This window comes from Pelecanus crispus, chromosome 10, assembly GCF_030463565.1.
Source record: "Pelecanus crispus isolate bPelCri1 chromosome 10, bPelCri1.pri, whole genome shotgun sequence".
Classification (NCBI taxonomy): Eukaryota; Metazoa; Chordata; class Aves; order Pelecaniformes; family Pelecanidae; genus Pelecanus; species Pelecanus crispus.
Genome location: NC_134652.1, coordinates 21,128,890 through 21,193,885, shown reverse-complemented (window position 1 = coordinate 21,193,885; position 64,996 = coordinate 21,128,890). Strand labels below are relative to the sequence as shown.

Here is a 64,996-nt window from a genome sequence, read left to right as displayed (position 1 = left end):
TAAATCTATCCATACTATGAATTTCTGTAGTATGTAGAAATTCTGCAAATAAATATGTAAATATTTCTCCTTTTCAATGAATTCTTAGAGTTCTTACCCAAGTCAGAGAAAGCATCCTATTCTCCAGAGTCCTTAAGCATGTGCTTAACTCACAGAGGAAGGGATTTTAAGGAGAATTTCTGTAGAGCCCTGTGTACTTTCTATCAGCCGCTTCCATGTGGGAATCAAGCCATTAATGTATACAGTTCCTGACTCTGGGGCAATTAAAATCTCAGCCATAATGCTATATTAACACAGAATTTGGTGTGCCTAATGACATATTAAATCTTCCTAAATTATAGCTAAATTACAAAAAGGGCTAATTTACCAAAACCAGTTAATAAATGTTTAGAAAAGGAAGCTAATTGAATTATCCCTTGTTTGTCAGAGACAGATAATCTCCTTGTGAGAAATCTCATTTTTTCTGAAGCATGATTAATTGGCCTGACGAGTCAAAGATTATGACAAATTACGCAGGAGGAGATAATAAATAAGTCAGTAGGAAGGCTTGGGAGCAGAGAACTAGCAGCTGTTATTTGGTTTGAGGCTTGGTACCACTTCTGGATTCACTCTGACCCTTGTGTGGTTTCCTTGCTCCCGCTGCGGAGAAGCCATGCAGCAGTCACAGCCACCCTTTGCTCCTTTCCTCCACATGCTCTAAGCCTCAGCCCCGATTCAGATGAGTAGCATCACCTCCCCAAGAAGGATGCCTGAAAAACCACATGCTTCTAGGCCAATGGCTGGTTTCTACTTACTGAATAATCAAGGACACGAGATGAATTTTTTATTTTTTCTTAGTCATGGTGGGAAGGCATTTACGGCTCACACAGAAGGTCCAGTCACAGTTTCATCTTGTTCCCATTAAACTCAATGGATAAATTAAAATCAGTTGTAGTTGTGCTCAACTCTGAATGCAAAGTGTGTCTAAGTCATTCAACATGGTGTACATAAGGGACTACACTGCACAAGTCTACACTCCTTTAGGAGAAGGCTTCAGCATACGCACTGAGAGTGCTCAATTTTAGTGCATGTTGCCAGGCCATAGCACTGTTGTGCCTCAAGCTCCAAGCTCCAACAATGAGCAGAGAAGAGCCAAGGATGGGATGTGTGCTGGTGCACCAAGCCGCAGGCTGCTCCATCCGGGCACAGACCAAGGATGAGGCTGGCGCTGAGGTGCCAAATAAGGTCTTTTGTTCTTCCTCTCATAAGTGTCTGATCTGAGTGTCTTTCAGTCTAATTCATGAAAAGCACAGGGCAAGGGTGTCAAAATTTGATCTTAACGTTTGAACCTGTGTACAATGTTGCCTGCTTTCATCATCTTGTTCGAAAAGCCTGGCAGGTGGTACAACTGAATGAAAAGTTTATTGTTTTTGTCAATGTTATATCATGTATAATGATATTAATTTATATTAATAATAATAATATTCCATTTGCACTCTCTAGTACATGTAGACCATGCTATTTAACAGGAACTAGATTTGAGTTATTGTCTCATTAACATTATTTGGAAAATGTTATGAATTAGATCTAAAGTATTTATTAATGTGCTTCATTGGTATCTGGATGAGAGCACTCAGGGAACTTGACTCTAGGAATCATTTCTATGCAGGGGATGCAGGCAGTGGTCTTGTTGGGTAAGTTTTAAGAGAGGTCTCAATATAGTGGGGGGAAAGGGAATGGAGATGGGCAAATTCATTACTATTGGCACTGCCTAGTAGCTGGATATACATGATATTTACACTTGAATGCCAATGCATACTTTTCATTACTCTGCACCTCTAACTCACCTCTGCCAGTCTCTAGTGGAAATCATTTGCACATGACTTCCCAGCAATATGCAGTGGGCTTTTCTGGCACTGCGTCTCGGAGTAATTTTGAGAGGAGATGCAGGGCTAAGCTTTTGCCCTTCATAAGCCAGGAACTTCTTCGACATGGTGTGTGTCACAGAGAAGGAGCTGTCTCTCTGGTAGCAAGCAGGTATGGGCCTGTTGTTTATTGAGCATGTGTTCATAACATTGAGAAGTCAAAAATCCATAAGCACTCTCAAAATAACCCTGACAGTTTAGAGGTTTTGGGGGTTTTTTAATTAGTACTATTGGTCTCCTGGTTTCTGAGCCTTTATGGTATAGCAGAGATCAGAGCTTTTAACTGTTATATACAGCCTCAAGAGCAAGGTATATTTTGAATTAAAGTGGGAGTTACCACAGCCACATGATTTGAAGACCTAGTGTCTCAAGTAGAGTATCAGGTAGTGCAAAACTTCAAGTTAAATAATGACTGTTGGCAGCTCTCTGCCTTTTCTGTTGTTCCTGACTCTGCTAAATTGGTGATTCGAGGCGATTGTAAGTTCACGTATCCTGCCTTTTCCTGTGCAATCTCTTTTCCCCCCTTCCCAACATCAATTAGTTCTCTCTTATATTCAGTTCTCCTTTATATCATCAGTTTGCTTATCTGAAAAAACAATTTCCCGGGCATCCCCTGCCAAGTCCCTGCAAACCTGCCACTGTCCCCAGTCCCATACCAAACGCATCCAGTCAGCTCCTCACACCAGGACCCCCCGAGGTACCTCAGAGCCTCTCCAGCTCTACTTTGGGTGCTGCATCCCTTTGGCAGGAGGGAGCAGAAGCCTCCAGCAGGGACAGGCCCAAAGGAAAGAGCTGGGTACCTGTAGCCTTTGAGACCAGAGTTCAGGGGCCCTCCCTCAGGACAAAAAGATGCCAATAGTCTCCCAGAGAGGAACCTGGCAATACAGCAAGGTCCCAGGGCTGTCAGAAATACCTGGTGTGTGAGGGCCAGATTCATCAACCAGCCTGCCCATCCTTCATGGTTGCTTTGCCAGTTGCTGTTAGAACTGCTCATCCTGCGAAAACGCAGCAGCCTTTTCTTCTAAGTAGCTGTTTTGTGTTTTGTATGCATTTCAAGGTGGCAACTCCTTTGAAGGGGTCCCTGCAGGTGCACTCACAGCAGGTTTCCGTTGCTGTCACTCTAATGAGTTTAAATATCAAACAGCTTAAAACATACAGAGGTTGTTCCCAAAAGGGGTGAATAGTTAGTGTTTTATATTCATTGGAGCATTTCAGCCTGTTTTAATCACAACAGAATATGTTTGCATCTGGTCCCAGCCCTGCGAGTCCTCCCTCAGTACTGTGGAGTAATTGAAGAATATGATTAAAGGTAATTATTTTAATTGCCCAGTGACTCAGAAAGATTTCTGATAGCACTGAGTAGAATTTGATCTGTAAATGAAAGGCCTTGTGGATTGTCTGCATCAGGACAGACCACCATCAGCAGTGGTGTGAGGAATGCAAATGAAACATCGCTAGCCTCCTGTGAGTGCTGCGTGGATTACAGTGGGGGGAATACATTTTTTAACTGAATGCAGAAGACAAAATATGTGCACTGTGCCAGTTTGCCTATGAAGCATTTGGGCTTGTTATTAGTCCACACAGTGTTCAACACCCATGTAATGTCACTGACTTTGCTGAGACTCCTGTTTGATGCAGTTGTGAGTGAAAGCACAGGGTTCTTCTAGGGCTTAAAGCCTGAAGGATGAGAATTGGGACCATATATATTCAATAAGGTGAAATACTTAACACCTAACCATTCCAAACCCAGCATTTTTGTTGGAGGCAGCAGTAAAGAAGAATGATGGTCTAATAATTATGTCACCCACGTTGAACTTGGAAGTATTGTCTGTATTCTCTGCTCTGCTGACCCTGCATTGGCTTTTGGCATAGTGCTTGGGCTGCTCCATGTCTCATTTCCCCTCTCTGTAAAGAGTGGATGTGCCTCCTTAGGAGTACATGAATTGCTTTCATGCTGTGTTGGTAGTGACCATGCAAATTTGCTGATGCAGTGACAGGGAGGGCAAAGGCCTTTGTGATTTTTTAATGTATAAATATATAGTATCTATGGAATTAACCGCTTCTGACTATGGAAGGAAAGTACCTCAGAAGATGTTAAATTCAACAGAACCACTTTTGGCTTAGTGACGCAAAGCAGAAGTTTGCTGTAGGGTGGTAGGGTCTTCTAGGAGAGCATTGGCACAGCTTGCAATGCTCCTAGACTTCATCTAGATGTTTGCTATTAAACCCTGTGGCAAAGAGGCGATTGGAGAAGACAGACTTCAGTCAGACTGAATAGGCTGGCTATTCTGATAGTCCCTGTGTGTAATGAGTGCAATTTTCAGAAGTTTGAAGCCTCTATAGGTCCTATTTGTATAGTATAAACATCCTTTCTTTATCAGGTTTGCTAGGTAGGTGCTTTGCTTTTGTTTTCCCGTATTTGGTTGGTGTGTCAAAGCATTTTTTATAGTCTCAGTCTTTTGTATTTGATTAAGTGCAGTTATAAGAAACAGAAAAAATACTTTTGACTTAAATGATCTGATTTTTCACTTACAGGCATGAGAGAGGCCAAGAAAGATTCAGGCTGCAACTGTTTTGACTATTACGACATTTGCCTTCCTTTCTGTTTGGGAGGAGCTGAATCAGACTCTGCTCTTCCTCAGACCGCTCAGAGCAGATTTATATCAGTGAGGTCTGGTTTACAGGACTCCTCCCACAGGCTCTTCTTTTCTACCAATGCAGTTGTACTGAGCCCAGTGGATTTTTGCCTGATTTATTACCATGTGAGCGAGTGCTGCACCAAGCTGTGTGACTCCTGCAGTTAGTCTGGATTGCACTGATGCAGCTGATAGCAGGATTTGACGTGAATGATCCCACTGTTGCTGTGGCACATGCATTGCCACTGAAGTTAATGCTGCGTCGTTGTCTCTTTAGAAATGCATGCTGTGTATGCACCTCTTAGCTCAATTCTTGTGTCTATAACTGTCTCCTCTTCTGAATAACTCTATTCACAAGCATCATTATGTTGCTGTGCATCTGCCGCGAGGAGACTGCAGGTCCACCATGACATAACTGGCGCATGCATTCAAACCCTGACTCTGAAATCCTTCCTGCTGTTATCCATTCAGAGGAATGCCAGCAAGCTCAGGTAGAGCTCAGGGTGCTCAGCATGGGCAGGCGCAACCTGTGCTGGGCAGGCAAATAGGCGAGTACAGATGCCTGTTGTGCTGGTTATGGACTGCCTGGGCTTCATCCTTGATCGAGAATTAGTGGAGCTAACAGTATCTTTTGTCTTTTGAATGAATGCCTCCAAAATGCTCCCCTTTCATCTAGTTTTCCTTCACTGATTATTTTCAAGCAGTGCTGTGCAGCTTGACCCAAATTCAGGAGCTGCTGATGCTGTAAGCGGTGCTGGTAGAGCTGGTTCTAGAAATAGGCAAAACCAGCAGCTCCTTGGGGTGGCAAAGTGGTTGCAGCAGCCTCATGTGTCTGTACAGAGTCAGGCTGGCTGCTGCAGTTGTGGGGGGGGAGAGTTAGGCTTTATGGGGCACTCACTGGTGCTGCCACGGCAGTCCCGTGCAGCGGTGGCAGTTACTAAGTGTGCCCAAACCTCTCAGTGGCAGCAGAAGCAGCAGCTCTGGGGCCCCGCATCCCCAGCTGTCTGTCTCAGTGCTGCCCAGCCTTTTCCCATATTCAGGGAGCCAATGCACACACCAAATGTTTTGGGAACTCATAATCTATTCACCACCCCGGCACATTTGCCTGATCAAGATTACTAACCTTAATTCTCCAGGCCTTTCTCCTCTGCTGCTTGTAAGTTACCACTTTTTGTTTATTTTCATCTTTATTTCCCATAGTGTACTGAAATGATGTGAAAGAAACATTTGTTCACACAAATAAGGGAAGGTAATAGCTTCCCTCCCTGACCACATGCTCTCTTCTGTTCCAAGTCTTAATTAAAATGGTACTAAAGGAAGCAAATCAATTAACAGATACCTTACAAGATGGTTTATTCACTTACACATGTACACATATGCAATTACTTACAAGTATCACATTACTACTTTAGTTTATTTGTTAGCAAATGCTGCTAATGAACTGCAGTGTTACTGAACTGGGTAACAGACACCTAGGAATCCAGGGAAATTATTCCAATATATCAATTTTCTCTGAAAATAGACCTTTCATTTTGTTGTTCAAAATGTGCGGGAAAATTACCATCCAGTTTCCTTTGCACATTTGGAAAATTACCTGCTTTGTTAAAACCATATTCAAATCCTTTCAGTGACAATTACAAGTACTACAGTAGCTTATTCTTCATAGAAACAAAATTCTGATATAGATGCTCTTATGCTCTGACAGTGTGTTGACTCTAAGTCCCTGACTCAGCACATCAGCTCTGCCTTTAATGTGTGGGGTTAATTGCAGCTCTTCACAATCTGAAAGTTCATTATTGGGTGGGAGGCCCTGATTTCCATGATTTTTTCAAGTGATATTTCTTAATAATACACAGAATTTCTAGGCTGGACTTCAGTCTAGCATTTGCCTTTTTTTTTTTTTTAAGTTTGATAACTTCTGTTATATTACAGTAGTGAAGAACTGGAAAAATATTTATTTATTATGATCTGCCACATGGCATAAATGAGAACAGACACTGGTTATAAGTTGCCATAAGATAAGACTCGATTTTTTTCTTCTGGATAGTGGTTATTTGTAAGTTGCCATAAGATAGCGTAACATCCTGCTTGGAGTCATCCTGTAATGCTACGTCGTAACAGCTATGCCTGTGAAATATTGTGACATTACTTAATGTTGTGCATGCCATCTACCTGAGACTGTCAAGCCTTTGAGTCCTGGTGGGTTTCCTGAGAGGAGCCGTAGGAATAGCAGAGGATGCCCAGCATGACACTGCTGCTAGCCAAGTGCTCCCAGAGCACCCACGGCTGACATTTGCTGCCCTGTCTTCACAAGCTGAAAGGAAAGCTTGGCTTGAAATATAAAAATCTTCCTGCTTTTCTTCACCTTGTGATGACAATATCTGTTATAATACAGCATTCTTGAAAGAAGTGGATTAAACAGAATAGAACCTATAGCATTATTTTCTGAATTGAGACCAAAACCACAGGCTCACAGCTTTGGTGAAAGGCGGGATGTGTTTACAAATTAACTTGGGTTTAAGCCATTGAAAATTATTTAAACTATTCTAAAAGTTCCAAGACAAAGCTCTGATTTTTTTTCTTGTCACTCCCACTGTAAGAAGCTTGTAATTGCAGCCAGGCAAAGCAATTTTGATGAAACCAAATTCAACAGAATATATAAGGCTAGAACAAGAATGAAGGGGCTGGGAGACTGAAATTATTCACAAATTCTGATTGAACTTAGTGCATTGTTTTATACTACAAAAAATAGGGATGGGTGAATTTGGAAATGTCAGATTAGCTTTTTTGTAGAATGTTGACATGAAAAGTTTTGTTTCAGATGTCTAGAAACCTTTTTTTGAGTATACAAAACTGTTTCCATTTCAATATTCTAAAAACAGAACATGAAAAACATTATTTCACAAAGGAATTTTTCATTTTAAATGACAATTAATTTTAAATGGCTGAAATTAGCACCACCACCTACAGTTAAACAAAAGACATCAGTCCTAAAGCTAAAAAAGATACAACTTTAGTGTGAAGGAAATGTTTTCCTAGTAACAAAATTGAGAAGCCTTTTTTTGCTTCAACGTTGAATGAATGATTTAAAGTTACCTCAGTCATTATTTACTTATCTTGAAATATGGGCATGGCCATGAATTCTGCTGCTGAAATATATTGTTACCTTTTTGATTGCCTTGTATTTAATTGATTTTAGAAATCAATCATATACTTATCACAGACTAAACAGGTTCTATTAATGAGCGGACATCATCTATTTTATTTTCTTCATACATTTCTTTCATATACATGCTGCCAGGGATTGCAGGCTTTTTGCGTTCAGGTGATTGAAGTTAGCATGCACTGTAAGCTCTTCCTGTAATCAATCAATCAGTCTTTCAATTAAAGAACAAAGAAAGGAATCAGTATTGGTGAGATTCCTGCCTGTGCACAAGAGACTTCTATTGATCCTCAGACCAGGTAACTGTCAATTGCAAAAGGATTATTGACTATTTGTACTTTGTTTTCCTGGTACGTTGACATCATCTCTGAAAAGAAAGAAACATCACAGGTTAGCAATAACTTTCTGGCTTTGGTTTTACCTGGAATGATCCATAGCATCATTGTAAAAGCTGAGCTGGGAGATTCCTAGGTAAAAAATACAGGAATTCTAGAAAATTGTTAATGATGCTCCTGGAATTGCATTCATGAAGTTCCTCCCACTTAACTTTTATTTTCCTAGATGTTTCATTGAAGGTATCTGTTTTTCCTAAGTGAATTAACAGAACAAGTGTATGATTCTGGCTGTTGTGACTTCCCGATGCCCTCTTCACTGCCAGGTAGGAATCTGCTAGCAGCAAGCGATGCATTTTAGGGCAGCATCCTGCTACAAGAACTGCTCACAGCATTACAGACTCTGGATTATTGTCATTTGGGCTGCTTCCCAGTATTGTCTCATCACATGAGTGGGGAGCAGCTGAGCGGCTTCTGAATCCATATTGTGGCTGCATCTTTCCATGAGCTTACTACTTGGAGTACCTGCTAATGGGGGGGCAGCTGCATTGCAGCATAGTCCTGCCGTAACGCAGAGAGCCTTGCATGTGCCTGGGCCTTTTGTTAGTGTATTCCAGGTATAGAACTGGGAAGCCGGAGGACAAGGCAGTTAAATGACTTGCCTTAGGCCATGCAGAGTGTTTGGCAGAACTGCAGACAGATCTGGGCTGTCAGTAGGAACTCCGGGTAACCCCACAGCCTTTATTGCTGTGCGACCTTTCCCTTTATCTGGGTGGGTGTACCTTTACAACTTCTATGTGTCTGCCTACCACTGTCACTCCATCTCCCTGCTCCGCCAGACTCCCCATTCTGCTGGAACATACCTGTTTTGGCTTGATCCCATGTTTGACCTGCAGAGTATAGACAGTGAGATATTAATTGTGACTCTCAGAGCAGTAATCAACGATCAGCGTTCAAAGAAGCAACACGTTAGCAGCTGGGGAAATGCAGGAACTTTTCATCCTTTCTCTTTTCTTCACTGCTCTTAATCTTTTATTCAGTTTTACTCCATCTAGCGTCAGTGCTTGGAAATAAGATCTTTTCTTGTCTTGGAGCCCTCAGCTTGTTTATATTCTTAGATCTCATGACTCCACTGGGAAATGGTATCTGTTGTAGTCCCTTTCCTTCAATACTACTTTAAGCATTTTCTGGTGACTTTGCTAAAGAAAGAACTCACAGGACATTTGTCAGGCAGGGACATGCTTCTCCTAATTTGCCTCAGTCTTTTCTTTCAAACTTTGTCACACGTGTCTTTTAGAAAGCTGTGCTGAAATTTTCTGTTCATGTGAAATTTACTGCACTAACCCTTAGTGTCTGTAATAAAGAGTTAAGACCTGATTCTCATCATTCTAGTTTGAACTGGGCGCACAGTCTGTGGGAGACCATATGGTGAGGCATATATAGGCTAGAATCAGAGGGAAATCTGGGGTTTTTTTTTTCTGCTATTTCCTCCCTTATTTCTTTCTCCAGGTTGGGGCTGGGGTGAGTTAACATAGTCTATAAAATGACAGTGCCTGCCCTGTCCCACAGCACTTTCACAGCTAAATTCCTGTACTACCTGCTTTGCCCAGCCATCGGGGAGCCTCGAGGGCATCTGGAGAAGGTGTCTGCTGAAGTGCATGGAGGGAATCTCCCCAGCACCTAGCCAGTACCTGCCTGCCAGCCTGCTTCTCCGCAGCCTGGTGACCAAACTGGAGCTACCTGGGGGTTGTCTCAGCCCTCCTTTGCCTGTCCCTGTCTGGCACTTCACAGGCACAAGGAATTTCTTTTAGTGAAATGGCTCTGTTGTTACCCAGGTTGTCACGTTATGCAGCAATATTTTTCAGCTTGTTCCAAACAGTTTGTGGCAGCCCTTTCCCAGGCTGTATTTCATTATAATAATTATGTATGCATAATAAATCATGTATTTCAAAACATAATCAGGGGGCATGATATGGCCTGCATTTATGAACTTGTCAAAATTTTTTTTCTTCACACAAAATAACACAGATTTAAGCATGTGAACTAAGCTACACAAAATTCTGCCTGCATGGAACTGTAGCCATTAAAAACCAAAAACAATTCACCCCTTTTATTCTGACTATGACAACAGATTAATGTAGAACAAGGCCAGTGCAAAGTGATTTGAACTAACTGTGGTGAATCAGCAATGGATTAGGTTCAGGGATGCTCACTTGATCCCTTCCCCTGCCTGTGTTGGAGAAGAATGTGGCAGGAAACTGCTGGGAAAGGCATTGTCTTTCAGCGCCTTTCCTAAGTGATTGCCTGCCTGTGCCTAATCTTAAGTAACTCAATTCTCTGCATCCAAAAAGAGCAAAGAAGAGACTGGCTGGGAGGCCAACACTTCTCCATGTAGCCCAATGTGACCGGTAAGTCGCCTAAAGAAATTGGCTTTCTTTCCGATGCTCTCAGGCTGCCTTCCAACAGTTGACAATGCCCATTGCTGCAGGAAAGGATGGTCCAGCCTTCCCCAGCACCTCGGCTGTAATACTTCACTAATTCCTTTGTGCCAGATGTCCTTGAACAGTCTGATCTCTTGGAAAACTATTTTTATGTTATACAGCATAGATTTTTTGGTAGGGCCAGTTCCTTGAGGCAGTGGAGATGTGTGACTGCCTGACCAGAACATGCAGCTGTGCTGGGAGGGAGAGGGAAACAGAGCAGGACTGTCTCTGGAGACAGGACACTCCGTTGGTACCACACTTTGCTCTCCTCCAGGGAGTCATGGAAGCTCACTCAAAGGAACCAGTTCACAAACAGTTTAAAAACGGCATTTCCACCTAAAGGGGTAGTTATTCTTCAGCACTTGCATTTCAGTGTCTATGTAGTAAATCAAATTTGGGAGTGGACCAGGTGCTGTTTTTAATGCACAAAAAATAACCTAGTTACTTCTCAGCTAGTGGTTTTCCATCTTTTTATATTTACAAGTCTATACAAATTTTCCCTTGAAGCTCTGGGCCTCTGTGGAGTGTCTTTAAGCCCAATTTAAACCCACATGGAAAGCCTTTAAGCCCATAAATTTCTGTGAACCCATGAGAAATACTCCATGGATCTCCAAGCATTTGCAGCCTACAAGGCAGAAGTCAGCATCACTTTGTGTGATACTTGCTCATTTCTTTCAGCTTGCTATTTGCTCTCTGACACCAGGCTGTAAAGTGCACATGGAATATGGAGGTGGGTGATTATAAGAAACAACCAGAAGAAGAACAAATTTAGCTTTGGTGATACCGAGTACAGGTCCTTCAAGGCAGAACTCTTGGAGAATAAGAGATCAGGAAACTGAAATAAAATGATCTGACAGACTATATACATGATCTTAAAAAAGGGTCTACAAATAATCTTATTTTCTGAGAAGTCACTGAAAAAAGGCTTCTAGGAGTCCATCTAAAATTAGTGACTCCTTTTTCATATGTTTAGTGTGAACTTGCCCAGAAATTCAATGAGGCACAGGAAATTCTGGGAGTTGGAATATGCAGGAGCTTTGATTTGATGCTGTTCTTTTCTGGATAAGACCTGTGGCACCCTGAGTCTCTTGCTTCAGGAGGCCTTGTTTTGGTTTGGTTTGGTTTTAAGCTATCCTTTAGCTATGATAGCAGCTTTCATTCCTAGCTAATCCCATGTTGTCACCTCTCTGACAAGTCCCAGTCAACATAAAGCTACTCAGTCTGGGTGGCAGACAGGTGCTGCCTGGGAGCAGGAGGCTCTCTGCTTGGTGGCATCTAATGTTTGAGTTATCCTGAGTGACTGTTGACAGGAGTGAAGAGGGTACTCTTCCAGAAACATTTCTGATTTTTTTTTGTCCAGACTTGCAGCAGCTCCAGGGAAAGGTAGTTACTCATCTATTGCTGGAATCAGTGGCACCAGCAAGTTTGCCAGCAGAGACCACAATGGCTGTAGAAGGAATTGCCTCTGACAAGTGTCTGAGTATTACCAGGAAAGCATTCTCCTGACTCAGCAGGTTTGGGACCAACTCTTACAATCAGATGATTTAGAGTTATTCAAGACTAGGCTCAAACAGTTGTGCAGAGGGGTAGGAAGGAGTAAGGATTCCTCTCTGTTTGTCAGCTGTGAAAAGGTCAACTGCAAATGCAGCCCCCAGATCTGAAGGGAGTGCAGGCGTGACCAGCCTGGTTAGCTCAGTTGGTTAGAGCGTGGTGCTAATAATGCCAAGCTCACGCGTTCAATCCCTGCTCACTGCAGGGGGGTTGGGCTAGAAGAACTCTCAAGGTCCCTTCCAACCCAAAGCATTCTATGATTCTATGATCCTGGGCCAGATGCTCTCCCAGAGAATGTGGAGAGCAGCCAGGGAGGAGCAAAAAATAGCCAGGAGTGTGACTCTGCCAGTCAGGCTGTTAGCTGGCATCAGTGAAGCATGCTGTATCCTGGAAAGGGGTTTAATGAATTAATCTCACCCTAACAGTCTGGGCTATACCTGTGTGTGTGTGTATATATATGTATATAAAAAACTGTCTCTGTGTGCATATATGGCTGTATATGAAGTATTCCCTCCATTCAGGAATGGTGCTAAAAGGACCCGAGAGCTTGAAAGTGCCTACAGGCTGCCTTAGTTCTGCTTATTAAAGCCTGGTGTCCCCAGCACAATGCAAAGCTTAGTGTCCTTAGTTTTGAAGTGTATGATATAAAGATTAATTTCATTTTACGAAAGGGTAAACTGAGCCAAAGTAACTTGTCCAAGGTTGTTCAGAAGAACAAGTTGGGCTAGACAGGGCAGTGACAGAACCAGGTAGAAAAGCTAGTTTATTGCTCTAGTCATTGGTGACCATTGTCTCAACACAGAATGGGTACTTATTTTTTTTTTTTCTGCAAATATATATGTGCAAGGAGTTGAGACATTTCTGCTGAGATAATTTGCTCATTTTTTAATATTTACACAAACACACCTTGTGTTGTTTAGGCCATCTCTGTTCATACTTATGCTTATTTGCAATAGCATGCATTATTATGGCATTTGTGCACCTTTTAAATATTTTTTATTAAACTGAGTTCTGAGAATGCATACTGAGAAAACCTAAGGCAGTGAATACAGCCTTCAGTCTATCAGCCACCCATTAATCCCTACAGTGTTAAGCAAGGAATCGGGCCTGCTCTGGTGTATCAGCAGAGCCAGACTCATCTTGTGCAGGTGGTATCTGCTCCTTAGTGAAGTGCAAATGCACTTCTGCCAAAGAGGACTATAACCCTCCAAGTTGTCTTCAGCTCCCATTCTCCTGATAATTGTTCATTACTGATATTTGGCCATGGTGGCAATGTGAAGAGACACTCTGCAGTCAAAGCAGACCACGAAGGAATACTTTTTGTCTGATTTTGCAAGGCTTATTTAGATCATGGAGGAGGCTAAGTGTCGTGCTGGCTCTGTTTTTCCTTGTTTGTAAACCTCTAACAACTTATGAAAACTATGTTGATCTGATGATTGGGTTGTTTTTAGAATATATTAATTAGCAGAATGAAAGACCTTGTGAAGGGCTACTTGGGGAAAAAAAAAAAAAAGAGTGGCAAGTGAAAGAACAGCTTAGGAGAACAGCTTAGGATATAGCTGAGGGATGTTAAGAGAAAAATTCAAGTCTTTGACCCCAGAGGTGTCAAAGATTCTGCTGAATCTACATGACTGCTTTTCTCCAGATCCAAGAAGATGACGCTGACCATCATTGTTTAAAAGGAATATTCCTGGGAGAGGAAAAGAAAAAAGAGAGTTGTTCTAGGAGAACAAAGACAGACACAGGCAACTCAGTGGCTCTAAGGAAGTTGAGGATTACTGAAGAAATCCAGGAAGTTGTTTGGATTACTGGGGATTTAGAGAGAAGAGGGGTGAATGTAGGGTATGGCTAATTTTTTCCCTTTGATGCTTCACTTCTGTTGTTGCAAGATGCTTTATGACCATGCATGAGAAGGCTGCTTTGACCTGGTCACAGCTCCTGTAAGGAGGAACTGTAGCACTGAAACTCATTTTTGCCTCCTCCGCAAGTCCAGAAGATACTTGGGGCACATGGGAATGGAACCGTGGAAGATGAAGACTCAAGGCCAAAGGGTACATTCAGACAGCCCAAAACAAGGACAGGGATGCAGTCAGTCTGTCCAAGAGCAGTGGTCTGCAAGATATGGGGGGAGCTGTGGCATGCTTTGTATTGTATAAGAACTGCCATTACTAGTCCTCCACATGGGAAGAAATAGACACCTGCAGGCTACAGATGAAGGGTGAAGAAAGCCCAGTGGGCACTGGGAAAGATAGCCAGGATAGAAATGGGACAATAAACAGACTAGGAGGCAACAGAGCTCTGCCATTACCATTGGCTACAGTGATGGTCATAGGTAAGTGAAAGCTGGATAGAGTTTGAAGCTTTTTGGTATGTTCTCCAGAACTTTTTCTACTCTGCTTTCCCATACCCCTCTGCTGAACCTTGCTCTTTCCAGACCCCACAATGTTTTCTTTCTATGGCAGGAATGCCATGGCTGCACACAACCAGGGCAAAACTGAGCTGAGTGGGGAAAGGGAGGTAACTGGTGGGGCAGATCCACTGGGGTGTGTTTTTGTGGGACTATATGAAATGATTGTTGTGCCAGGGAGGCCCATCCGCACTGCAGTGTGAGCTGCCTTCTGCCAGGTGTCTTTCTGGCAGCTCTAATTTCTGACAGCTGAAGCTCTTGGTTTTTGTGTTTGTTGTTGAAAAGCATCTTGGAGGATTCCATCTGCTCCAGGCACTGTTCTGCTAATACAGAAACATGAGACGCCTCAGGAAGGACTGCCCATGAGAGACCCATCAAGTGGCAATCGTTTTGAATGGCTTGTGATAATTCTTCCATTTCATAAGTCACTGGTTTGGGTTTTTCTCTTTCTTTTTTTGTTTTCTTTTTCTTTTTTGCAAGGCTAGTGAGTTGAAGTTGCCATTTAAGTCAGCCGCAGTTTGAGTAAATGGTAGGGAGAGTCATATATTACATTTAAAGACGAAAGTACTTTTTGAAAATTGGGATTCTTCATTGTTACCTGTCCGAAGGCCAGGCTGGGAAGAGACTGAGCAGCTGGGACTCTGTGTGAAAGGCTGGGCCAACTCACCTTTTTAAAACATTCCATACCAACACTTGCTCTTCTGGTAAGATTGATACCACTCCAATGCTTTCCTCAGAATACCAGTGACTGTGCCTAGCAAATTCCTTTCCTATGCCTGTATTTCTTACTTGCATTCCAAGTGTTGGAAGAAGTGAATCGGAAAGATAAGAGACAACTGAAGCAACTGAGGGAGCATGTTTAAGCAATAGGTAACTTGGAAGGTGGAGACTGTAATCTTGCATGTAGAGATGGGATGTTATAGTGCCCATCTCCTGGGGACATATGACAGACATGGATTTATGCCTAGGAAAATGTGTGCTTCTTCATATCCATCTGCAGTTGACAATGTTTGTTAGTGTTTTGCAGTAATAGACAATTCAGAGGTCACATATTTTGTGTGATGAGTCATTGACTTCATCTCCCTCTGCAAAGGTGTCCAAACAAATTCTGTGTTAACTTTTTGATGGGGGTCTTAGCAGGAAGGCCACAGCTTGTATGGAATGTGGAGAATGAACTAGCCTCATTCCAGGTATCTCCAGGCTGACAAGTGAGATACCTTACTGCTGGGAAAAATGTCCTCTTAAAGTCAGGTCAGTGCAAAGGAAGCATCTGTCTCCAGGTCTGACTTATTTCTACAGGAGGGAATTACTTCTCCTTGAAGAGTAATTAAAATTCACAAAAGTTGCTGTAGCATGGCTTAAAACAACCAATACCAGTCCCTGTTTCCTGCTCTCTTTATATAAAAATCTTCTGTGGAGAAGACATCTGAGTTACTCTGATTAGGAACTGGATGAAGGTAATTCCTTTGCTGATCTATTTTTGGCATCGTGCTATTTCAAGTACTTTTGCCATTGAACTAGCCTATAGTAGAGCAGCATCTTAAGCAGATATGATTTCAATGGATAGTAGAGTGACTGAGACAATATTGCTCCCTGGCTGCAGTCTGAATGTATAGTGTTACATGTGAATAGCTGATGCAGTTATCTGAGTCCCTGCAATGCATTTCAGTGCCCAGTGTCCTGCGCAAGCTGTGTTCTAGATCTTGATCTTTTTTCCTTCCTCCACCAGTGACATGTTCAGACAAGGCCAAAGTCTCTTTTCTTTCAATGTGTATTTACTTCTGGGTTTTGATTTTTAAATTTTGGGCCCATTTTCCAAAGACCTCCCACTTGTGGCTTTCTCAAGTACCCTAGCATCAAAACTAGGTCTCCAGTTAGGTTTATCTGTGAGCTCAGACTCCGGTGATTAGACAGGTTGTGTGTCTCACTTGCAGCTGATGGTATCAGTGATATGACTCATGCCTGCTCAGTTGGCTTCCTGTTTGGTAAACATGCATTCTGCATTTCACAGTATTACAGACCACTTTGGACTATTTAGATCAGAAAGAACTGCTCTCCTCTCCAAAACAGGGGATTTTTCTTTCTATATGACTTTAAACCTATTTGAAGGATATAAAATTGTTAGATCAGCTCCTGTTCACTATCTCTGCCTGTCAGTGCAGCTGGCTACAGACCTGAACATGACTAGGAGAAAGGTTCTTGGCACAAATGTTTAGGCTGAGACAGTTCTGCTAGTTGGAAGAAACTGCAGCTCAATGTTCAAACTTGCATATGATGGCTCAAGCCTAGTCTTTGCCTTGCCATCCATGTCTGATGTTTGTATTTTCCAAGTGGATGATTTCACCTCCTATGTAATCCATGGCACTGTTTTTATAGTTAGACAATGAGAAGATTGGAGGCTTTGAAGGTGCAATAGCATTCCAAGCCCTCCTCCATTCCTCTGAAGAATGCTCTGATTCTCAAGAGTACCTTATGTTTCCCAAGCATAGTCTAGCAAAGAAAAGAGAAGTCGGTCCCTTAGGAGAAGTCAAGTGCGGAAAATACAAGAGAACATCTAGATGCTCCTTTGGGTAGCAAATCACTGATATGCTTGGCACTTGGCTGATGCAGCTCCCAAGCTCCTTCTCTCCTCCATCAATCAGAATGACTTGTGTATTACATTTAAAACCTGTTCTCCTGCTGAGTAATTTACATGGGGGCCTGTAGAACCCAGTGAGTGGCATGGAGAATTTTGGCGTGTACTGTTGCCCAAGATGTGTTGAGGCAACAGATTCATTTTTGCTATTGCAGCAGGTTTAAAATATGTACCTTTTCCTTTTTAGTAAACATTCTCTGTCTCTTCATCCTTCTCCTTGTCTCTGTATGTCTCTTTCTTTGTCTCCTTCTGTCAAAATAAATCTGGCTGCCATGCACTGTAGTTAACTCAAAATATTGCTAGCATTAAATGTGCCCAGACATTTTTATTAATACATTAAACTTGCATGAAATTTTTAGGCATTATAATTTACCAAGCCTACACCAAGATGGCATTAGAAACTGACATGAGCTATTAATTAAAAAAGAGGACATTAAATAATTGTCAGTTGACATCTAAATTACTGTTTTGTTAGCTGACAGAAGCTTGCCTCAAGCCTCCTTCTCTTCTCAAGTGTTAGTAAATATCCCATTGAGTTTAAGGGCATCCCATTATGAATTGATTGTTTAAATCTTAATGTTATATACCTGACTAAATAAAGTGGCAAATGCTGTTAATTATTTCACAATGAGCTGTCAGCGTCACGTGGGTGTAGAAACACTTCTGGTTTAAGTATTTGGGAAAGTAGCAAGAGGGACACATCAGAATGCTTCCTGATTTTAGTGGAAACCCATTCTTGCAATGTGTTGGTTAAGTTCAGTACCAGCTAATCAGGGTTCTAGCATAAAAGATTATCTGCATCAAGGCCTTCCACTGGTACGAGGGTGAGCAACTCCATTGACTGTGATGGTACTGTGCTGGGTGACACCCACTCAGAGTATGTCCCAGCTAGGGAGAGAAATTATTGAGTGGCTTGAGGCACTTGTGGGAATAATGATGTGAAATTCAAAACAAAATTTGGCTGAAGGTGAATTTGGTGAGTGCTCTATCAGTTGGATTAAGTTTTTTTCCTGAACAAACGCTAATAATCATCACTGGTCAAGGAGAAAATGAAGTTGTCTGCAGAAGATATGCTAGTTCTCCTCTCAGATCCTAAAGGTGTGGTGTCTTGATTATCACTGAGGGTTTCAGGTTGCCTGTATCCCTGAGGGGTTCAGGATGGCTGTATGATTGGTTGGAGTAAATCTAGAATTAGGTGATTTCAGATAGTGTACTTGGATTTATTGAAGGGTTTTCCAGGACTAGCCACTGGGCTAAAAATGCCATGAATTAGAATTCCCAGAGAATTGAAGCAAGTACCTAAAATCAGTTTAGACCTAATTATCACATGTCTCTCTGGTGACCTGAATAAATGGAAAACTATCCCTATGAGCTATGGGGAAAAATAAATCAGAGAAAAATGAACATACAGCTTGGGTTTTCTTGAGGAATCTCCTTGGTATTTTTAATAGTGTAGCACTTACAGTGCTAGTACTCAGCATGAGTAATATTTCAGTGCTCTTTTCAGGAACTAAACTGGGGTGGATTGTGGTGGCTTTCTGCTTGTGGGGTTTTGGGGATTTTTTTTTTTTGGTTGCCATTGTTAAGAACAGCTACGTCCCATACATCTCCTCTCAGAGATATGCAACCTCAACCAGTTAGATGAAGAATGTTGGAATCCAAAACATGGCATATAATCCCATTCTTTGGGACAAATTTGGTCCTACAATGAAGAGATGACAACATGAGTGACAGTCCTATGGAAGGCTACCACATACTGCAGCTATTACTTGTGCTATAAACGTCCATTTCCAACCTTTAAGATATTCCCATTAGGTATAGGCCAATTTAACATGTCAACACAAACTCTACCATCTGCAAAGTCCCTACCCTGAAGAAGGTTAGGAGGAAAGATGAAAAAGTACATTGAATAGTGTATGCTGTATTTCCTTTTGATTTTCTGTGAGTAGATTGCTTGGGTTGCAGAATGATGGTGCAAAACCAACTAATCTAGTTCTGCATCAACTATCCGAGATGTGGAAAAGTATAGTTTTGTTTATAAAACAAAGCACCATATATATTTCCTTGCTAAAAACTGATGCTATCCGGAGGATATCTGCATTTCACTAATCCTACTAAGGATTAGTTTATAGGGGCATTTTAAAATGTTTGCTGTGGATCTGGTAGTATTTTTACTGTCAGAGGTTTCCTCAAGACTGGTAGAAGGCTATACTGTTTCCTCAGGTTAACACCTGCATTATAGAATCCCCTAATGAGCCACCAAGGAGTAATACATAATGCCCTGAAGTAAATAAGAACAAAGATTTGTTAGTAAATTACTCACTGCCACAGTAGAATTGAAAAAGTACAACTGGTTAAGAAGCGAAGGTGAATTTCTAGTTGTTTTCTACTTAACCAAAAAAAGTCATCTTTAACATATATAGTTTTGCCCCCAAACATTGTGGAATTACAACTTCTCTCACTCATCAGTGTTGGTGGCTCTAAGGCAAAGAGTTTGTGTATTGTGTGACATTTCCAGCCTTAAGACCAGAATTTTGACATGAAACTGGAACCTTCACTCTACCTTTTAGCAAATGCCTGTAGTCTGGGATGAGGAATCATCAAAGAGGTAAATGTAAGGTCATCATTAAAGATGCTAAATTTTGCTGCCATGACAAAGTCAGTTGCTTCCCCTAGAAAGATCAGATGATAGTATCATAGATATTCCAACTGTCTCTGAAGGAAACTATCACACACAATAAGCAGCAAAGGGAGGTAGAAAAGTCCAACGTGGAGCCATTCATAGACCATACGATCTGAATTTCATCCAGGCAGTAAGTCTACTGCCTTCTGTGTCTCTTCTTGTTTTTGTCCCTCTCCTTCCTTTATTCCCTTTTCTCTTGACTCTGGTCTCTGGCTTTTCTGTTTCAGCTTAGCTTCTCACACCCTTCCTGTTCGTTGCTCTGTCTATACTGTCCTTAGTACACCAGAAGGTTTACTGAGTATTCTATGTTTGTCCTTCTAGCCATATAATAGTCCTAGTCTATTTTAGGTTAATACACAGAAATTGTCAGTGTCTTGTAAGAGAATACTCTGTTACTAGAAAGGAAACATTTTGTGATAGTTAGCTGTGTTAGGCTGGGGAAGCATCTGGGCTGGGACCCTTCTCTGTTGGACAGACAAAACACTGAAATACTTGCTGCAAGGGGTGCCCTTGCTTTGATCTTCAGTTGAGTGTTTACATATGCTGTGCTCTCTTTATGAGGAATGACTATGATGGGGACATCCTTCTGTCCAGCTCTCTGAGAGAGGCCAAAAGCCATTTCTTAGGTCACTGAGCACAGCTGTTGCCTTCAGTACATGAAAACGCTGATTAATTAATGTTTGGGTTTTTTTTAGTCACTTATAAAATGTCTCAAAGGGACACGAAAAAGTGTCCATATCTGTAGATTACCATGAACCAACAGACAACTTGTAGTCCAGAGTCGCTACTCCTGTACATCTCTACCCTATCGCCTGTCCTTGGAGGAGATGAGGAGTGGCCATCGCCTGAGCAGTCTAGCACTGCCTCTTCTGCCTGTGAACCCATCAGGTGCTCAGAACCTAAAATGGTTTTACTGTGCCTGGATAATGGGGAGGAAGGTGAAGCGCAAAATGCATCCCTTCCAGCAGGAATGATCACTGCATGATCTTGACCTGTAAAAGCCTGGAGTGAAGGGAGTTCTCAGAATTGAGATCCAGACAAAGTTACTGGGAAATTTTTGATGAAGCCATTTACCCTGGCTTACATCTTTTTCTTTTTCCTTTTTTTCTTTTTTTTTTTTTTAATCTAAAGGGTTTGTGAATATATGACAATACAGTAAAAGCTTTGTTTCAGGAAAAATGTGGAAAAGTTCTAGCAATGACAAAGAACATCCAACCACAGCACTTTTGAAACATGGCCTTTGGTTTTCATCCCATAAAATTATTTTTTTAAAAGAGTTTGCTATTATAATACATAGTACAAACAAACAAACAAAAAATTAATCAAGTGTTTGAAGGATTTTCTTTTTAAAAAAGATCTCAGTCTGCTGGGATTTCTTTCCTGTTTCTGAAATGTTGAAACCCTGTTACAAGGAATTTCCTTTTTTCACACAGATCCACTAGATACACTGTGTATCATGGTCTGTTAGAGGCTTACATGTGTGTTGTGTTATGTGTTATCATTCAAATCACAGTTGCGGGGAAGCATCATGCATGAAGAGAGAGAGGAGTTAAACATTACGGTTTGTGTATCACACAACCTCAGAAAATGCATGGGGCAATGACTCTTACCTTCTATCCATTTTGCCATCTGACTCTAAAGAGAGAATAGGAAAATGTGGTTAGTTAAGAAACCAGGAACAGAGTGGTGATCAGCCTGCTCAGAAGTTGTGAGGATGCAACCAGGAGAACATAGTTAGAGCTGGTAGAGATCCAGCCATCCTTTCTAAGGCAAAACTCTTTGATATTAGTAGTGTCATGCAACCTTCCTAAAGCCCTTCTTGATTCTTTCAGCTGGAATATCTCATGTCAATTTTGTCAGAGCTGTATCTTTGCTAATATTTTGGCTATTTTGAGTTTGATTGTAGCACATCCCCAGGGTGTCATGAGAAAAAACTTTGAGGGCAGACGCTTGATGAGAATGAGGTGGGAGCAGTTTCCCTTTAGGCCTGCCAAGTAGTGCCACTAAAGAAAGCATCAGGCATTTGTCTTTCAGCAAGTGGCATTACATTGTCATTTGTATCCTCATGGGGTACCTGGGGAGTCTGTTTGCAAAATTATCCTTTAAATGACCAGTGTTTACTGTAAATAGGATGGAATGCCTACTTTTTACTTTCATTATCCTAGTTTTTACTTTCATTATAAATAATCCAGCCACCAAGCCAGGAAACATGAAATTGCTACTCTACCCTTAATTGGTTTAGTGACAGACTTGGTAATGTTAGGTTAATGGTTGGACTGGATGATCTTAAAGGTCTTTTCCAACCTAAACAATTCTATGATTCTATGAATCAGGTTGTGACTGATAGGCTGAGCTCACTGTAGCAGTACCGAGCCCAGAGTGCTCTGTTTTACATCACTCCAAGCTTAATAGTTAAGACCACTTGCACTCCTTTTTACTAAGCAAAAGTCTGTGACCACTGTTCAAGGGGTGTGTCATGGTGCACTGCTGATTTAGTAGGTTAGACAGTTCTGGATGCTAGGAAATTACCTCTCATTTGTTGTGTGAATGTTAATGCAAAGATCTGGCCACAGAAGCAAACTTTTCTGGATACAGTGGATGGACAAGCAGCTCCTAGTCCTGTAATGTAGCAACTTGACTGAGTTCTCTCACTGTATTTTGCTTGTTTAATGTCTGTCTCATTTTCATGGTGGAAACTGTCTGCATTGATGAGAATTTCTTTGTTTTTAAAAGTGGACTGTGAGAGCTGGCATTTTGCATGCACCAGAGCTGCAATGGTGCTTTTAGAAATTCACCTTGGGAATGCCATACAGAGAGCAATGATTTCGGTCCCCAAACTCTCTTATTATAGTCCATCTTCTTTCAGTAAGGATTATTTCCCTGAGTATCTCATGAGATTGCCTCACTGCATCCATTTCTGCTATGGTTTCCTTCCAAGCCAAATTTTCACATGCTACTAAGAGTACAGTCCTCTCTTGACAAGCAAAACCTAGGTTGCAAAGATTTGCCCTAGCAGAGTCCCAGGATTCTTTTTTGCAAAAAAAAGAACAGCTTGTACTGAAGTTCTGGTCAACCTGTAAGGACTTTGCTTTTCCTCATTTGCCCTTATCTGTTGCTATTGTATTTGCTGTGCTTTTTTATTTCTAGCTCTTAACTACAGGCAGTTGAGTGTTACTGTGTGCTGTTACCTCATTCTACAGATGACAGTTGTATTTCAGCAGTGGAAGAAATCATCACAATATTTGCTCTACAGTGCTCTGTGAAGCACTTTGGAGTCCTATCAAGTAAGAGAGGCTCTGAGCAGAGGATGGAGGGCCATGGACCAGCATTGCCTCTGGGGAGACCCATGGAACAAATTCTGCCTGTCACTAATTCTGTCTACTGAAATGATAGGCATTATTCAGTTTAGGATTTTGGATTTGAGTCAAAAACCATGGTTCTAAACTGCTGGTCCAAAGTCAAAAGGAGCTGTTGCTATCAGCAGTTATGATGTTAGATCAAAGAACTTTTGCCTGTGTTAGATGAAAAACATGCTTTCATGTGGCAACTTGAAAACCAGTCACAGTGGAAAAGGTATAGAGAGTTTTGCTGTGTACTCTGATGGAAACTGCCTATCTTAGAATCAGACAGTCCCATTTAAAGGAAAATTCCAGAATCAGTGAAAGAAACAGTAATTTTGGCTAGAAAGTGAGAGCAAGCCTCTTGCTCATCCTGCAAATCCAATAGGCTCTTTAACTTATGTTGAATAGACAGAATTTTGTTTTAAAAATTAACTATTCTAAAAGATACCGAGACAGTAAGCTGAAGTGAATTCTATTTCTCTTGTAAGGCTGAAGAGCAGTTATACTGAAATGTGAATCTGCAGTTCTAGGGACTCCAGCACTTCAGACACTTTTAAAATAGTTCTTCAAAGGAAAACCAGAGCTGCAGTACATACACAATTCCTAACACTGAAGCTCAGATCTGCTATATCAGAACATAAGGAGATCTAGATCTCTGGATAAGAAATCAGGAGTATTTTTTCTTACCTCCAAAGTCATTGTCAATCATTTGTTTTTTGATCATGCAGATTATTACTACTACAAAAGCGATTGCTAGACATGCTCCCAGAGTAACTCCTATAATAACATATGTGAAATCTGCAAAAATAGAAAATGAGCCAGTGAATATACACCGTTAAGTAATACAGTCTTTGTCTTTCAGATGTGACACAAAGTTTCCAAAGTTTAAATGCATTCCTAAAAAAAACCCCAAACAAACACCCCCCACCCTCCCCACCCCCCCATATTTATTCTTCAGAAGGGGCTGATAATGCTGAGCCAAACTAGGTAGCTGAGAAGAGTCTGCTCTTTCAACCTGTTGCACATCATGAAACCATGCAGACCTGTGGCCAAGGGGTTCAACGCTGTTTTATGATAATGAACAAGTTTAGATTTTGGTGCATGTAGGTCTCAGCTAAGTTTTAGAGCTAGGGCTCTACTTCCTCCCTGCCCCCCTTCCCAAAGTGAAATTCCCCATCCCCACTCTCTTGCCACTCAATCCTGTCAAACTCTTATTCCTGCTTCCCATACATGTACACACGCAGCTTCATCTCCACCTCCTAGTACCCAGCCTCCTGCCCTGCCTGAGTATTCTGCCTCTGTAAGTCTTTGCTGGGAGGAAGCAGGAGAATTTTAAAGTGTAAACTATGAACCATATTGTGATTTTTTTTTTTTTTTTTTTTTTTTTTCTTTTCTCATCGCTGTGTATACATAAGAATCCACCTTGATCTGTCTGGCAGGAGGGTGCCTGTGTTCAGAATTTGTGTTCCAGGCTCTCTTCTCCCTATGCTCATTATATTTACTTAAAAGTCATTTAAAGTCACCAGTCACATGGCAGGACTCTGCTGTACCATGCAAAGTACAAACACACAACCTAATGATTATCTTCTAGACATAAAAAGCACATAAAGTCTTCTAAGGACATTCATTTTTGTTATATTTGCTTTGTCCCTAACTTCCTGTCTGGAAGCAAAAATCTCACCATGAACTCACCTATTTCCTCCTCTGAGTTTCCAGAAGCATAGACCTTTGCTCTCCAAAAATCTGAAAGGGAAGTATTTTAGCCTGTTAGGACATCAAGGAGAATGCTCTGTATTTAAGGAGAGTGCTGTACCTGGCTATTTACAAGGGAATAGTAGATCCTGGTAAAGATTAAGAAAGGATCTGAGGCTTCATGGAGTAACGAAGGGTTATCAGTCAAGTTAATGAGGATGTCCTAGGAATGTGGCCACTACATACCAGTTTTTGGACAGAACAGAAAATACAATGTTAAAATTTTATGTTGTCTTAGCACTGTTTCCATTCTAGAATTTTCTCACAGCAAACCAGAGAGCTGTATGCAGGAGAAGTTGCTATAAATCAAGAAAAAGATTGTGGATGCAGTAAAGTTATTAAGACATGCTAATAGGAGAGGATATGGCACACCTTAGCACCCCTCTCCAGAAAACATAAGTCCCAATCCTGCCTATAGTTCCAGTCTTCAAAATGTGATTTGTAAGAGTCTTTTCCTCTTGCAAGAGGAAGCAACCTTTTCACAGACTCCCACACAAAGTTCCCTGTTCATCAAAAGGACACCCTCCTGGCCATTCCCTTTTCCATAAAGCCATCGAGCTGTGCTGCCTGATGCTCAGAGTGTGCAGGCCCTCAAAATGGAGTGGCTTTGAAGAAAACAATTCATTCCCACACACTTTTTGAAGGAAACAGATTCAAAATTTTCTGAACAAGAAAAAAAAGGTCAAGAAAAAGGAGAGAAGTCATGTTTAGTTTTACTGTTGCTTGCTTATTATAGCAAATTGCTAAAAATGTACGCTCAAAAAATGTTTTTTCCAGTAATGGGTGTGCAAGGATATTTCCACCAAAGCCTTTTCAAGTAGCTCCAAATGACGTAACTGATGTGTAGCTGCATGAGGTGCCTGGAGCAGGAGAAGGCTTTAAAGGCAGATATGAGCCCTGCATTTTAAAACAGCATGCTATGAAATTTCTGTCTCCTGTACATGCTTCAGGCAGAACATGAAGTGCTGTCCTACAGCTCTTGCTCTTTGGCAGTCCACCGCCTGGGTGACAGTACATATGGGACCTGGTTGGGAAGATAGCTGTTTCACATGCAACGTTGTCTTTTTATAGGCATTCCCCACTGTTGTGAGGGAGCGTAGTCTGAAACTCAAGTGGGATTTTAAAGTCTTAAATGCATCCAGTTTTCCTACTGTTAAGGTGTCCAACATCATAAGTCCCAGTTCGCCTCTCCTCTCTCTCCTCTACTTCTTGTGGAGAAATAATTCTGTCTTCTTGAGGTTTTGGGGGCTGCACTTTCATTTCTTGTCCAGTTTAAAGAATGCTAGAAGTATGATTGCTTTTAAACTTGAAGCATAATCCTCCCACTCCAAAACAAGCCATTTTAGTACCCTTACAGAAATCCATCTTGAGTCTGCTTTTCAGACTGCTAAAACTCTCTCTTGAGCTGAGTGTTGGCTCTAGGGCTGCTACAGTTGTGTCAGAAAAATCTGATATATTGGGTGGCTCACAACAGATTTGTTTTTATTTCCTGGTCTTAATCACATTTCTAATCCCAAATTTTCATAAATTATGAACTGAGCTTCAAAAATCTGGAGTTGAGCTTAAAAAAACCTTGCGTTTTAAAGCAAATATATTTTTGGAGCTATAATTATGAGCTGAAAGTCCTTTTTTGCCAAACTTTTCTTCACCATTAAAATGTCTGGAAACTTATTTTGTACAAGCAGAAATGTTTTCTCTCCAAAAACCCCATGACACTCAGAGAAGGGAGTTGGGAGGGGTGAGAAATCCAATTGCAGATATGATCACAAAAGCTGGCCATTCTAAATGACCAAAATCAAAGTTACAAAGAAAAGGGAATTTAAAAAGAAAAAAAAGTCTAAGACTACACAATGAGTGTAAAAAGCATAGCTCCTGATTTTCCAGGTTAAAACCCAGTCTCTTTGCTCTCGCCTGTGAATTTATTTCATTATAAATTTAAAAAAAACCCTTTCTTCCATCTCCTTAATTATTCTTTGTGCTCATATGAAGAATGTTTTAAATTCAAACATAATAAAAGTGATATTGTATTACTTTTATTATCCTAATGATCATAATACATAGACCTTAATGTATGCTTTCTAATGGAATTAAACCAGTGACAGATTATGTGTTTTATGGCAGAAATAATATTTTACATGGAATATTTTATGTAGGTCAGTTTAATATATTGAGATTAAATTATTAGTTTCTTTTTAAAAAGGGAGGGAGTGAAATCTCTGAAAACCCACAGGACTAGAGAGAACATTTTCAATTCATACTTTCAATACGGTTTTAATTAAGGTTTAATATCATTTACTGGATGCTGCTTAAATACCGTTTGCTTTTGAGGACTGTGTTAGATAGCTGCTGTTTGTTTCAGCTTCTCCTTAGGCAGAAAGAAGTGGACTGACCAAGTCAAATACACGTGTGTCGCTGTTTGACCTAGATCCCGTCTTCAGTTTAGATCTTTTGGGGATATACACAAACCTCCCGGTACAGAGGGGTTGGAAATGATGCCTCAGATTCTGCAACACCCCAGTGGTACTGCTAGCTTTCTGACCCTTTATCTCTGTATCCTGGGTTTAGACTAACTCCCATGCCTTGAACAAACCCTCTGACCTTGGACAATATTTGCTCCTGGGCAGAAGAGCTGTGCAGGCAACTTTGATATCTATACTTCAGTGACTCGTGGATCATTTTTCAAAGGGTCTCAAAGCAACTGGCAGTGCTTTCTCATCTCTCCTGTGTGCCTGGCTCAGGTATAGCATGCAGTTGGCCTTATAATAGAGATGTACCCCCTGGGGCTCTGGCAGCACAAGGAGGCTGGTGAGAGGCATGGGCTGTGTCTCCAACAGGTGGGAGAATGTTTTTGTGCGTGTGTCATTGTTAGAGAGTCCAGAGATAAAATTGCAGACTAGACAGGTCTTGCATTAGAGGTGGGAGGGGGTGGAGAAAGAGTAAGTGTGAATCTGCTGCTGCAGCCTGCCTGAGGAGCCGGGCTTAGTCCGGTATGCTTGAGCCAGGCATGCAGCTGAGGAAGCTTTTGCTTCTGGCTGTCCACCACAGTCCTCTGCCAGCGTGGTTGTCTCCCCTGAGGTAGAGCTGCTGAGCAGGTGATGGACCCACAAATAAATACACTGGGCTGGGAGCCCCTGGTCTGTGATTTTTGGTGTACCCCTGGGCCAGCTTAGCCCTCCTCAGACCTGCTGTGCACGGAGCTGGGCTATGCAGAAAACAGCTTCTGAGCTGCACGAAGGAACATCCTATTCTCCCTGTACCCTCTGCTACATAACTGTGCTTGCACGGTGCCTTGCCTGTAGGTCAGCACAGTGAGGAAAGTGGTGCGGAGCACAGTTTGGGCATATGATCAGGGAGCAGGAATAGCTCACTTTCCCCACCTTATGAGATATCGTGAACAGCTCCCAGCCATAACCTGCAGTGATAAACAGCAACATGCGCCTTGTCTTTCCCAGTGCACAGCACTTGCCTTAGTCCCTTTGCTTGTTTGCTCCTGCTTCCATGTGACATTCTTCTCCCTTCCTCCCCCATCTCAGGTTTCTCCTCATTGCAGCAGATAGTGGCTGGTCCTGTGCCATTGCAGCAGCCAGGGGTTCGGTGCCATTTATCTTTGAGGCAGCAAATGGGAAATGAAACAAGTATCTGGGAAACCCAGAGGTAGGGTGGAAAAAAAGTATGGCTCACAGTGGGTGTCTGAGCAACTCCAGAGTCAAATAAGGAATGCCCATGACAACAAAGAGGCTACAGACAATGGTCCTGCCGGAAACCATTCCTGAAAACCATTCCTAAAAAGAAGAAAAGTATTTTGGCTGGTATTCAGTGTAGCAAAATTCCCAGCTACGTGTAAATTTCCTAAGATAGGCACTGTTGGCATCCAGGCAAATGGGGTCCTTCCTTGGTCCTCAAATTAGAGGCATATGCCTTCTCAGTAGTAATAGATGAGGACAGGATTCACTCCTGCATGAAGACAGGAATTTGTTGAGCTCTAGTCCTTGCCAGGCACCCCTCCATCCAAGGCCTATGGATTTGCCATTGCCTGCACCCTTCCATGGAAGCATCTTATGCATTTTCCTTGTATCTATTGCGAAGCGCCTTTTGCTGTAGAACATGTCCTGCTGCTCTTGAGTCTGCATCTCTTTGCTCTAGGCAGATGCTACTGTATTAATGGTACTCATGCCATTTGTTTTCTGAGCAACAGCTAGTCAGTAACTAGGGAGCAATCATTGCTGACTTTCTCTTCACATCTATAAGAACAATTAGTTACGCATGTCCTGTGCGGTGGACAGTCTCCATTTCTTGGGAGTCTTGGAAGCCTCTAAAGAAAGGTGCAGAGGGCTTGAAGGGCCAACAAAAAAAGGATAGTTGGAGTGACACATTCCTGTGTATACCCTGAGAAGGATGATGAGAGTAGTGCACTGCTGTAGACCTTGGGTAGCCTTGCTTGCAGAAACTGAGGCAGGAGTGGATATCCAGTGGACACAAGCTGGAATAGCTGGTCTGCATGCTTCAGGTGAGGCAAACTGCCCCTATGAGATTCCCCAAGGATAGATTATGATTTTCTATGAATTTCTGCATGAAGTAGGGTTGTGTGGGAGGTGTCCATGAGGCAAAGATCACGCTTTTGCCACCAGAGGGTGCCTGCCCCCTTACCTAACGTCTCAGCGACCACAGTAACCCGTGTAAACGTCTCTCTGTAGCTGCTGCCAGCTCCATCCTCCCCATTGTCCACATCAGTCCCAATGTTAATACGACCCCTGCTGACACTTCCTACCCATGAGCCCCACTCTTCCCTGCACAAAGTGGAGGTAACTGTGAAGTAAGAGGCAAGTTGTGAGGATAAGAAAGCCCTGCTTTGGGCTGGGAGGAAGCATTAGAAGCAGCTTAAGTCAGGAGCAGTGAAGTTCTGTGAGAGTTGCAGAGACCAAAAGTGGCTTGCAGATAGCATGCATATTTCTCTTATACTTTACTGAAGTACTGTTTTCTATACAGTGCCAAACAGGATGCTCAGCAGCTCCGCCAACTCATCTGCAAAGATGCAGGTATTTAACTTCATGGTATCTTCTGGATTGCACACCACTGACCCTTTAGGACTCAGTCTAGGACATGTTAGGTAGAAAACTCAGCAAAATACCCCACTGTCTCAACAAATGTTTTTTCTCCAAGGAACAGAGTTCTAAACAAAGTTTTAAACAACATACATATAATTAGACTGGGAAATAAATAACCACATCAAGCTCGGGGAAAAAAAAAAAAAACGCTCTCAAAAAGGATGGAAAAGAAATATCATAAATCACTTACGTAAAAGAAGAAGAAATGCCATTAGGACTGATATCCAGCTTGTTAGTAAGGTCATTGTGAAGTTTTGACAACAGAGTGGTTTAACCCAAATTTCCTGAATTTAGCTCTTCTGCAGTGTCTTTTCAAAAAAAAAAAAAAAAAAAAAAGCTACAGCAGGTCACGTGACTATATTGAAACTGCAGTCACATCCTGAGTAGTCACATTTGTATACGAAGGTCTCTTTTCTGGGTTTAAGTTCAACATATAAATAAACTCACCACTTGAAAACATTCTGTGGAGAAGGTGGACAACCAACAGTCACAGCCTAGTTCAGATGTTTTGCTCTCTGAGACTTTTAAATGCTAACATTTATTTTTACAAAATTGAAAAAGTCCTACTGCAGTGAACAAGTCTCTGCTGAAGTCTTCTAAATCCATGGAGATGCAAATGGGTTTTCTGTCTTAGAAGGAGAACCTCCTCAGACAGTCTCTGTCAATGTTGCCAGCTTTTTTTTTTAACTCAACATGAATGCCATTGTAACATTTTGAGGAGAGGAGTACTTGGCCGAACATTTCCCCTTCATAATCAGCTTTTTCAGGAGCAGAATGGAAGGAATTCATCATGGCTGCAATTCACAATTGCAAGCCAGTTCCTGGAAAAGAACTTCCACCTAAGAAAAAATTACTTGAAATGGTAGGAACTAAAAATCAGGAACTTACTAACAGATGATGTTTCTGATAGGAATCAAGCTTATTCTTTGAACCACAGTAAAAAAACCAGATTTTTCTGTTCTTCAGGAAAATTCATCTTTTCAAACAGGTTAACCTGTTCCAAAACTGAATGACAGCAAAACATGCAAGTAAATATTAATGCTTTTTGCTAAGTGAGCCCATTCATCCCAAGTCATTTCAGGTCCATCCTTCAGAGGTGGAACACACAAGAATATGGGCCTCATTTTTTTGCAGCAGAGGTCTCTGGAGGGTCTCCATATTGCTTTTACCTCTTGCCTCTTGATGTACCTTTCTGCTTTAGATTAGTCCTTTGCTGTCTGGTATCTTCATCTCATGTAGATGCTTATATACTCCAATCAAAATAATCTGAAACACATCTTGAGTGAGAAGTTTTAAGAGAAAAAAACTCATGGATATTTCTTTTTCCTCCCAGTGGTGAAGGAATGTCTGAACAATCTGGTCTCAGCAGAATCTCACATCTTAAGGCTGGATGAAACATCTGTCTTGCTGAGTAAATCACAGCTGTAAAGCTCTCCTTCTGGAAGTCTGTTTTAAATGGGACCATCGCAGTCCGTAAGGAATGCTGGTGACTGCATGTGTATGGCTACCTTGGTGGAAAAATGACTGCAAATGAACAAGATGTTCACAAATGTTTAGTTGCTCTGACAAGGTGTGAGTGAAAAATCATTTTTGACTTCCAGGTGTTTGTGGAGGGATAAGCAAAACACAGTGTTAGCCAACAAGTAAGACTCTTGAGGCACTAAAAATATAAAGATGACTGTTGTACCCTCTGAGGTAGCCTTAATTCCTGGCTTATTTTGCTGTACGAAGCATAGGTAGAACTGACCAAGTGTGGTAGATGTGACAGAAAGTATTTGTTAATGCTTTGACCTATTGTGAGTGCTTGTGTGCACACGTGCATGTGTGTGTAATTCCTTTTTGCTCTTTCACTGTTCCTGGCTTTCTCTGGAATCAGAGTTGAAAACACCAAAACCAAGCAAATAAAAATCTCTGCACCAGCTGGACAGAAAAGATCAGGATCCTCATAAGAAACCTCCAATGTTTTTGTACTTCATGTGGTTCATCTGCAAATGATCCTATGCTCCAAGGTTCCAGAGAACCTGGAAGGAATAACATGAATGTCAACTCTCTCTCTTTTTTTTTTTTCTTTTTCTTTTTCTTTTTTTCCCTCTTGTTTTGGTTTTTTGTTTGTTTCCTTCCTTCCCCTGGCCCAAGTCAGTGGTCTCAGAGTGCTCTCATATTTCAGAGAAGCAACTAAACATCTGAGTACTTGGCTGTAGTCTCTAAAGCTGCTTAGTTTATTCCATTGCTACTTCTCCACAAAATGCTTCAGATAGCTCAGCTAGCTGACTGTGCACTACTGACTATGTATGCTTCACTATTCTCATTCACAGCATACCTCCAGTGAGGAAGAACACTGATCAGAATAAGTTGGTCTTAATAAAATCCTGCTTTGTAGTGGGTTTATTTTGACTCTTGACCAAACTGGGAATGTGGTTTCAAGCACAATTCCCTCTTTTTACCCTCCTTCTATTACCCACTCTCCACCATTCGGCCACTGGGCAGGATATATATATTTAATTAATTCTGCTTTTACCTTCGACCTGTAAATAGTGGGAGTAATGTCAGATTTATATGTTACATGAATAACAAGGATTTCTCAAGAGACCCTATCCTGGTGAAAGAGGCTAACTGTAATTTTCAGCTGTGAGTAATTGTATATAATATAATCCTAAATGGTTTTTCTTCTGTAATTTCATTAGAGTTTAGAAATTTAATTAGATTTTGAATCACTCTGAAATAAAGTAGCAAAACACCCAGAGACTAAGAGCAGTGGTTATTTTGTCCTCTGAGGCCAGAATTCTTGGTCTCAAATTGGCATGTGTTCATTAGGAGGAAGTTTGCAGAAGTTCTTGATATATTATTGTCTTTCAGAATGGACTCTGAATAGGTCTTTGGAGAGCATTAGAAGAGCACACAATTATTATACAGACTCTTTTTGAGGTTTAAGATCATCTGCCTTGCATATACTTAATAAAAATATGCCTCTAAAGTTGTTTAAGAAACTGTGGAGATAGGAAAGATGCTCCTCCAGTGCCTCAGTGCTCTTCCTGGTTTATTAGCAACTCCAGTACCTGTGTATGATGATACAGAGAGGAGTTGTTTGCTTTACTTTAATGATTAGGTAGGTTTATGGTTATTTTTTATTGCTACACATATGAACTGTCATGGTGGCTGTAATTAGAAGCACACTAAAATGCTGTTCCTCGTCTTCCATCCGAGGTTCAAAAGAAATCTGTCCTTCTGGCAAACTTTGGTTCTCTGTGGAATTCGTCCCATGTGCAAAAAAAATGTAATCAAACTGCACTAAACAGGACAAAGCAAAGACCAGTGCAGCAGCTTATGATTGTGTGGGGTGCCAGGATAGTTGTAGCGGGTTCAGAAAGGGGATCCTCTCAAAGGATTCTGAGGGACTAGATATGCAAGTGCTTGTTCCCTTTTTGTTTTAACTAGTGTAACACGGACTGTGTTTGTGGAGGTGGCCTGACTTATACTGCTTAACTGAAAAAGGGACTTGGGCATTTAGGAACACATTCTCCAAAGCCTTTATTCACATAGCAGTGCCTCTTTTCTCATTGGGGTTGGTTTTTTGAACCAGGACTAGCCGCATGATTTTGTGAGAGTAGGTCCTTAAAGCAAAGGCATGTAACAAATGGAGGCATTAGATAGAGAGGAGAAAAATCTAATTACATTCAGCATGGCAACAGTATAAGGAACCACAACAGAGCCATAGACAGCATGAATTAAAGAATCTCACAGAAATGAGCAAGGGGAAAGAAAGCAAATGTGAAACTAAGAATTTCAGCAGGACAAATCAAACAGGGAAAAAAAATGCTCTTTAAATAATGGCAATCTAACCTATTTGAAAAGAAAGAGGAAACACCAATGCAATGGAATGCATGTCAGTCCCAAAGCGAGAAGTCAAAAAGAAACCTCCAGGCTGACCAGGATGTTCTGTTACTGACTGACCTACGCATCAGATGTTATGCTAGCATCCTCTATTTTGGCCACTGCAGGCAGACATAGGGTGAAATGGTTCATTGGTCTGATCCAAGGGGCCATTTCCTTTGTTTCATTAACAGGTCTCAATGAGAACTCATTATCACATGAATCCAGTCCTCAGGCTCAAAGACTGCTTTCAGAGTGTGGCGAAGTAAGTCTTGGAGTCCAATTGAAAAAGATTCTTAGAAAAAAATTGGAAGTTCTTGTGCACTTGGCTTAATGGATATTGATGCAGATTAGGCAACCTCAGAGCAGCCTGGTGTGCATGGATGTGCTGCCTTCCATTAACGTGTCATGTCACATCACAGAACAAATCGAAGAAAACATGTTCAGGCTGGTTACTGCCAAAAATCAAGGGTTTTTTGCTATGGGCATCCAGAACAAATGGAAACTATATCTGAAAACTCACAGCTGCTCTTCCTTTGCTATTTTCTCGATCTCCTCCTCTGTCAGGATTCTGAGCTGCTGGGACAACTGGGAGGGATTCCACATCTCAGCAAGCAGCAGAATCACAGATGTCGGGTGTGTGAACAAAGGGAAACACGCCTGCACCAGTTATTTAGTGCCTTCCTCCCCCAACATTAAGGAATACTATGGGAAACCATTCAACATTTCAGTCTTGCTCCTTCTCCCCTTCCCCCACCACCCCCCCCGCCCCCATCTCTGTTTCCTTTTTAATGTGAAGGAACATGTTATGTTACAGAGATGCTGGTACATTTTAAAAGCATGTTTTCTTGGTTTTACTTGAGGGACACTATAGCTTAGTGCTACTGCCAACTCAAAGAGGTGCAAGGAGACGAAGAAAAAAAGCCTTGGGATATGTGTACTCAAGTCTCTTTCTTGCAACATCAAGAAAGAAAATGCTGAAGCAGTCCGCGGCTCATCTGAGCAGTCTATTCCTGTGCAGATGTCCTGCCCCAGGTCTTGCTCTGTTCTTAGGTTTATAAAATTGTGTGATGTCCCTCATGGAAATTATAGCTTTTACTGAGGTTAACTTCTTCCATACTAGGTGTATTTGGATTATTCATTCAGGTGGTCTGCATATATGTGTCATTATTCCTTGCTTCCCAGTGAAAAAATTTTTTTGTATTTCTAAACTAGACTGATTTTGTGTTATGCTACAACAGTGAAAAACAGTATTACAACAGAAGGCAATTTCTTTCATGGTGAAGAAAAGCACCTGCACGTCACTTTGGGAAGTTGTACATCTTTTGGGTTAACACATAGCAATGAGCATATAAGGTGCTGGGATGAAACACAGGTAGGTAGATATAAATTTCAGTTCTAAAATAAAGCTTTTTGTAGGAAACCATGTGGCTAATCTTTCTGCTTGAAAGGTGCATATGTGGTATTTGCATGAAAACAGTCAAATTCATTCTAGGCTGATTTTCACACTCCTGCCACTGTGCCGTAGGCATGGTCTGGAATCCTGGAGAACCTACTGATACTGTTTCCTGATGACACAGTTTATATCTCAGACTCAAGTGCAGGCACCAGGAGTGTTCATGGTTCCTCCTCTCTGGTATGCTTTTCCATACGGATACCCTTCAGCTGGAGAGTTTTGGCACCTACCAGCAGTGTAGCAGGGCTTTCAGTGAGGTGGTCTTATGGTCAGAGTGGTATGCTTTTTCACTCTTCTTCTGTGTGTGTGTGTTTGGCAGGGGGAGATCTGTTTAGAGCTAGCCATGTTATAAGCCATTGAAAATCTTTCTTTCTTGTCGAGACCTTGTGCTGCATGGCCATTGCAGCAAGTGTCTCTCTAACATTTTCCTTGTGTCTCTTACTGCCCTACAGGCTGGGATTCCAGGTAGCATACAGAAAGCATCAGCAATGCAAGCATTTTTTCCCATCTTCCTCTGCTTTAGACCAGAGGATTTCAATTCCTTTCTGGTTTCAGCTAAAAATTTTCTGGGAAATTTATCAATCTCCAGCTAGTGCATTTAGACCTATAGGTATGTTCTTAGGATTACGTTTGCTGACCCTTAAACATAGTCCACAGCCTCATATGTATTTGTAGAACACAGCTCAGAGGAATGGTTTTACAGAAACTTGTATCTGACTTGTCTTGTCTTAGACAACCATAACCTGATCTGTAGCCTGTTGTATAAAACGTTTATAAAAGTTGGAGACAAATTGTCTAGTATGAAATAGTTTGTTTATGTTAAAAAAGTTAATAATAAAAACTTTTCCAGGCTTCTCATAAAATCACCAGCTGGCTTGTCAGTTAGCTGAGAGAGTCTAGAAGTAGGAGGATGTGTTCATGCTCGAGATGACTGGGAAGTGTTTCAGTTAGCTAAGGAAATAGAAAAGAGGTCAGCATCCTGCCTGAGACATTGTAGCCTGTGAGTCACTGAGAAGGATGAGTGTGGGAACACACGGAGCAAAAGTCAAAGGAACCAAAACCACCAAGAATTAGGCCTATGTTCCTCCAAAAGCAAGGTTGCAAATAGTAGTCAACAGAGACAGGGGTTTGGTTTCATTTTGCAGCTTGATCTTGTTTTATTATCAATAGAAGCAGGTCACATTTTAGTAGCAACTTGAGACCATCTGATCTGAATTGCTTTTTTGCCTGAAAGGGATTATTCTTCCACTTTCATATCTTTCAGAGGGTTAGCAGGTGGCAAATTTCTTTTAAGATTACAAAAACTTCACCAACTGGAAAAGACCTTAACCCTCTCTCAAATTTAGTTGAAATTGTTCAGTAAGTTCAGATGCCTTTGGGAGAACTGAGGAACACGCACACAGATAGTGTGGCCATATGAGCTTTGTTGCTGTAGAGAAACATGCCATAGAGAACCTATGGCTCCCCCCTCTCACCTGCATTGCCTCTTGGAAATATCCTGCAATATTTTTGGCTTGGTTGTCTAAAAAATATATGTACTCCCATATGGATAACCTATTGGTTTTTTGACTGTGTGTTCTTCTCTATTGCATGGATGGATTTCTTGTGTTGAGCAGAAAATACTTACTACAGTATGGAAAATTCAATAGTCTAACTCTGCTGATGATGCCTGAACAGATGCTGCTACAAAGTCAGAGAAACAATTCTGGATTTTTCTTTATTTATCTATTTAAAACCAAAACACACACCTAGGAAACACTACCAAAATAACATTAGAAGAACTGTATTGCACTAAGACGAGCTTTTTGGAAATGCTATTTTGTGCTACCATGTGAAATTTCAGATAAAAGATACGTTAATTCAAGCTGTTGCATATTTGCACGATAATATGGACTTTAGTAACATGGTCCCATGGTACACAATTCTCCCTGTCCTGTCTCCACCTGACTTCAAGAACAGATCCTCACCTCATCTGAAATGGATGATGAATGAGGCAGGGTGAAGAAGGCAGTTGTTCAATATATCTCTTTATTTCCATCATTCAGTGGGACTAGCAGGCCTTATTTATTATCTAACCCCTGTGCCAAACACAGAACAAACTTGTATTAATCCCAGCAAAGCTGCACATATGCATTAGCAGGTGCCTTTCACCACTTGTCCAACTCCATCAGAAAGCTAGGTTTGGCTGGGGAAGGAGGTGTCTGCTTGTTTTCCTTGGCTGGGTTTGGCTAACAGCTCCTCTCTGTACAGGTCAGCTCCAGGATGGAGTTAGGAGTCTGCTCAGGGAGAGAAGGGACCCTCTTCACAGAGCATGTGGATTTCAGTACCTTCAGCATCCTGTGGGAAAAACTCTCTACATTGCATTTGTCTCATTTCTTGCACCTATCGGATTGAGCTACTGGAAGAGGATATTCCTCCACATACTGTATATTCTCTGAAGCAATGTAAGTCACAGTGGAGATACTTCAGCATTTGGAAAGGTGCTAGAGGAGCTGGGAGGCTGTGGGAGGAAGCAACAATCCCACAAAGCTGATTAAAGATGTCCTTGGGGATCAGTTTGGCTCTCTGAGCAATGAGTTTAGGACTGGGTGACCCTAACTGAAGGCTCCAGTACTCACTGGATGATATTGTCTACTCCTCTGATCATCAAGCATCTCAGTCGCTGGAGGGCTCTGTGTTGATAAAGTTCCTTTACTGCGGCAGTACTGCCGGAATTTTTCCTATGTAGGTTTTCATACGGCATGAACAAAACATCCCAGGCAGCCTGGCTTTGTCGTTGTTGCACATTGTGATACACTCAGCTGTGTCTTAAAATACCTTTGAAGTGTACAATGATAACTTAGAAAGTTCCTAAACAGCCTCTGAAAATGGCTGGGTGTTTACTCTTTGAAGGTGGTGTGTGTGGTGGTGGAGCAAATTGCAGTGCCCAGGAAAATTCAGAGCAAGGGAAAGAAAGGGTAAAGTATGTCCAATTCCCATCCAATATTCTTGCATCTCCTGTCCACCTGTACTCTGTACAAGCATGTTGGACTCTAACAAGGTGAAGCCACTGTGAGTAATTTATATCAGTAAAATGGGGTAAACACTTCCAAGGGCATTGTGGTTATTAAAAAAAAACAAACCCAAACACCAGAGACTCTGAAAATCTGGAGCTAGAGTTGTACTTTAAGAGGAAGTTAAACCATCAGCAATTTTGAAGTAACTGCAAAGGTAAAAGGTTTTTCTTAGCCCTCTTCAGACAGTATGTGATTCTAATGCAAAGACTTGTTTTTGGCAGATGATTTGTTGTTGGATTTGTTTTTTGCAGATGATGTTTAGAGTTCTGCGGTTCACAGAGGTTCAGGACTGGGAGGCAGATCCCAGACACTCTCAGGTTGTGTCCTGCTCACCTTAACTTCCTCCTGCTGCTGCCACTGCTGTCATGGTACACAGCAGCAGCGCATTCTGCTCTGCAAGAGGTGCTCTGTACTTCTGAAAATCAGCCTGTGTATTCTACTGCTAACTCAGGAGACAGAGCACAATCTTTAGCCAGTGTTTATAAGAATATGAACATAAGTAGCTGTGTTAATAGTAAACCTAAGGGTGTCCAGGAAACAAATGAGTAAGTCAAATTATATTAAAGCAATGGCACCATAGCCAAAACAGAATGTTTTTATTGGTTTTTTTTCTAAAACACTTATGGTTTTATGTATTAGTATTTACCTAATTTAAAGCAGGACATTAAATGAGCAAGACAGGACACCTGCTGTAGTCACAGTTCCTGTTTTTTAGGCTTGCCTTTTCTTGATGTGTTTGCTTTGTAATTGTACAGCTTCTTAAGGTATTTGGGATATAAACAGTTTTTAGAGGTATTAAGTATCCTTTTTTTAAGGGTGAACCATAAGAGGATGGCAAAAAGAAATTGCCCACCTGTAATAACACTTATTTTTAATGGATCAATTAGGCTTTGAAGGGAAGAATCAAGGGAGGTAGATGGGAGGAGAAGGTGGCAGAGTTGACAGATTTGCTCTTGCTTTCAGTTGCTCTGGTGGAGTTGATCTGCTGTTTTGCCCTTGTCTGCATGTGTATGTTGTCCTGTTTTAATTATGCTGGTGTCAGGAAAGTGAAATAGGTCCTTTGAGTCCTGCATAGGACAGGATGCAGTTCTGGAGATGGTGGGAGAACTGGGAAACCTAATTTAACCATTTTTGGTAATACAGCCACAGAGACCATTTGTTTCCATGCAACAGCTGCAGTCTAGGGGGGTGTTTGAATGAACAGCCTCATTGTTTCATAGAGGAAGGGCAGGATACCAGATTTCCTCTCTGGCTTCTCCCCTCATTGGTCCAGGAGAATCTACACTTGCTGGCCTCTGTGGGTAGCAAAAAGGTCACTTGCTGTGCTGGGTGTTGAATGTGGGGGAAGCAGCACTGTGTGGTGATTTAAGCAGTTTATTAGTATTTCAAGAATAATGGTGTCAAAGGCATGGCATCTGGCCCTGAAGATAGAGAATTTCAGGAGAGAATGTGTCTTTCAATGAGATACTGTGTCCAGGTTTGGGCCCCTCATTACAAGACATTGAGTTGCTGGAGCATGTCCAGAGAAGGGCAACGAAGCTGGTGAAGGGTCTAGAGAGTAAGTCTTATGAGGAGCGGCTGAGGGAACTTGGATTGTTTAGCCTAGAGAAGAAGAGGCTGAGGGGAGACCTTATTGTTCTCTACAACTGCCTGAAAGGAGGTTGTAGCGAGGTGGGTGTTGGTCTCTTCTCCCAAGGAGTTAGTGATAGGAAGAGAGGAAATGGGCTCAAGCTGCATCAGGGGAGGTTTAGATTGGATATTGGGAAGAATTTCTTCACAGAAGGGGTAGTCAAGCATTGGAACAGGCTGCCCAGAGAGGTGGTGGAGTCACCATCCCTGGAAGTGTCCAAAAACCGGGTAGATGTGGCACTTTGGGACATGATTTAGTGGGCATGGTGGTGTTGGGTTGATGGTTGGCCTGATGGTCTTAGAGATCCTTTCCAACCTTAATGATTCCTAGTTTTTACTTTCATTAAAAAAATAATCTAGCCACCAAGCCAGGAAACATGAAATTACTCTACCTTTAATTGGTTTAATTGTAGACTTGGTAGTGTTAGGTTAATGGTTGGACTGGATGAGCTTAAAGGTCTTTTCCAACCAAAACGATTCTATGATTCTATTCTATGACTGTTGATTTCTCTCATAAAAATAAATCTGTGAGAAAAAGTGACTGTAGTTCCCTTTAGTACCTAGGTACCTCTCAGAAAGCACAACTGTCCTTATGTGTCTCTAATTTAGTAGGAAGAAAACTGTCTGTTGTTTGTCTGCCTACGTCATCTCAAATCCCAAACTTCATTAATGTGAGAATAAGTGTAAGTGGTCATGGCTGACATGACCACCTGGCAGATTAAAACCAGCAATATAGGAAATTCTGGGCCATATCTAAATTTAAAAGTGACAAATGCATTCAGTAGTACATATTTTCAGGAAATAATAAGAGTATCATAACATACTGCTTATAGCTAGTACCTGCTGCTACAAGTACAGAGCACTATAAGTACATGATGCTCTTTCAAAGTCACTTTGCAGCTTTAATGGCTAGGCAATGTATAGAAGGCTCAGGGTCTATTGCTGCTTTCCTCCTGGGCAGGAGAAGTTGGTTTCTATATGGCCAAAGGTCTGCAGGTTGTTTCCTCCAAATGACCCCCTAAGGAATGTGGGTATTGGAATGGATGAAACTTTTTTTGTCTCTTCTGTTCCTAGGTGTAAAATAGGGTTTTCAACAGAATAAATCTTTCAAGAAAATGTGCCATAAATGTGGAAAGGTTGAGCTTCTATCAGGAATGAACTCCTGAAAAATACCAGTTGTTCCTTTTTGAGAATGTAGATGCAGTGCCTCATAGGAGTCGTAATTCAGGTAGTTCATGTCCCTGTTATCCTCTCTTGGCTGGGTGTTGTGGTTTAATCCGGCAGGCAGCTAACCACCACACAGCCATTTGCTCGCTCCCTCCCAGCAGGATGGGGGAGAGAATTGGAAAAAAAAAAAGGTAAAATTTGTGGATTGAGATAAAGACAACTTAATAAGACACAAAAGAAAGGGAAAAAAATAATAATAGAAGAATATACAAAACAAGTGATGCACAATGCAACTGCTCACCACCTGCTGACTGATGCCCAGCCAGTTCCCGAGCAGTGGACCCCCAGCTAGCTTTTCCCCTAGTTTATATACAGAGCATGACATCATGTGGTATGGAATATCCCTTTGGTCAGCTGGGGTCAGCTGTCCTGGCTGTGTCCCCTCCCAACGTTTTGTGCACTCCCAGCCTACTCGCTGGCGGGGCAGTGTGAGAAGCAGAAAAGGCCTCGACTCTGTGTAAGCACTGCTCAGCAGTAACTAAAGCATCCCTGTGTTATCAACATTATTCTCATACTAAATCCAAAACACAGCACTATACCAGCTACTAGAAAGAAAATTAACTCTATCCCAGCTGAAACCAGGATACTGCATCACCCACTGAACTGCATTCTCATGATGTGCTGTAACCAGAGGACAGAATGATCCATTACACTGACACAGCAAAAATTTGATGCATCCAGGGTTTTTTTTTTTTTTTTTTTGACTAGTCAATTCAACCTTCAAAAGAGGCAACATGAAATGCTGGATCATGTAACTTCCACAAGAAAGCCTGGTAAGTTTCTGAGTAGAAATGTTCAGCTTGGACCTTTTTTGATATTTGTTTGGTTGGGTTTTTTTGTTTTAATGATAAGGGAATCCCTTGATGTCAGATTGCTTGTCAAGGGCAGCAATGACTAGTGAATAGTGGACAAACAGGCTCCTACAGCATGTTTATATTATTCCTCAAATGTATGAACATGTTGCACTTTACTCTTGAAATCCTGTTGTTGGAAGCAAATTTTGAATGCACATAAAGCAGAGCCACTTGAACAAATTATCCAGTTCTGCCTCAAAGTAATTGCCACTTACTTTGTTTATAATATGAGCAATGCTGGTGACATGACATTAGACTTAACTGCATCCTGTTTTGGTGCTAAGTAATATTTGTCTTTACGCTAGGCTTAAATAAGCTGGGACTTGTCTTGAGATAAAGAAGATATTGCACCTTTAGTGGAATATAATAGACATAAACAAGCCAATTGCCCTGCTTTGAGATTAGAATTATGTGATGTTTTTCCTTTTACATTTAACAAACACTGAAAAGCCCTGGAAGTCATTAGGCAATCTTCATAAACACCAAGTTAAAATAAAACAACCATTCATCATTCATTTCCATGCAGATTTCCCCCAAATATATTATCTGCCTGTGAAGTCGGTCATTTTGCTTTTGTGCATGGTGCTGTGGAAAGCTGAAACCTTTCAGCCCCTGACAGAGACTTCTCAAAAATCTCAGTCTCTGCATGGTGGGGCTGTGCCTGCCTTGCTCTGGCATGCCAAGCAGAGTGAGTGGAGAGATGTTTATGGACAAACGAGGAAGAAGGGCACCAAAAATCCAAATTTGGATGCCTGAAATGGGAGACTTAAATATGTTTCTAGTTACCTCCCTGCTTTCATTAAGCACTTATATATAGATTAAGATATGTAAACATCTGTTTTATCTCCTTCAACAGGAATTTAAGCACTTACAATATGGTTTAAGACACTTAAATTAGGTTAAAGAATCTAACCAATGTTGTCTTTCTGATGAATCAGGCCTGAGGTTTTTCCTGTGGAGGCAGTGTTAATGATGGGCAATTAGCAGAAACAGCATCTCAATGCATAGTCACTTTGCCAGTAAAATCATCACTATGCATGATCGAGTGACAGCCAAGGCATTCAACTTTATGTTACTAACGTCTGCCTGCATCACAACACAAATTAAACTTATGGGAGGGATCTGAAACATGTCTGCCTTTCCCACGAAATCCTTGCAGCACCACAGATTCAGGCAGATGCCATTCCCCTGCATCATCCATCTCTATTGGGCTTTCAGTCTCCCACTCCCCCACTTCCCCTCATACAGCGCACCTTGTGAAGAAGATTTATTTGAAGATGATTCTATGTCCTTAAAAGCCTTATGTGGTGGACAACAAATGTGAAGTGGCCATTGATCACAGCTTATGTGAAATTAATGTGTTCTCTGGTCTTCGTTGCTCTGCAGAAATCAAGCCCTTGGCTATAACATGTTTCATTATTTCCTTCCTCCCTTGTTTGTCACTGTCCTTGTTTGTCAATCAAAAGTATATCAGACGGGCCAGTTCAGGGGCAATACAGGGTTGCTGAAAGGTGTTGATGTCTGGGGAGGAAGGAGCAGAACCAACACGTGAAGTATTCAAAGGCTGACTTTGAACTATGTGAATTTGTACTATGCAAGCTGCACCAGAAAGGGAATGTGAGGTTACTGCAGTCACTCAAGCCTGGGCAGATATTTGTCATTCCAAAACTATGCTGTTGAGGACTTTGGTTGAGGGGGAGCAACAGGGAGGTGAAAATAGGAAGTGGAATGTAGGTTCTCAGGATTGCAGTCTCTTAAGAGGCAGAAGTGCCATCATCACAAACTCACCTATTTCTCCCCCAAGGAAAAAGTGGAAACAGTACAGATAACATTGCCTCAGGTCTCTTGGTGTGAATTTTGCAGGGTTTGTATAAATCTGGTCCAGTGTACATCCATGCATCTAAATTTAGATTGGGACTCCTGTGTTCAAGGGCAATCTGAAGTACACTTTTGCCTCACTTGGGCTCTTACTCTGTCTGTGGACTTGCTGTAACCTGAGCCTGCCCGTGGACACGAAGGCTCTTCATGGGTTCAGCAAAGCAAGAGTTTGCAGGGTGAGGAGTGAGGAAGAGATCACATCTACATATGCACATGTTGGCCTCAGAAAATGAAAATCATCCCCCTTTGGTGATGAATATCCTTAAATGTCACCATCCACTCCTGGGATGCTGGGGGGAGAGGTCTTCACAGAGGTGACACTCCTCCAGCTTCTGGGGCTGTTTCCGCCTATTGCACACAGCTTTGGGTTCTGCCTGGCAGCCTTTCTGTAAAACATTTCAGTTTGTTTTGTTACGCAGTGCTAAACAGACAGAAGGCATCTGTCATCTCAGAAGTCCCTGTGCCCAATGGCTGCAGGCACCAACTCGGGGTGTGCAACAGGTTTGACTCTGCAGGATGTGCAATATTCTTCATTGTCCAACAGCGTCTCTGCCTCCCACCATGAAATGCTGCAGCAGAGGCATTTCTGAGGGTCTTCACTGGCATAGATTGCATAGACTGATGCCTAGATGTCACATTTGAAAATGAATTTTGCATCTCCAGTGATTTCTCTTTACTTTTACAGCATTTTTCCATTTTTTTCTTCTCCTTGGCTATCTAGGAAAGTCCATGCCTTGATAACACCTGCCTGGAAATGCAGGCTGGGCTGGAGCTGATGTCTTGCTGACTTTCTTGGATCCATTCTCATCTCTTAGGATCTTCAGTATTAATTGTCCATTTTCTCCTTTTCCGAGCTTTTTTCTTTTCCTGCCAACACCTTTGGCTGTACTGTCTCCTAACAGTGAATGCAGCAGAGGGTTTTGTTCAAAATTTATTTCCCTGATGCCCAAAGATGGAGAAAATTAATAAAACCTGAGTCAGCACCTCCTATAGTGGTGGGAAATTTCTGACTTGAAAATGAAAGGGTTTTCGGTGATCCCCATGTTCAAATGGTCTGACACTGCAATTAAGGGAGGCAAGGGTCCATTTCTTATCATATTTCTGTGGCATTCTGTTATCTAACTCACCAAGGAAAATTCTCATCTGAGTTACATGTATACAGTTTTGTGTGTCACTGGTTTAGTACCTTATTTTGTTTTCTCTGTGACTAAAGGATTTTTAAATTTCCCAGGTCACCAACAAGACCCAAATCCAGCAACATTTAGGCAACATCAGTAAAATCACAAGGTGTTTTTCATCTGCGAGGACCCTCCCCCCACAAAGTCCTTTATGATCGACTTTAAGAGGTCATTCTTTCATCCTTGCAGCCTTTCTTGGGGTGAAATGCAAGCACTGTTACCAGCACTTAGCATGGATAAGCAACAGCTTAGTTGGGACTGCAGTATTTACTTGAGGCTGCAAGGATGCAAGACTTAGGGAGGCCCAATCTGATAATTATTGACTCCTGAGACAAATGTCTAAGGAAGAGGTTGATATAGTCCTGTATCACTGGGCTTCTGTGTGGAGCTGTGAGCAGGGTTTTGTGAGGGTTGAGATGTCGGGAGGCCATGGGAGAGGGAAAGACAGTGTCAGAGGTGAAAAGAGTTACATAGCTGTAGGAGGATGCTGGTATTCACAGAGCAGAGGCAGGGACACCTTCTCTGGCTATAGCAAAAGTGGCACGGCATGGCATGGTAAAGAAAAAAGGAAATGCAAAACTGAGGGTCACACTAAAACTACAGACTATGAAGTGCCATGGCCAGAGGCAGATATAGAGGGACCAATGATATACAGGTAGATATATTTTGTAAAGCAGCTTTTGGGGTTCTTTGGTGAAGGAAATTTTAGGTAAAGTTTCAAATGTCAGGTCAGACAAGGGGAAAAAGTCGTAACGTTGCAGGAGGCAAGATCAGAGTTGAAGGTGAAAGTAGAGAGCACAGTGATGTTAGTCTGGGCAGAGACCCAGTAAAAGGGCTTGGCTCATTCTACAGAGCTGCAAAACCCACACAGTGTTGTCCAAAGAAGGCCTGTAGTAGTCAGGTACCTCTTGCAGTTGCGTCCCCTGGACTGGGCATCCATATCCCCTTGGCTCTTCAGACTATCCTCTGTCTGCTCAGTGAACTCTTGCTATCCCACTTGGTGTGATAAAAGAAACTGCTAAAACTGGAGGCTGCTGAGTGCTGTGCTGCCTCTATTCAAATCTCTAATGAGCTCCTCCTTGTAGCTCTAGGTTTAATTAGTTTTCATTGCAATATTAATGATCCAAACAAACCATTTTAACTTTCCTGTTGCACAGCTGGAATCTTATTTAGCATTCTGCTCTATAAGGGAATCGCACCAACTTCCTTTCCCCTCCCCCATTTGTCCCATTAATATGCATTAAAATCACAGTCTCATTGGCATAGAGTTTCAGACCTGCTATAAAACTCTAATAATTTCTAAAAATGGCAAGGTTGAACTAATGACAGAGCCTCATCCAAATAATACAAAGATAGATTTCTCCCAGAGTTTGATGGCAGTGATGATCAATACTTCATTTATTTATTTACAGACTATCAGCATTTACAAAGATTTCTCATTCCTCTAAGCACACATGCAATCTCTCTTGAACATCATAGTATTACAGCAGAAATGTCTAATCTGTTAATCTTCAACAAAAATGTCTTCTTTCTCTCTTTTTTTTCTTCAGGAGAAGGGCATGCCCTGCCCTTCCCAGTGTAGGTCTGAAGACTGCATATCTCAAATTCTTCTCCTACCACAATGGAATAGGTGCATCTCCTGTTTCCCTCTGAAATCCCTGATAGGGAAGACTTAGAGGAGAGTTTTTTTGTCACCTTCTGGTGTGTTTCAGCTCCTAGGCTCATTGCAATTTGTAGAGACTGAAATAAATTGGGTTATAGATAATCTAGGGCTCTTCATGTTGAAGGATGCTAGAGAAGACTAGACTCTCCCATGCTGAAGGACTGATGTGGAGTCTTGCCAGTACCTTCTCCTTCCTGAGCCATAGAAATCATGGGAACATTGGTAGCAAGGAAGCTCCACAATCTCTTGCCCAACCTCCTTCTCAGGGCTGGTCTATTGCTAACACTAGATCTGGTCAGTTTTGGCTTTGTCTTGTTTAGAAATGAACTTTTTCTAGGAGCCTGAGGAGCTGTGCTCTGCAGATAGGCTGTCAGCAGCTGGATAAAAGGGTTTGCCAGCCATACTGCACAAGCAGAGGTCAAGATACAACTCTGAAAGTGCCAAAGAGATTTAGTGCCACTTGCAAAGAGTCATTTTCACTGGGACTTACTCTCCTAAGTGCTCACATTGGTTTTGAAAATAGGACTTCAGAGCGTGAGCATGAAGATAAAGGGGTGAGGTCTGATTGCTTGCTTTGGCATTGCCTGCAGGGTCTAAGTTCAAGAGAGCAATGAGTGACTTGATTGCAGAGTGCCAGCCCCATGGCCTGGGCAGTGGAGAGCTGGAAGTACCTTACCCAGAGCCCCTGTTCTGGGAGCCTGATGTAGGCAGTCTTTCCTCATGTACAACCCCCAACTCACCCCTTCTCAAAGAGGTGTGTCCTCACAGAGTGTTTTCCTTGTGCAGTCCTAGAGCCAGATGTGAGCTGAACACACACTGCTATACCTAAATCAAGCATTTACGGTACCATAGACTTACCTGAAAACCAAACCAATTCAGTAAGTGCAGGAAATAAGTTGCATCATCAAGGTCTCCCCTGACTGCTCTTGGCGTTGGGAGAACTGTCCAGGAGATAGGTTGGTGCTGAAGGTCAGGACTTTGCTCAGTGGTCCCAGGGCTCTCTCCAGCATGTAGGATTGTAAAAATAAAATGCCCTGCCTCCATCTAGCTGTGTTTAAATATTGTAATTTTTTTCTGTCTACCTAGCTGGCTAAATAGAGACATTTAGTGGGTGGGTATCTTGACTGATGGGATTCATGACCCATTTTCTTAATTTTTGTGATGTTGCTGGGGAAAGACTTCAACATGTGGAGTTTTTTTCCAGAACATTTCTCTGCAGCAGAAGTTTCTTGAAGTTTTATATCAATGAGCTGGTTTTGGTAATGCTCTCGTGCTGGTTTCCTTCATGTTTATGAGAGTTTGTCATTCATTTGTTGTGCTGGACTATAACCGTGAAAGGTAACCTGCAAAAGCACATTGTCAACAACTTGAAATGTATTTGTCCAAAGTGCTGCTGCTGGGAAGTTGTAGGTAACTAACTTGTTTCCTCCTGAGTGAGAAAAAACAAGAGCATGTGTTACCCCTTCAGAAATTGTGAGAGTAGAAGGGGGAGAGAAGGAGACAGGGAAAGGAAGGATGCTATCTCCTTGCTCATCTGCAAAAAAGTGAAGATAAACCTCACATGAACTGAACACAGTATCAGAATCATATCCTGACAGTGTGACAGGGTTATGCAGCCTGCATCCACAGGTATGTGGCGTGATGGAGGACCCTTTCCCTGGTCTGGAAGCACAGTTCATTGCTGGGCTATGTCCCAGCTGGGAAGGAACAAGAAAGGAACATAATGGCAACAGGGAGATAACTACCCCAAGTTTACATGTAGCCAAAGTTCCCTATAATGTCTTGCTGCAGTTGACAGCACCACAGCATGAAAATGAGCAGTTTAGACACATTTCTTACTCCAAATATAACTGTTGTTTAAGAATAAAATTAGTAAGCTCTTTTACCACTTTAATCTAGCCACAGCTTACCACACAAATATCTCTCTTACTTGGTTTCCTTTCTCTATCAGTAAATATCTCTCTCTGCCTCTGGGAACATACTGGTGCCTCCCAAAAGCTCAAATTAAATGTTTCACCAAAACTAACATGTGCGGGGCATGTGTCTTATTAGCTAAAACTGAACCCAGAGCATTCTAGCTTCTACTGGTGTTTATGGTTAAGCATGCCAGCAAGTTTTCAAACAATAATAATACATCCATACAGGTCAATGTGGCTTAACTTAAATGAGTTTATCATGTCTCATTTCACTGGAATTTAGTCCAACACATTTTACATCATATTTGCTGTAAGCTGCAGAAATGAGCCCATGGCTAGTTAGCATAGTTTAGTTGATATGTGGTGGTGGTGGTGATAAATTTGTAACCTAGTTTGCCACAGGAGCACATCTGACTGCAGGTTTCGTGTGTTACACAAAGGTTTGTCATGAACAATTGAACCAAGTCAAACAATAGGCAAAGTTTTAAGCAGTATAACTTAGGGCTTAGACTGAGGTCTGATTTCCTACAGTGTAAGAGTTACCACATATCACTACTTACTTACCCAGGGGCTTATTGTCCTCTCTGGTCTGCCAACGTAATTGTGTGGTTTCTCCCTAATCCAGTTCCACCAGAAAGATGAAGTTTAGTTTAAGTTCTTACTGGGAGAACTTTCAGTCTGTGCTGTTTCTGCAGAGTCAGGCTTGGGGAATCCAAGGGGACCAGTAAGATCTGGAGTGGGAAGATGGGGCAGTAAGGTTAAGCCAGAAAACTGCTGGGCACTAACCTCATGACTGGCTTGACAGCAATCAGCACATAATTGCAGCTTCAGTGACCTGCTTTGCTCTTTCTTCAGTCAGTGCCTTAGCCAAAATAGTGCTGTTAAGCTAAAATCAAAGTGACTATACCAAGGGACGGATCTGTTTTAACAAAATTGTTTTCTAAATTGATTTAAATTGGTGTTCAAACTGTGTGCACGGCTTCTTTCAGTGACAGAAGTATGATTTTACCTCTTTCTATTCCTGATAGCTCTGCTGAGCTGCACCACCTGAGAGGGGACAGGCTTGTGTCTTTCCATAGCTGGGCATTTCCTCTAAAACCAAGCCAACTTTTGATAACAAAATTGTAATTGTCAGTGATGTTTCAGTTAAGAGCTTTGGGTGACTTTCTGCTCCCAGACTAAATCACATGGCACTTAGAGAAACATCAGGTTATCTCATACCAGAGCACATCTTTCATTGCTGGTGAGGCTGGCAGCCTCAACCACGAGATTTCAGGAGATCAGATGCTTCATATTATTTCTATTTGCTTGGCACTTTGAACCTTTGCAACACCAACCAGCTTCAGGTTTTTCTTCTGCAGCTGTGAATGTGAACTTCTGTGTTTTTTGGAGGACTGAGCTCTGACTGCCTTATGCAGAAACCATTTAACTGCACTGTACTCCCTTTAAATGAAATAATCATTTCTTGTGCTAAAAGAAACATAAAAATTGACATGTTTTGCAGATAAGATGGTGTGTCTGCATTAAACACTGAATCTTTTGACTCTCAATAGAAGCATCAGGGCCAGCAACCTTGCCTTAGGTGTGGATGCACTGGAAGAGAAAAACCCGGACACATACCGGTGATTTCAGCAAGGGCATTTCCAAAGATGAATAGTACTGCAGGAGCTAGGTGCATTTATAATTGTTTATGAATAATTAATAATTATATTAAAGGTGTAGGGTTGACAGGGCAGGCTTCCTCTTCTGGAACTGAAATCTTGTCTCAAAATCTTTAGCCATCTGGCTTGTGATTGAAAGCTGCATGGCATTTCCACATTGGAGATCATTGCAGGGAAAGACTTGAAGATGTCAATTGTTCCAAGAGCTAATGGAGGCATTAAAAATGTAGCAGCTTACTGGGGAGAAAGGAGGGTGGGTGGGGAACATGTGTAACTAGCATATGCTGTAACTAGACTGTAAGTGGTCTCTACATATTCATGAATGATGGCTGACCTCTACTCTTCTAGGGCACATGTGTGCATGTCCATCATGACAACATGCTCTGAACTTACTCCATCAGAGGCCCTTGGGAACATAACCCCTGTATCTGTCTCCAAATATAGCTCTGCTGGTCTGCTATATAAGGCAGTGGGGAGAGCTGCTGGATCGAGGAGCCATTTGGAAATTGTGCTGCAGTGATATCCACCGAGATCTCTATGCCTGGTTGGTGACCTTCTTTGCTGAGAGGCAAATGTCTGCAGCTTGTAAAAGAAAAAGATGCCTCTGAATGCCTTTCCACTTTTAAAAGCTCCTCAGTGCCGGCTCAGCAGAGCAAGTGAAACCCACAAGTGGCAGTGCTTACTGTACTTGTACTGTATGAATATATGCAGCTATACATCTGGACAGGGAGGCATGTCCCAAGCAGGGACATGCTGGGAATAATTCCTGGAGCTGCCTCTGACTTAGAGCTAGAGCTTTGACCTGAGCCAAACCACTAACTAGGAGCTCTTTCAAAGTCAGTTCCTGTGAAAATAAGGCCAGTAACCCCTCTCTGCCTCAGGGTCCTCCTTTGTAACCCCTTTGTAAAATAAGATGTATATGTAATAATATGTAAAAAACTACATAACGGCTCACAAGGGATTAGGGAAGACTCATACATTTGTATTTAAAGTACATCAGGATCCTTGGAGAAAAGTCCCTTATTACAGCAATAATGTATACAAACAATAATAATAATTCTGTTATCAATGTGAAATTACAGGGATTTTGTCAACATCACTTGACTACAGCTTTGTTTGTCCTGTAGATTACAACAAAGAACAAATCACCCTCTCTAAGTGTTTTTGAACATGGAGGATGAAAATGATATATTGCTATCTTTTAAAAGAAAATTAAAACTTTAACTCTAAGGTGTGTGTAATAAAATGGCACTTTAATTCTCTAGCGTGCCATGCAGGCTTCTCCTGTTAATTTATTCTTTTCTTTTCTTTTTGTGCTTCATGTAATATTCTGAAGTTATTAATGTGGCAATATATTTGACCACAAAAAACTGCCTTCTAGTGTTGTTAAGACTGTGAATTAACTCCACAAATGGAAGGCACTTCTGACTTCAAGGCAAACAGGTAATGCTTGGGATAAAATGATTAGCAGCATGACAGATATGCAAGAACTTCTAGGAGAGGTTTTCCCAGGTGTCTTGCCACCGTGTGTGGGCTTAGGTCTCGTGAGCCCATGGGACTCCAGCTGTCAGTAGCATGTCTCTGGTGCAGTGTGTGGTGTAGAGACCTGTGACCACCACCACCTGAGCTGCTGCAGCCCCTGGGACACAGCCGCTCAGTGCAGCTGATTCCCCCTGAACAGCACTGCCACTGCCATGCTTGGATACCGTCCTGTGCCAGAATAAGGGTGCTAGGTGCCACGTAGAGGTCCCTGCAGCACGCACCCCAGTGCACCACACACTCGCAAAATTCACGGTAAGGTGGCACCTCAGCCCTTAAATGACTTGGATGTCACCTGTCGTAGCTGGGTAACCCAAAACCCAGCAGCCGCCAACAGAAAGGCATTCGGTGGGATTGAATTCAGTTCAGTGCAATCTAGACCAAATACTCGTAACTCTGAAAACACTTCCAGGACTAAGATGTGGATCTAGAAATGCCCAATCAATTTCATCTTGTACCTGTGAGCTAAGTCATCAAAGGCTGGCACAGTCCTGCCCCTTGTAGTGATTGTAGCATCAAGCCCTGAAATCACCAGTGCCAGCCTAGGTTGTAGGTACTTGCAAATAACTTTACTCATCTGACTCATTCCTTTATCCCTGTGCTTAGACATTTGCAGGACTCATCCCGCATCAGTGGTACAGTTTCCACTGACTGCAAATTAATGGGCACAAGTTCAGTGCTCCCTATCTGTGGGGCTTTGGAAATGAATGGCATATTCATTGGAAAAAGAAACAGTATTTTGTTAGTGCTAGTTGGCAGGATTAATATCAAGGCATGGGGAATTAGAATAGTTAAGGAGATCATGGACAAGCTAAACTGGGTGGTATATTCCACACATGGCATCAAGAGTTACTGAGACCTCAACTCTGCTGTGGATGCAGCACACACTCATGGGGTAGCCTGAAGAGGCTGTTTTGCCAGAGCGCTAAAAGGAGGAGGGTTTTCCAAGATGCTTTGCTAAAGTGAATTGCTGTGCTAGCTTTGATGTCTGTGTCTCTGTGCTGGTAGACTAGACTCATGCCTCCAAAATGTCTGCTTCGTGCTCAGCAGTCGAAAAGGCAAATAGCAGACTGGGAAAGGGATCAAGAATAGTATTGTGTCCCTATGTAAATCCTTTCTGAATACTGTCTGTGGTAATAGCTGTCACCTCAAAAAGGTCATAAGAGTAGATTAGAGAGGTACAGAGAGTAGAAGTGTGGAGAAGTGCAGAATAGCTTCCCATGAGAAGAGATTAAATAAGTAGGATTCTTCAGCCTAGAATAAAGACAACTGATAGGGATTTTTCAATTTTTTTACCATTTCCACAGTCTGGGAACTACAGGCCACACAATGAATACCAGAGGAAAGATAATCCTGGCCACAGTCAGAGACAGGATATTTTTTCTGATGTTCTTCCAAGACACTGAATGATAGGGTTTGCATGGGGGAGAGGGTTGGGGTTTACGCTGATCACCTGGCACAAAGACAAGTTGAATGGGTGCGCAAAAGACCTCCCGCCATCTTTTTCTTTGGCTAACCTGCTGAGACACATCCTGACAGATGCCCGACTGCTATGAGGAAGGTTGGGCTGAATAATGCTACCTGCATCCACCTGGATTTGGTGGCCTGTCCCATTGTGTGGACAGTGCAGCCCCTACAGAGGGCTGCAAAAAAAATCTGACTCTCTGATAGAGGCTGCATAAATAGTTTCCATCCTGGCATTTTTTATTAGGCAGCAGTTGCCTAGCTCTAGGTGGGCAGGGATTCTTGTCTTTAGTAGTATTAATCAAAGATCTTCTAACTAGCAGCATTTACCAGAAGCCTAATTGCTAATGGCCATTTCTCATGGCTACTTCTTTTCCACCCTCTTTTCAGGCCTTGCTGGCCAGACCATTGGCTCTGGCACTGTTGTGTGAGTGTTGCCTGATACCTGAGCTCCCTGACTCTTGGTACAAGTGTGAGAGAGGTTGGTTGGTGTTGTCTTTGCTAGTGGCTGGGCAGAGGTAGGTTGTATTGCCCTAGCCCTTTGTTGGACTTCTTCTGGAGAAGAATGAGCTACAGTTAAGGCAAATTTTTCATTTGACGAATGAAAAGTTGAACTGTAACTACTCATCCCCCTCACTGTTTCCAGGCAGAGAGCTGCTGAAGAGGGGCCAAGCCACTACCACCCTCTCCTCCATCCACCAGCCCTTGTGCTCAACACACAGAGCTGAGGACATGCACTTTTTCCAGGGCTGTCAAATGAACAGTGAAAGGAAAGAGACTTAAAGGCTTATTTAACTGGAAAACAGCACCTATCTTTTTAGGCAAAGGCAGTGCTTGCTTGTCACTCCTGTCAGCAGCATGGGCTCTGCCTGAAAGGCCCTTTAGGCACCTGATTATGTAGGAGGGGGAGCTATGTTGTTGTGCTGCAACATCGGCAGTGCTGGCAGGCCGTGGGGCGAGGGGAAGCGGGTTAGGTGTCAGTCTTGGGGGATATTGCTGCCAGCACTGCTCAGAACCCCTCACTCACGCAGGGCATGCTGCTGCAGCCCTGCTGTTTCATGCTTTCCAAGCCACTGTAGGGGAAGGAGGGCATCAACACGGGCAGATTTTCTCTGTGAGGACAACTGGGTATGTATCTCTTTAGTTCATCTTTCTGGGTGAAACGCTGTTTCCTGACTGATTTTGAAATGAAATGTAACACCCTTCACTTATGTGAACTTGTTGCTGGCAAGAGATGACACCGTGTCTTGCTCAAATTTGCCAATGGTTTCAGTGTCTACCTTCTCTCTTCCTCTTTTTAGCCTAGCTCTAAAATCCTGTTGCATTGCAGTGATCAAGAATGACACTTGGGTCTGAAAGCAAAAGCTTATGGCAAAGGCAGCCCGGAGGTACAGAGTTGGCCCAGCACTGAAGCAGGGCTTCTTGGGCAGAGTGACAGCTTAGTGCAGTTTGCTTAGAAAAGCTGAAATGAAGGGACTTACTAGGAGAGTAATTCATTTAATTCATTTAATTCATTTAGTTAATTCATTTAGGTGCCTTTGATCTGATCCTATAAAATCTTATCTGCTCATATTTTCTGCCGGAAAATTCGCAAGGAGTCAACAGAAATAGGATCAGACCCACAAAGTTTAGAAGAAAAACAATGACTTTCATTGTTTTGTTGCTCTTAGTTTTCCCTTTATCCTTTCCTTATTTTTGTAGGACTTTCCCAGTATCTCTGCTCCCTTTACATCTCCTCTTGTGCATATCTCGTTTGTATTTCCTCGCTCTGGGGATCTCAGCCATTGCTGGGTTTCAGTCCCCTTTCTGGGGGCCAGAGTCCTGCCACCTGTCTTCCACTGTTTCAGCACTTGGTGCCTAGGCTAAGCCGATCAGGAAGGCTTCCTCTTTCATCCATGGGGAGGACCTTGTCCTGAGACCGTGATTCTTCCTGCAGGAAGAAAGGCATTTCAAATCTCTCAGAGGTGTTTGCTACCCTCCATTGATAAGAAAGGGAACCTAGATGGCCAGTTTAAACGTGTAAAAGACCAGCAGTGGGTGCGATAGATTCCACCCACTGGATTTCATCTTCTTGCTCATACAGGAATTGTGCTAGAGCTTTTCTCTCCCTCACATCAATGATTGTGAATCATCCATGCGTTCAAATGCTGAAACAAGTGTTCTTGAGTGTTTCTGTCCCCTGCGGGTGAATTGTTGCATTCCTGCCCCCTCCCAATAATAAATAAATAAATAAATAAATAATATCTTCTTCTATTTATAGAGCTTCAGAGTTTCACAAAGAGCCACCTTTGGGATGGAACATACCAACAGTTAGATAGTACATAGCAACCCTAGACAACAACTTAAGACAGATGAATGTATCCAGTTGAAGCTGAAGATGAGATTTCATTTGGCAGAAGATAATTGCAAAAGTTATTAATTATTATTGTTGTTGTTTATGCAGCTCTAGACTCAAGAGCAATAGGCACTTTCTAAATACTACCAGTAGGTAGACAAGAGCACAAAGGCATTATGATCATACCATAGTAATTTGCAGAAGGCAGAATGTGCTAATAAAAATCCTCCCTTGGAGGTTTTCCCATCTAGGACTCAGCATAAGCTGATGAATAGTCCATAATGCTGTAAGAGGAGAGAGCTGGATTCTCTTCCTGGCTTTTCTATAGATTCCCAGTGTAACCTTGAGCATATAGTTTAGTTACTCTTAATCTAACAACATGTCTACACAGCATGTTGTAGATGTTTAACTAAAGGTGAGATCTGGAAAGCATTCCAATAGAAGTATTTGATATGAATCTTTATGTGTTTTGCAGCGTGATTTTATTCAAATTGACAGTTGTTGGGGTTTTTTTGTCTTAATCAACAGGACTGGGTGTACATGGGACCTGGATTTATAGATCATGTTCTCTGAGTGCAAGGTTAGGTGCTTGCTTACTCTGGTACTGGCCACAGTGGCAACCCCTAATAAACTTGATGACTATTATTAAAATCTCATGGACTTCACAAACTATGTAACTCAAATAGTAAACATAAGGCCTGTGTGATTATATCTGAAGTATCCTGTGGAAACAGTAAGTCTACAAATTATTTTTGAGGGCAACTATGAGAATTTGGTGACTATAATTTTTTACATTGATGCCAAAATAAATGGTAAAGCTGTGAAAGTTAAGAAGGAAACTGTGAATCAAGACACTGGAATTAACCGTACATCAGAGCATCTAATGCTGAACAATGTAAAAATATTGTTGTTTAAATAACATTTAATTTTTACTCATTTCTATTTACACCACTGTTTCCTTGCTTTTTTTGTATTTTCTTCTCTTGCATTACTAACATGGAAGTTTTGTATTTGTTTCTTCAATTGTTTTCCTAAAAGTCTGTAGACTTTCGGAATTTGTAGAGATATTTTCTTCTACTGAGATGTTTCATGGTTCTCGTGCTCAACTAGGCTGGAAGAAGACTAGTCCAAGGTCTCATTAGCATCCCTTCTGTGAGGACAGCACAAACTCTGCCTTTTGCAATAAGCAAACAGAGCATGTTCCAGCTCCCGCTCATGTCTCTGGAAGGGTTCCTGTTGACTGGAGCTGGCTCAGCCATATCTGCCAGGCTGCTTCTGCAGTCAACATCAATTTCCAAAATATCCAGCTTCTGTGCATCACATTGAAATGTCTGAGGGGCTATTGTCCTTTGGCAGGGTTGGAATATTGAAAGCAATGGGACTTGTGATCCCAAATGACACGGACACTGTTGAAAGTGTCATCAGTGGAGACATAACTTTGCCTTCTTGTTCAGGCCTGCCTGCATACACAGTCATTTTCTTAATGGATTTCAGATACACCTTGGATTTCGCAATTGCTGCTATATTTTGAAACAGCAATACTTTCTGTCACTAACAAAAAGATTGCAATAGAAATTAACTTTGACCTTGCAGTGCTTAAATGCTTCAGTCTGTGCTCTACATTGTGTGTAAACACTTGTGCTGAAATCACTGAGAATATGTGAAGTTATGGATTTGCTTAAAGCCCTGATTCTGCGAACATGCTTAGTTTTGTTCCTAAGAGAAGGGCCCCTGATCTCTGAAGGAAGATAATTAATCACATACATGTTTGCGGGATTAGAATTGTCATCAGTAATCATTTTATTTTTTGTTTTATGTTTATCTTTTTGCCTGAAATACCTTTGTAAAGTTTAAAGGAAACCAGTTGTGACATTTTTTTAAAAGACAATATTTATCTCTTTATTCTCATTTTATTTTTCTTCAAATATTTGACACCATAAATTTTCTAATGAGTTTTGCAGACTACAAACCTTTAAAAAGTGCCTGAAGTCAGTGGTTTACATTATCGTAATTCAAACCACATGTCCTTTCCTTAATGGAATGAGATTAAAGAAGAATTCTTTTGTTTGCATTTGTCAGTTTATTAATACCAGCCACTTTAGTACAGTTGGTACAGTGAATTTCAGTCCCAGGAATCACTTTACTGCTAAGAGTAGTCTCTGATTACCTGGGATTCATCTGGTTAATACTCATTAAGGGGATGTGACATAGTTTTTAGGCCTGGGGGATTCCTAGGGGGTTCTCTAATGTCGTCTTCCTATCTACTCCACGTATCTCACTGACCCTATTCTCCAAGTCCAGCTGCAGGGAAAGGATGAAGATCCATCCCTAGTTTTCCAGTCCACCCAATTCCCTAGGCAGACTGTGCCAAGGACCTTGCAGCCAGGTCCTGGGCTGCGTTGACCAGCCCACGTGTGCTGCAGGTGGAGGAGCTGGGTCTGATATCCACAGTGAATCTGCACAACTGAGCTCTTGAGCTCTGCTTCCGATTGCCGCGTTTCTGTTTTCTCTCCTTTTTTTTTTTTTTTTTTTTTTCTTCTCTGCAGCCGTTGCTTTCTGTTCCTCATTTGGCTCCTTTCTTCTCAGTCATTATTTAGCACTGTTCTGCAGAGAAGCACATTTGCTATCTTTCAGACCAGGTTTTTAGCTATTCTTGGCCTTTCTGTGTTTGCGTGAATTCCTCCCGCTAACACTGATAACTTCACTACATCACCATCTGTTGGCTTGTTAATCTTCCATTCCTGACATTCAGCAAAACCTTGAACAATTACACATTGGCTTTTTCTGAAAAGCTGGGCATAAACTTCTAGTTCTCTCTCTAGTGCTTCCTGTTTTACTGAATGCCAGTTTTAGATTAGTCACTCTTCTTAAATGTGACTTAAAATCATATCATTTTAGAAATACAGTATTAGAATTCCTCAGATTACTGGAATGGGAAAAAGGCAAAAAAGCTACGTTACTTTTTGCAGTTAACTGGTGCGCTCTGACCTGCTAGTGGACTGGAAACAGGTTAGGCAATTGTGTTTGCTGTGGCTTGCATACTAGTGGTGCCCATTTTTCTGCCAAGATATGCAAAACTGAAATATTTTTCAAAACCTTTTGTGGTTTCTAATACTCCTTTTCTGGGAAGTGTTTTGAGCTAGGAAGAGAGTTGGTCTGAGAAGGAGGAAGTAGAAATTTAAATTCCTTCCCTGTCTGATTCACATCTGGGCTGAAACCTCTCTCCTAAACCAAGCTGGCCTTCCCCTCACTGCCCACCAGTGCTCCAGCACAAAACCATGCAGGTATAAATTTTGCTCTGTGGTATTTTCTGAACACATTCTGAAGTGCTGTGAGTTTTTGAGATAACACAGATATGTTTTGAAACTTCAGTGACTGCTGAGGAATAAAATTCTCATATTTTCTTCCGCTGTGTTTCACTGTTTCCTCTTCCTGGCCTACAGCAAGTGTATTCTGCAAACCACAAAATGAAAACCCGTATAACTTGGGCAAACTCATTAGCCTATAACAAGTTTTAATGTTTTATCTTTTCTCTCTTCACCCCATCCCACCCACATTTGAACCGCAGCTACAGCTGTACTGCAGCATAACACAGTTTCCTCTTGTAAAACATTGATATTCCCCAGCATCTGGGGGGGAGTCAGCACTGCAAATACTGCCCAAAACCCATCTCTCAGTTGCAAAGGAACCTGGCACAGGACAGGGCCAGTGGTTCTGCAGAAAATTCTGTGGAAAGTCATGTGTTGTGCAAAATGCGAAGTATTGCATGAAATCTGGATGGGAGTGTAGGGGCTGGGACAAAAATCGTACCGGCTATTTCACCTTGCCTGCGGTGGGGTGATACAGTGCAAAGGACTCTGAGAGCAGTCATGTGACACCTCTGGGTTGACTGGACTTCGAGCTGCTTGCGCTCTCATATGATCCCCTAAAAATAGCACCTTATGTTTCCCATCGTTGCTGTCCAGCTATTTTAATTATCCTGTGGTCTCCGGTTTTTGCTTTGTGATTTGTAAATAGGAAATATTTACGCTAGGCCAGTAACTCCACATTCCTCCAACCTCTTTTCTTAAATTAGATGGATTATAGCTATGTTTATAAAATACCTAATGCATTTGTCCTAATATCTGTAAATGTCACTGGCTTCTACAAAATGTTTTTAGAGAACTAATTTTTAGATCACTCAGACTATTTACAGGCATTTTTCCCTCATCTGACCTGTCACAAATGTGCTCATTTCTTAACCTTTAGTTGAAAGACTGATTCATCGACTGTCCTGGGACAGGCTGAACCTCCCCTGCAAATTGTAAAGTGCTGTCAGTTCCTGCTGATTTCACTGACAATTCCTGATGGCTTCGAAGGGAAAGATTTCCAAAGTAAATTGGTGCCCAGTGGGCAAAGAGGTACCTAACATGGTTTTCAGCTATTTTAGATAATGCTGCCTCTTCGAAAATTTGTCCCAGGCAGAACAGTGCTTTGCCGGATTAAACATTTACCTGCAGAATAATTTAGCCATCTTCTGGTGTTTAGCATTTCTTTTAGTAAGTTTCTTTTCTGCCACATCTGTCTTCTGCTCCTGGCAGAGTGTTTAATAGTGAAACTGTTATACAAAAACATCTTTTTGAGGTTCTGCAGATACGATCAATGTAGGTGAGACAGCTGTCTTACTGGCAAAAGCAAGACTTTGCTCTTGACTGAAGAGTCAGTTTGATTTGGGGGAAATTAGTTGCTGACAAGTGGTTGTGACAGACATCCTTGCCAAAACTGTCACTGAATCTGTGTCTTCAGAGTCCTTCTAGCCTACATTCTGCCCCTGAAAGCCATAAGAGGGCTGCTGAGCCCCAGTCTGGTGCCACAGCCGGGCACCTCCCGGAGTTTTAGGATGAGTGTTCAGGCCTGGAATCCAGATGATTCATCTCTGAGTCAGCTGAGTCTGGGTGGTATTGATGGGGCAGCAGCAGGGAGAGCAGATCAGGCTGTAGAAATTCTTTTAAAATTGAATTTGAGGTCATATTCACAGACCTAAAAAGATGGACAAAAAGATGGCAGGACCAATGTCTGCCAGCGATCACAAATGCAGTCAAAGCTGAAAGGTAGCGAAGTTTGTTGGTTTCATGAGAAATCTGATTTCAGAGAAAAATCGTAGCATTTTTTTTGTTGGAAAACAATATCTTCTATTGCTTTCTGAGGGCAGGATGAAAATAATTTTGATATTGTATTATACTAAACACCATATTATAAAATTATGAAAGGTGAAATCAAGGAAATACTTCTTTTTGCTTGAACCATGTTGAAATTTCTTCCAGAGCTTCCTTTTGCAGCGGGTTTTTACTTTGCCAGGCTTCATTCAAAGCTGCAATAAGGACAAATAGAGAAACCTCCAAGGTCTTAAAAACCTAAAATTTCTCTCCTTGTCAGAGCTCTAGGAATCCCTGCAGTCAGGACTGATAAACTCCAGCTACTGGCAACATCTGAGCCCTAAAGTGTAGCCCTGGAGAGAGGCTGTGGATGAGTCCTGCACCTGTCTCATTGCATAAATTCTGCACAAGGGGTGGATAAGCAGCCCCTCCAGCAAGGTGGAGAAAGAACTCCAAGAGAAGAGGCTGCAGGACTGCTACTGGTGCTCAGGTGCTGGGGACCCTTCTGTCCTCACCTACATCTGCTCATCTGGGTTTGTCAGGACAGAAGTTGGTTCAAACCTGGATGTGTATTGAGACTGGACCCAGAAAAGGATACAGGCAGAGAGCAATATGACAGAGATCTACTCGTCATTTCCCCTGATGCCAGGTGCAGCACAGCCTGTGTTGGCTAACAGGAGGTGCTGAGCAAAACAAGCAGCCTTGATCTTGTTCCCCTTTGGGTGAGAAAATACCTATCGCAATACTGAGACATCTTCCTCCCTTGGGACCCTCAGGTCTCTGCTGCCTCCTGGAGTCAAGGAAGCAAGGTAAGTCTGGCCGGAGCTTTTGCACAAAATCCAGCTGCAGGAGGAAGCAGTGATGCTTGCACATTTAGTAGAAAATACACAGATGCTCAGGCAAGTCCAATGCCTCCTGGAGGAGAATGCAAAACTGGAGACCTCAACTCATTTTCAGGCATTGTTTCTCCTCCAGCAAGCTGTGAAATGCAAGAGGAGGAACAAGTGGAGCACCCCCTCCCCAGAAACTGGGAGCATTTCCATCATCAGAGGAGATATGCATTCAGATCAGCTTGAGCATGGAAGGGATTTGGGTCCAGGCTGCTGACATGCTGCAAGAATGGGACAGAACTGACAGCCACCTCCCCATCCAGTCTGGTCTCATGGAGGTGAAGCCCCCTTGCTAGAAAACAAGTTAGGGGGGCTTGAGCTGTCCCAAGGAGGCAGGTGGGACAGCATCTGCTTTGCACCATCACTCCTTGCTCAGCACTGTAATGCTACTGCACTCCTGGGCACATCTGGGAGCAGACATGCAGGTGCTAGAAACACCCCCAGAGAAATACAGGCCTTGCAAGACTTCAGATGGGGCACAGCAAGCGTGGGGATTAATGTGCAGAGCAGACAAAGGTGTTGTCCTGCTGTGGGACATATTCTAGTCCTCAGTTTGCTGCTTTTGTTCAGCTGATATGACCATGGGGCTGTTCTGTCCTGCCAATGCTCTGCACTCGTCTGTCCAGTGCCCAGAGACCAAGTTATTGCACGGACTGTGATAACAGTCAACAAATCATTCAGTCTGTGGCTGCCAGGTAAGAACTGAACCTGCATTGCTCTGCTGGACAAAAAGTGCTGTAAACAAACAACTGAAAACTCAATATAGCCATATTGCTCTCGTGGGTTATTAAATAGGCCCCTTGCTTGTTAATGCCAAGAGAATTATAAACCATTTACTTTCTACAACCAAAGCAGTTTGATGCTTGCATTTTCCTAGTCTAGGGTGGCATGTATTTATTTCTGTTTATAATCAGTTCCACTTTTTGGTTTCCATGTACCCGGGACTTTTTGCATGTGATCAGTCCATTGACCCCTTGGGGTCTACATACTGCTTCTCTGGGATTTGCAGCTAAGGTAACAAAGGAAAAAACTGTCTCTCTCAGTAGGGCAGAACACTATTTATTTCCCTGGAGAAAGTCTTAAAGGATGGGCTACAAGTCAGAAAAGGCTGAAAACTACTGCTCTTGCATAAGGCTGTCATGTCTGTATTCTCAGCCTTGCCAAGCATACAAAGTTTCAAGTGTGTGTGTGTGTGAAAGACAGAGTTCATTATATACACATACATACATTCATTTGCCATTAACATATTTGTGCAAATTGCATAGTCTTTTCATATAAATTTAGAATTTCAGTCCAAATTGCTGTCTACAAAAGTTTGGTGTGATCTGTTATTGCTCTGCACTCACTGAGAGGAAGCAGCAGGAATTTTTGCTTTTTAACTTTCCTGGGAGCAGGATAACAACATCTAAGTGCCACTGGGTTGTGTTTGCTGTGTGTTATTCAGTAATTTTCCCCAGAAGTGTTTTTATTTTAATGACAGGCCATCTGATCCCAGAGTCTCATCTGAGCACTGAATTTGCAAATATATGTATTTATTATCATCATGTTTGAACAAGCAAAATGCCTATCCCAAGGTCTGAGTCCTTTCAAAGCTGGAGTCTGTAAAGCATATTTATCATGATGAACAGTGTTAACCCCAGATGTTTTTGTGTGAGCAGCCTGTTTTGGATTTTTCCAAGCAATCAGCCACCCTTCCTGCACTAACAATTACAATTTCCATAGGGGTCTTTCTAGTTATGATTCAGCCTCTAAGCAGTTCACAAGTTCATGGGCTTACAGAAAGCAGGGCTATACCTGCCTCTCTTCATAGACAGCAGGGATGGGTTTATTTTTAGCACAAGTATTCCAGAAATACATTCCACCCCTCTTTAGAAATGTGTGGGAGAGACAGACACACATATACATTAGTGTCAGTGGGTCTCTGAAAACTACTTTTCCACCATCTGTTTTCATCCCAAACCTCTTTTTTTTGTTTGCAGTGTGCGTCAGTTCTCTCCAATGTCCAAGTTCATAAGTGCCATGACTGAAGCATGCACCAAATCCTTGTGCATAGGTGCTCTGCTGGGTGCAGGGGGTGGGTAGCCATTGGAATTGCGTAGTTTGGGGCCAGGACTTAGCAGAAGTGCCCTATGACTCTGTGACGTTTGGCAAGACCAGCATTCAGTTTGGGATGAGTTAGGAGAAGCATTTGAGCACCAAAAGCCCAGACCAGGAGTCTAGGAGAGTGAGCTTTGCAAAATCTTCCTGCTGGGATCTGAGGTGAGTGATACATCTCTCCCAGGTGGGGAATTCAAAGCTGAGGGTTGCCTTGCAGAAGGCAGGTCATTGTCCCTCCAAGGACCGGTAAGCTTAGGCTGCTCTTGGATTAACTAATCACAGCATATCATATAATCATAACATAATCATAACATCACAAGCCTCCCGGTGCTTGGAGATTCTCAGCAGCAGATACCACATGGTTGTTGCCTTGCTCATGCTGTAGCAATGTAATTAGCAGCTCTTTTTAAAATGTAAATGAGCACTGGACTCATGCGGAGCCCTGCTCTGCCATGGAAGCAGGCGATTCTGCTCTTCATTTTGCTGCAGGCTGTGGCTCAAGTTCAGTGTGATGCTGAGCCCCAAGAGACCCCCATGACTTCAGTAAGGAGCTCTATGCACTCAGCGTGCACAGGGTGCAATCCATTGTTTATATCTGCAGTACGAAAACTTAGCTTGTTGACTTCACAGCATATTTCCCCTATTATTCAACATCCTATTGCAGTTCGCCAAATGAAACCCAATGCTGGCATGTGCCTCCTAGGAGGGCGGCTGGTCTTGTTTGCTTTGGAAGGACAGTGGAATGGGGTCCTTACTCTAAAAACGCTGGATACATTTCTCCAGCCTTGATGATGAAATGAGCTATTTATGAAAAAGCACCGGTAGGGCAGTAATATGTTACTCATGTGCGTGCTTCTTAAACAGTATTTTTAATCGTGACCTTAAAAACCATTGTGACTCCCACCTGTAGATACAAAAATGCAGTGCTTTAAGGGTTGAATCACTGGCAGTGGCAAGCCAATCGCACAGCATTACTTTCTGCATTAGTTATCTCTGAAGCATTACCAATGGCGAATCTGAATGTAAAAATAGCTGATGACTGTTTGTTTCATCTGTCTGTTACTTGACACCGCATGGTTATTCCAATACGTATGTTTGCCTCTTCCCCACCATGATCTCCGTTTGGTTTCCCTTGCCTGATAACTATTTAAATACA

The 64,996-nt window shown here is 42.0% G+C and overlaps 1 protein-coding gene across 2 annotated transcripts; it reads right to left on the bottom strand.

The window, feature by feature from the left end:
• Positions 1-5,896: 5,896 nt before the first annotated feature.
• On the bottom strand, positions 5,897-30,271 carry TMEM273 (transmembrane protein 273). Of its 2 annotated transcripts, XM_075717694.1 has the most exons (6): positions 30,183-30,271; positions 24,828-24,878; positions 23,823-23,933; positions 21,405-21,429; positions 8,899-8,925; positions 5,897-8,070 (listed from the first exon to the last, which is right to left on the bottom strand). In XM_075717694.1, exons 1-6 carry the CDS (start codon positions 30,235-30,237, stop codon positions 8,025-8,027), a joined length of 315 nt encoding a protein of 104 aa, XP_075573809.1. In that variant the 5' UTR covers positions 30,238-30,271; the 3' UTR covers positions 5,897-8,024. The 2 variants fall into 2 exon arrangements, with proteins under 2 accessions (XP_075573809.1, XP_009486655.2); XM_009488380.2 differs by lacking the exons at positions 5,897-8,070; positions 8,899-8,925 and adding an exon at positions 19,718-19,783.
• Between the last annotated feature and the right edge of the window lie 34,725 nt (positions 30,272-64,996).

Bases quoted from the DNA above. Each gene is read 5' to 3' on its own strand.
- TMEM273 (XM_075717694.1), bottom strand. From the start codon at position 30,237: ATGACCTTACTAACAAGCTGGATATCAGTCCTAATGGCATTTCTTCTT. The intron at 24,879-30,182 runs GTAAGTGATTTA...CTTCCCTTTCAG, and splicing joins GGCATTTCTTCTTCTTTTAC to ATTTTTGGAGAGCAAAGGTC. The intron at 8,071-8,898 runs GTATGTTCCAGC...CTTTCTTTTCAG, and splicing joins ATGGGATCAAGCCAAAACAG to AGATGATGTCAACGTACCAG.